Source organism: Tinamus guttatus, unplaced genomic scaffold, assembly GCF_059628265.1.
Source record: "Tinamus guttatus ecotype Peru unplaced genomic scaffold, ASM5962826v1 Tinamus_guttatus_pri_ptg000008l, whole genome shotgun sequence".
NCBI classification, from domain to species: Eukaryota; Metazoa; Chordata; class Aves; order Tinamiformes; family Tinamidae; genus Tinamus; species Tinamus guttatus.
In genome coordinates, this window is record NW_028288542.1 from 3,212,965 (window position 1) to 3,268,221 (window position 55,257).

The following is a 55,257-nucleotide window of genomic DNA, read 5'->3' on the forward strand; positions in this document are numbered from 1 at the left end:
CTTTGGCTGGAAACACTTTCCTCCTGCTCTGCTTGTGTAGCTACTTTGATGGCTTCTCCTTGCACCTTCCAGTGTGGAGACTAAAGCTTCATCTCCCACCAGACCCACCTTCAGAACTGGTGCCAGAGGCACACAGCTGAGCAGCCCTGGATCTTGATGGCAAATTCATTTATGCTGTGCTAGCTTACATAACCGCAGATAGGCATGGCCGTAGTACATTTGTATCATGGGAGAGTTGCTCTTAAAAATCTGCTTCAGGCATTTTCTTCTTTTTTTTTTTCAAACTAGAAATCAGACAGGGGCCTAGAAGATCAGTTCCTCCCAAGCTCTACTTGGCTTGCGAGTGGAGAAAAGGGGCCAAAGATGGCCTGGTGCCATCGCTCGCTTGTCGAGGACATGCTTAGCTTTCCATGTAGATCAGCCTCAGGCTGCCCTTGCTCAGATTTGGCTACATGGTCCAGGTTTGGCTGCAGCAGCCCCACAGCAGCTGTCCCACAGCCAAGAATAGCTCATCAGCCCTCTGGCCACTCTTCCCTTCCCTAGATGCCTCCTGCAGGTCTGCCACATATCCCAGAGCCAAATCTTCAGGCAGCTCAGGGGAGAGGGCCAATGAAACCCAGTAACCCCTTTTCCCCAGGGATGTGCCTGGCAGCTGAGCCTGGGGGCGAGCTCCTCTGGGTTGCTGGACAGACGGGCAGCAGATAGAGCAGAGACAATGGCAAACCCAACAGGGAGAGGCTGCCTCTGCCTTTGGCAGTGTGCGAAAGGAAGCAACACCAGCCAGGATGGGCTGAAAGTGTGAGCGGGAAGCCCGAAACCAGGCGGCCTGACCGCATCAGGCTTTCGGCTTGGGAATCGAGGTTAGTCACTCCTACTTCTGTGCTTCATTCCGCCATACCACTGCTTAGGAAGCGCCCGCTGGGAGCAGGTGCAGGGGCGGCCTCCGGGGGAAGGGGAAGCCGAGAGGGCCGGGCCGGCTGTGGGGGCTGCCGAGCCGCCCCGCAGGGCCGACCTCCCGCGGCCGCGGGGCACCCGGGCTGGGGGCGGCGGGGGCCGCGCTCCGCTCTGCTGGCCGTGATTCAGCAGCCACCGCTGCCGCTTCGCAGGGGCACCGCAGTGCCCGTGCCAACGGCCGCCCGCCTCAACGGCCGCCGGTCCCAACGGCCGCCCGCTTCAACGGTCGTCGGCGCTAACGGCTCCCACTCCAACGGCCGCGGGTCCCAACGGCCGAGCACCCCAACGGCCGCCGACTCCCTCGGCAGCAGGAGGCGGCGCGAGGCGCCCCCCTTCCCGCCCCCCTTCGCTGCCTTCCCTCCCTCTCTCCTTCCCGCCTCCTGCCGCTCCCTCCCTCCCTCCCTCTCAGCCTGCGCAGCCCCCGCCGCCGCCCGCTGCGCAGAGCGCCGCGCCGCGCCGGCGGGGGCATGTCGAGCCAGCGCTGCTTCGCCAACCGCTTCGATGACTACCAGGGCAGCCCCGCGGCGGCGGGCAAGGAGGCGGCGGCGGCGGGCAAGGAGGCGGCCGTGCCGCTCGTGACGGCCACCATCGAGCGCATCCTGCGCGAGCTGCCGCCGCTGGGCGCCTGCCAGGGCGGGCTGTACGGCGGCGTGGCCGGCGTGGCCTACATGCTCTACCACGTCGCGCAGTGCCCGCTCTTCGCGCCCTCGCGGGACGCCTACCTGCGGGCCGCCCGCCGCCTCGCGGACGCCTGCGTGCGCTACCAGGAGGGCGGCGGCGAGGCGGACGCCGACACCCGCGCCGCCTTCCTGCTGGGCGGCGCCGGCGTGTACGCGGTGGCGGCGCTCGTCTACGGCGCCCTGGGGCTGCCCGAGCTGGCGCGCGCGCTGGGCAAGTTCCGCGAGCTGTGCGAGCTGTGCGCGCCGCTCTCCTTCCTCGAGTGCGGCTCCGACGAGCTCTTCGTGGGCCGCGCCGGCTACCTGTGCGCCGCGCTCGTGCTCAAGCAGCGCCTGGGCATGGAGGTGAGGGCGGCCGCGCGGCGCGGGCTGCGCGCGGGGGGCGCCCGGTGGAGGCGCCGGCGCTCGGGCTCTCGCCGCAAAAATAACGCGGGAGAAGCCCGCGGTGTTTGGGGGAATCGGGGCCCTGTGTCTTGGCGCTTTGAAGCTGGGTGCTTCTGCACGCGGAAGACGCGGTTGCAGTTCAAGATGCCGTTGATTTCGGCAGTCGGGGTTTCGCCCTCCGCCAGGGCTTGCACTGGCTGCCCCGGGATAATAATTAATGCTGCCCATGCCGTTTGCTATGACTATGCTGCCAGCGAGTGGCCAGTGCTGTACCCGAGCGGGCATTTCTTAGATCGCACTCCTGTTCCCTTGTCATGTCTGATCTTTGTTTCCTCTGTTAGTCACAGATTTGCGAGTTCCAATGCTTCTGGCTTCTTTGTCTCCTGGGAGGAGAAGCGAGTGCTACAAGTAAATAAATACAGTAAAAACAAGGAGCTCTGCCCTGTCCAGTATCAGTCATGGCAGTTGGAGTGCAAGGAAATCCATTTATTGTAGATACTCGTGCAGAAAAGGCAAAAAGGATGTTAAATCCTTTGATTTTCTTTGACCGCTTTGCCCAAAAATTCTTACAACACTAAACATTTGAAGTAGCATATGTGCTAACTGTCTCTTTGGCCAGGGTTTTGTCAGAAGAAACATAATTGTAAAATGGTTGTGTTGTGGTTATGAATAACATAGCCATAACTTTTCAGTGTGGCAGCATTCTTTTGTCCTGAGGGGCAGATTGATCTTTGCAGCCGCAGCTCAGTCCTACACAGAACATGTGGCAGCACTGGTGTGAGGGGACGCACGGTTATTCTCGTAGTCCAAGTCATTCTGGTGCTTACGATGATGGTGTGCCACACCAGCCATAGGAGAGAGGCACCCTGGCCCCTGATGCTCCATCTATTTCCCCATCCGTTGGTCTTATACCCTTGAAGCAGGTGCGGTCTCTTGGTGCCTTCTGACGGGCCTTACAAAGAAGGGAAAAGCCCTCCTCTCTGCTTGCTTTCTTGCTGAAGGTGTGAAGCTGTGCTTCGACACAGCAGTAAAGAGTTAAACTACCCCACAGCCAAACACAGGTCTGCACATGTTGTGGATTCCCTCTAGCAGCTGGGCGTGAGGACAGTGTTTTGGCGTTTATTTTGACAGAGTCACACCTGGAATACCCCGAATCCAAATCCTGTGTCCTCCTGCTCATGTTTTCTCTGGTGAGCTAGGCATCCTTTCCTAGCATTTACCACATTGTAATTTTAAGTGCATAGTGAAAGAAACAGAAAAGCAAAATAATTATGACTGTTAAGTGTTAATAAAAATAGTTTTATTTTTGAATTTTAATAAAAATTCTAGAACTTTTAATTAAAATATTTTATGCCTAAAGTATTTTTTTCTCTTTTGCTCTTGGTTATAAAACAATGATCTGTAGCCATGTATAGTCATACCTGGGCAAAATTTGTATCCACTGATGAGCATTCCCATTCTAATACAGAGCTGCTTTAGTTAACACACAGCCAGGCCAGATCCTGCATCTTTTCACACTGGAAAAAAAGATGCCCAGAGCAGGTACACGTCATTTATTACTCAAGGTCAAACAGTAAGTCAGGTACAACCTAGAATAGCAGCGATGTCTTGTGACTCTAACCGCTAGAAAATGCCATCTCCTGTAATTTGATTGTGCACAGTCTCACCTGGATCATTGCAGTGTGTTTTGTTTCTTGCCGTGTGCCTTTCCGAGGCTGCTGTGCAAACATTTCCAGCACAAACTGAAATCCATCCCTTAGGTCAAAATGTGGCCATTGCAGTCTCTATGACTTTTTTTTTTCCTCTCTCTCTCCTCTAGATAATTAGATAGATGAGAAATTCATTGCCCTAGAAAAGCAGTTTTGTGAACAAAATTTAGAGTTTCTGTTGAGGGCTTGATTCTTTTTCTGTTGAGGGCTTGATTCTTTTCTGGTCAGGGAAAGGAGGAGACTACTTTATGTCAGTAAAAGTGAGGTTAGCTCAATTCTCCTTCCCTCATTCTGCAGCTCTTTGCTTGGCAGTCTCAGTGTTTCAAGGCTTGTCCAGAAAGTTAACTGACTGCCTGGAAAGATCCAGTCTGTTGAGCAGCATTGATCTCATGTGAAGACAGGATTCCCATTCTGCTCATTTTCAGAGTTTTAGGCTAATGCGGCATTTTCTCCCAATGAATATTGATTCACCTGAGTGAATTGGAAGGCTGACTTTTGCATGAGTCAGGGTTGCTTTGGCTGGTGAGACTTGGTGGGATTTGCCTTCGTTATGCACAGCCATGCTGTTTGTTAGGAAAGACATTTGTTTTGAGCTTATTTCTGCTACACTTTAATCAGTGCTTCCTGTAAAGAAATGGCTAAAATATTTTTTTTGACAGAAACAGTGTTTCGTTTTGATTTGTTACATATAAACAAGATGCTTGTGCTTTAATGTTTATACTTTCCTTAGCCTCAATGCTCTTCCTTTGTTCAGGGAAGTTTTGTTTTCCGTTCTGTCTTCTTTAAGTACATCTGATGCTTCTAGTGTTATCTTCTGCAAAGATGTTACAGCCATGTAGCACAGTTTAGGTTGGCTTTTTATAACTGGCTGATTCAGTGGGGTTGACTGACTTCCACTAGCTTTGGGATACAGCAAAAAACCACGCAGCACCCAACAACAGGACACCACATAGGAGGCAAAACAGTAAAACCCAGCATGGCAGCCCTGTGCTGTGGTTTCAGTGAAGGGGCAGTAATTTTGAATCACATTTCAGATGTTTTAAGAGACCCTTCCTTGCCAGTACCTGGAGGGCTGGTCTGCTGAATGAGCCCCTGGCGCAGCAAGACAGTGAAAGCAGCCAGTTCCCTGCACTGAGGCAGAGACTGAGAGTTTGCAGAGGTTGTTAGGCTCTTTCATGCCGTTGGCTGAGTAAGTTTTCTGTCTCTACCCATGCTTTCTACCCATATACACACAGTCACACAGCGCGTGGAGAGGCAGCAAAAGGGCAATGCTCTTTCTGGAAGCATTCGTGTGACCGTAGGGCCCTGCCAGAAAGTCTGTCTTCTCTGGCTGCTGTGTATGACCAGAGCATGTCACACAGGCCCTGGCACAGACTCGATGTGAGATTTTGGCCATGCAGAATTTAAATGAGATACCAGTAATGATAAAAAGCTCCTGACCTTAGCCGGCCTCTTTTAAATAAATATGTGTTCTTTTTCCATGGTTTTCCAGACCACACACTTAGGTCAGATTTTGAATTAATTTGTTTAAATTAATTGTTGAAATTAAATTGGGAGTTTGAAATAAATTGGGGTTTTTTGTTTGTTTGTTTGTTTGTTTTTTAATAAAGAGGAACAAAGAGGGTAATTTAAATATGTTTGGTTTTGGAAAGCACTATGAGAGAGCTTGGGTCTAAATTTCAGAACTGCTCCATTTCTCCTCAGTACGGTAACACAAATCTGTTTGTTTGTTTGTTTATTTATTTATTTTCAGCATGCAGATTCTCAGCCTGAGTCACCCAGAATGAATGGCCTCATGGATTCAATTCCACACAGTGGAAGCTGAATATCCAATTGCAGAGATAGAGAATATACTTTTGAAAATGTTGCATTTAAGTGTATTGTTTAACCACCAATGGAAAGCATTGTAATACAGACATTTCAGAGTGGATCCTGCCAGAATTGGGAGTTTGATTGAAACAAGTTTGTACACATATATTTTGTTGCAGATATAAGGATTTTTACAGTTTATAGATGATGAGTGGTAGCAATCCACCACTCTTGTCTTCTGTAAGGACAGTCTCATACAAAAGCTGTGTCAGGTTTCTCTGTGCTTCTTTGTGCTGGTGTAAAAAAAATTTTGCCTATGCAGTCTCATCTTTTTGCTGACAAAGCAAGCTAAGCTGTGCAGAACCAAAGTTACAGCATCGCTATTTAACGAGAGAGAGAGAGATTTACCCAGGAGAATCTTCTGTATCCAGAATGAATCTGTCTGCCTTCCCATCCACCTCTTTAACCCTCTAAATTTCACATTCTAGAAGTTAACTCTTAACCCTGGACAGCTCATGCATCTTCCTTGTTTCTGTGGAGAACTTTTAGGTCACCCTTTAGAGTCTGTCAGTACTGCTCCTTAGCCTGCTGGAAGCAACTCTGTTCCATGCAAAGGGTCCTTCCCTCCTGCATAGCAGCAAGTGCTGCCTCTGCAGCACTGCTGGGCTCAAGATTGAGATCTGAATCGCAAAAACCAGGAGTCAGAATGGAGATGTTTTTGTGTACACAGTGCTGCTCAGTCCTCTGGACCTGTTGAGCACATCTGGTGTCTCCATTCTCCAAGCAGCCAGAGCCTTCAGAGCACCTAGACTGAAGAACCAGTGAAGATCTCAGGGAGAGGGGTAGATTTTGGGTGGCAGCTGGTGCTACCCACAGCATTAGTCACTTAAGGTCAGTCTGATGGAATACAAGAAGTTTTTCAAATGTATTGCCTTAATAATTTCTAGATTTTTATATTTTATGGTTTGTGCGTATGTCAACAGTTCCTTTGATACAATTCTGTATTTCATCAGCTTTATCTGGTTTTTATGTCTGTAGTGATCCAGGACATGGTGTTTTTGATGTGGTTCTCACAAAGGATGTAGAGTTTCTCCCCTGCAATTAACTCAAAGGGTAGTGTATCCAGCAGTCCTGACTGGCATAGCAGAAAGAGCGTGTGAGCAGAGTGTGTGCATGTGTTGGAGTGCGTGAAAGGAGAGAGACAGGGAAGAGATGGAAAGAAATGAAGTTTGTCAGAGACTTAGAAGAGAGGAGACTATAAGAGCCAAGAACAGAATGAGAAAAAGGTAGGAGAGTAAAATACCAGCAAAAAGTATAAAAATAGAAAACTGGAAAGGAGTAATAGAATTCACAGCTAAATGGAAGAAAGACAAGAAATAACCTAGACCCTGGAGCAGGAGAGATTAAAAAAATAAAATTAAAATTGGATCCTCTGGCAAGCTGGTGTGATATAGTGACTAATGTACTTTATTTAAAAGAAGAAGAACACTCAGCAGAAGAGTTAGGGGCAGGGAGAAAGCAGCCTAAGGAAGGGCTAGAGGAGTAAATGCTGCAGTAGGCTGAGGAAAACCGTTTTTTTATCTGCTTGGTCTTTGATTGTGGCACTTCTGCTACCATATTTTCTTTGCATAGGTTTATATGTGTGTGTACTCACATAATAGTTACCATTATGTCCAATGCTTGCCAATACCGAATGTAAAATTGTTTGGTTTTACATAGTTTCTTTCTCTAAGGTATAACTGAAATCACTGCTTGATGTCTAGAAGCACATGCGGAGATTTTCCGGAACATTTCTGTACTTCCGACACTGACTTTTCCTAGCGCGTGCATCTTATACTGTAAGTTAGTAGGTATCCCCACCTGTAATGCTGTTAGGAAACCTTACCTGTCAGACTAGAGAAATAAAAATGTAAAAGATGGAACTACTCTAAAAAGCAGAAGAGAGCACAGGAGGTCAAGAACAGTTGCCAGTGAAAAAGTAACATGATCAGCTCTTTGCAGCATTAAAACAGGGGGATAAAATTAAGCCTGAAGTATCTTGGTAGTCATTTAATACTCATCATTAGGACATTAGAACTGCAGGTAAACCAGTGCCCAGCTGTGCACCACAAGTAGCCGGGCTCAGATACAGAAACGATCCCCTTCTCGCCTTCCACTTTCTTAAACCAGTCGGTCCTACCTCCTCTCTGCTAATCCAGCTGGACAGTCTTAAAATCAGCCCTTAGCTCTGTGGCCAGGCTGTGGAGAGAAGGCAGAGGAGGTGCCAGCCCCACGGGCTGCTCGGAGCCCGGAGTGCAGCCCAGCAGGGCACCGCGTGAGGTGTGTGCTGCAGACGGGCGTCTTGTTTGTCAGCCAGCTTCACCATCTCCTCCTCCGCTTCTTTTTTAAATCTGAATTCACTATGTGCAATCAGGTCACCACTTCTGCTGAGGCTGTTTGTCAAAACGCCTCTTGGTCTGTGTCTGTCAGGCACTTCTTCAGCTATGGACAAGCATGAGATTAAGCACTGGGTGCTGTTGCGTAACCTTCTGTCCCCGCCGCCGCAACAGAGCACAAGGAAAATACCCTGTCAGAAGCAATCATTTCTTATCTGTTTTTTTAGGTTTATTTCCAAGTAATAGTTACTCAACTGTTTAATTTTTGTCTAGGAGCAGAAGGCAAAATAATTAAATTCAGACAAACATGATCAAGAAATATCTTAATAGCAATCCAAGCTGTTGCTGAATCATTTGATGTTTTTCAATTCAGAATATTACGATGTCTAAGAGCAGAACCATAAATCTGTTTTTTTTTCAGCAGATCAGCATTCTTGAATCCCTCATTTTAATGTGTTATTGTCTCTTGATGAAGAACAGAGCATCGCCAGTGAGACAGAATGGATGTCAGATAGCACTGAGTGGCCAAGGAAAAGAAAAATTAATCATGGAAGGTAAAACCACCTTCCAGATGTCCAGGGCATTTAGCTGTTTTATATAGCTGGTGTGTTCTTCACAGATAACATTGATTCACTCACTAGAACAGTGTTTTATGATGCTGAAGGATTAATTGTGAGAAGCATAATTGAGGATGGCGAATTGAGGAAGTTCTGGTTGGATTTAGATTTGAGTCTGTGCACAGTTCTGGCACAGACTTCTCTAGTCGAGCAGAAAGGTAACATGGTGTTTCTTGCAGGTCTTACTTCTATGTATACAGCTGAGTGAGATGTTTGCATCTCACACCAGCATGACACTGACGCACATCTGCCTCGTGACCTGCCCTAATCCAGATCTTTTAATAGGCTGCTGCTACATGGCCAGATATTTTAGGAAAGGCCAGTGAATAAGTGGAGTAGGTAGAGGTGATGGGATGCCAGGGAATCACTGAACCACAGGCATTGTGCTGGCAAATTGAAAATGAGAAGCTCTTGCAAGTGGAGGAGCATTGTTTCTTCATGCCAAATAGTTTCCTTTCTTCCCTGAAGAAAACTGAGGATAAGTCGTTCTACTTAGTAACACTACATGTGCCATGATAGATTCAAGGACATCTATGCAGTAGCAGGGTTCCTCTACTGACATACATTTGCAACACTGTATTTGAGAAGACCGTGTTAAGTTTTCATTTTGTCCATTTTAGAAAAAAATGAAATCTAAAGGAGTGCATGCAGGTTAAGCCTCTCTCTTCTTGTGGTTTGCCTTGATTACTAATGTAGAGATACAGGTCAGTATAAGCACTTTTCTCGCCACCGATTGTGTCCTGCAGCCTCATGGTTGTCTCGGGAGGTCTTTGGGCTTCATGAGGGATGTTTCATATGCTCTTGGACCCGCCACCAGCACGAGGTAGTGGAAGCCTATCCTTTTATCTTTATAAATAATATTTCTTATGGCTTCATTCAGCATCTCCAAAGGTGGTTTTTGGCTTTCCAGAAGTAAAGACTATCCTGTAGAAAATAATACTGTATGCAGAGATTGGAAACATCATCCTTGCCGTGGACATTCATGTGACTTTGAGCGTGTCATTTTCTCTAAGGTTTTGACACTGCCATCTTCTCTTTGTAAAACTAACCCCTAATTTCTCAGTGTTTCTACCTGCCATCTCTATATTTTTGATTGTTATATCTCGTTGGTTTAGTTTTTAAGATTAAAGGATGGAATAAGTCAAAATTGCAGTTATAATAGCAATGGGTCCCAAAATACACGTTCCCAAGTGTAACTCTTTAAATCTAATGAGACATAAGATAGTCAAATATGACATTGAGGAATATTCGTAATGGCAGAGCAACAAAACAATCTCCCTTCAGACTCTTCAAGTGAATGTTGATTTGTTTGTTCTCAGTCTTGCAGAGCAGAATCAGCTATGAGCTTTCTCCTACCAGGCTGCCATTTTTGTACGCATGCATTTTGATGATAAAAATATCTGGGAATAATGCTTATGTAATTGCTACAAATTTCGCCAGAAGGCAAAACCTAGACAGAGTGATAGTAGGAGCGGATTGAGCCTGTTTTGGTTTTGCTCTCTGAAGATTACAGAACTGATAGTTTATTTTGGTAAACAAATATTGTGGAGTATTTTTTTTTTAATGAGGTAAGTTGAGTCAAATTCAGAGTTAAATCTAAAGATATTTAGAGGAGTAAATTCACAGACACAGAGCCTCAGTCAGTAAATGCATCCTCCTTGCTGTCAGTCTTTGCTGTACCAGGAGAAGGCAATTTTTTTCCCCAGTGGCTGAGTATTAAGATTGACAAAATTGCTCCTAGCTTTTGCAGGCAAGTCTCCTGATGCTGAACAGTGTTAGGATAAAAGATTTTTTAAAAAAGCAACCCCAAACTGGGAATGTGCTATGGTTGAAGGGCACCTTCAGTGCCTTGCGTCCCTGCAATGCTGACTGTGTTAGTGAAAATGCCCAGATGATCCTAAGATGTGGATTGTACCGCACAAATCAGGGAGGGAAGGGAATGCTGTAACAATATTAAAGGAAAATTATTTCCTGATTCTACATATTAAAAAGAGAAGAATTCTCTTCTCTTTGCCAGTGGTCCCACATTATGTATGACTAGGCTTGGATGTGTCAGGGGAGGGAGGCACCTCCCCAAGCTGAGTATGGGCCAGAAGTGGTAAAAGATTCTTCCTGGTTTCTGTGCACAGCCAGGACACTGCTTTAGTGCAGGGGCTTGGGGCAAGGTCCTTTTGTCATGTCCCTTCCCTTCCCCCAAAAAAACTTTTGCAAGGCAGCCCCCAAATGAATCAGCTGGCAACTCTTCTGTGCCCTCCTGAGGCCTTGAAATGAAGTTGCCTTAATCCAAAGGACATCAGAACATTTTAAACATACAGAAAAAGTAGAGAAGACATCTGGCAGTTTTAAATACATGTAGTTTAACATAATAAGCTTGACTGGAAAACACATCTTTTGCCAGTTGTAGCTCTAGATACAGCTTGCCACGTCTTCCCATCTTTCCCCTTCTCCCCATAGGGCTGTAGAGTATTATCATGTTGAACAACAAGTTGCTGGAAGTGGAGCATGGGATTGAGCACTCCTAGAGTAGCTACAGCACAGGATACTCAGTAGCAGGAGGTGGTAATGATTCCTGTTAGTTATTTACGCAGCACTTCGATATAGTCAGCTGCAAGGTAACAGCCAAATGCACTCACACAATGATTGTTTCTTATTGCTGGTCCTTTTCTTTCTTCCCCTGCAAAGTGTGAACTCCTTGGAGTAATCAAAATCACATCTTCTGGCCCTGCAGTCTCTTTTTCCTGAGGTGTGCTGGCTCATTATAGACTGTCACATCTGAGGGTGAGTTCTGCAAAGGGAAGATTGATAACAGTATATTTTTTTATTTCAGGATCAAATGGTGAAGTTTTAACAAAGAAAACAGTACAATTGTGGCCTTATTAATCAGCAACTAATTTATGTTTTACAGAGCATGGCATCCCACACTTCCTCAGATTGATCCCGTCACCCTTATTCTGCCCTTGAAACGTGGCAATATTGAATTCTAAGTATCTGTCTGTATTTGAAGTGTGACTTGAATTAGAGCTGGATTTGCAGGCATATTTAGAGATGACAGTAGAAGCAATGTGTGCCACTGGCAACTCTTATTACTGTCTTTGCTTCAAAATTGTCTTTGTCAATGTGCGTGGGAAGCCCCAGAAGGCAGCACAGAGATCATTAGGCTTATTACTACATCAGCCCGCCACCACCTTTGGGAGGAAGGGTAACATTCACATGACTCAAAGGACCCGCTCACCTTCATCTTGTTTTCCTCCATTACTCTGTCAGCATTCTTCTGGTAGCCTAAGTTGGTGTTTCTACTGAGAGGCCTATTGGCATGGCACAAACTGCAGATCACGATGCCAACGTGGAGTTCTCTGGAATTATCTTTGCTTGAAAGCAGGGCTGATACCACTTCAGAGTGACTTGCTCGTGCTGCTGTTAGCCTGTGAATGGTACTATCCTATGGTTTACCTCACTTAACCGCCTTTGCAGGTAGCCACATTATTTCCCAGCAGCTAATCACTAGGCATACTTCTAGATATCACATGCCTTATAAATACCTACATAATAAACTGTGCATATAAAGCAGCAGGACTTGGAAGAATAACGAAGTCTTGCGAGACAAACAAGATCACTTGCTGGAAGTAACAGTATTAGAGAATTAGTGGCTGATAGAAGAACAGCAGCCAATACCTTGTTTACATTTGAATAAAGCTTTTGAGGCAGTGTCAAATATAATCTTCCCTGAAAACCCAATTCACGCTGCCTTGGATGAGGATGTTGTTTGTGGATTTCAAATTGGCCGAAAGGCCATAAGCAAAGCCAATCATAAATGCTAATAAAGGATGAGAACTTGAACTACAGAGATGGATGTAGGAATCAGCCTAATATATTATCTTCACTAATGATCCAAAAGAGGCAGTTTACTGGATAAGAACGACTTAAACTTTCAAACTGAGGCAAGTGCCAAATATGCTACATAGGCAGAGGGAAAGTAAGAAGACAGTTGAAGAGATTTAAAAAATGAGCTAAAAGGATGTCTATTTTTAGCAATATGAGCACATGTATCTAGGGAGAATTACCTACAATACTTATCCTCTGTGCTCAGAAGAATCTGAGACCCAAGCAATGAGGAGCATGACAGGGCCAGAATTACTCGTATGTTTAATTCATGTGAGTGTTAGCATATGGTCTGCATATCTGTTGCATCGTTGCTTGCACATCTGGAGGTAACCTGATAGCACATCAGAGTGCTACACATTGATGTAAAACAACATCACAGGTTTCCTTGCATTTATTCTGCATGGGAAGGAACAGCTAGTGGAAATGAAGTGATAATCAGGCAGTCCTGATAGGAGCTGATGCAGTACAGCACCAAGAAGGCCAGTGGAGTTTGGACTGCCTACACAGGTGTACCATCCCACAGAAACATCATAGTTTCACACTATACATTTCTTCAGGTCTTCCCATTGCCTTAAATCTATTCTAGATGCCCAAGTTCAAAAGTTTTATTATCAAAACTTTGTCCGGCTGCCGACTGCGGTTGGAGGTGCAAATGTCCAAGGCAAGTCCCCCTCCTGCAGTTTCAGTTGAAATTACTTGTGTAAAATACTCAAATGTTCTGTGCTCAGGGCCTGAAGGGAAGTACCCAAAATTCCAGGCTCTAAAGTCATTCAGTTTCCCTGACACCCACCTGTGTTACCTAAAGCACCGCCGTGGACATCATCTGTACAGACAAATACATCTGTACATTGCACACTGCTTGTGTGGAGCGAGGAGCTGGTTCCTCACAGCCGTACATGAGCAAAATCTTCTTGGAAACTGCAGGCTCGGAATCCAATGAACGGGATACGTCTTCAAATAGCAGGAATTTGGGGACTAACGGCTACTCAGATCAGACCAGAGATGTGGATCTGTATTCCCCACATCTATCTGAATGCCCCGCTCTTTGGGCTGTAGGAACCTGCTGCTGTGATGGGAGAGTAACCTGAGCTGTTAGTGTTTTGGGTTGGGTAGAAGAATACAAAATAGAGTGAAAGGTTTTCCTGTGACTGTCCTCTCAGCCACTGTCCTCCTCTCCCATGATCTTTTCTGTTTTTTTTTTTTTTTCTTCTGTCATGAGGCTTAGAGAAGGCATATTTATTTTTTATTTAGTTTACTAATCTTGTGGATGAAGTATGCTCACTTGCAGAGAGAGAGGGGAGGTGAATATCTGCAAAGCAGCCCTAAAGGTGTTGGAGTTAAACTAGAATTGCTGCATGAGGAAGATAAGAGAACTGGATGTTGATGAAGGATGAGTAATCCAGTACCTTTAACGTAAACAGAAGAAAACCATAAGACTGCCTAATGGCATATAGAAAAAAAATCTGTCTTCTTTTGCTTTGAATGTAGCTGGCATATTTTATGAGTTGCAGCCAAGTAAACAATGCTAAACATAACACTGAGGAAGCCAAAAAAGGAAGAACAAATAACCGTTCAAACAATAAGCCAGACACTTCATAAATGAATAGATGTGCTTTTGCTTACATTGTAATATTTGATTAGTTATAAAGTTGTAATATGTTTTTGACCAGTATACTCCAGCCCTAATGCTGTAGATCTTGGAGAAAAAAAACATGCCCTGAAAAACAGTGGAAATTTGATTTGGGCACTACAGTCAAGACGTGTCTGCATGCATGAAACAAGACTTAAGAGAACAGCTTAAAAGATTAATTATTTTGTTAAAATGGATATCAAATGTGGTAAAATAGTTTTGCCTTTGTCCAGTATATTTTGATGCTAGGTATTTAAACTGCCATCTATCATTTTATTCCTTGTTTTTCTAAATGTTGTATGATGTGTTTGCAGAGTAAGTAGCTTTGCAGTAAGAGAGATAGATCCTGTCCCAAAAGAAATATAAACCGTAATTTGGATATCTGGCTTCAAGACAGCAGTGACTAATACCTGAACTGAAATCAGTAAGCTCCTTTCATTTAGATATGGAAGAAGGTATATTGGGCAGCTTGTTATAGGAAATAATCTTCTTCAGAATATTAATTGATGTCAAGCAAAATTGCTGCACAAGTTCCAGGAAGGACTCCTGCTTGCTTGTAAACCCAGTTTTATTCATGGAGCGTGCACAGCCTGGAATCGAAGAAGCAAAGAAAATTTCTTTACTGAGTATAACTTAAAATGTTACTGTGTATAACTTAAAATGTTAAAGTGAAGGCATGCACTCCACACTCACTGAAGAATTCAGTGTTGGCTCTACTGTATTTTTTTGGGTTGTCTAATCAGCTTCTGAAAGCAAGGTCAGCATTTTACTCTGCCAAGGAAACTGTATTCCTGTAGTCTCAGTATTAGAGACAAATCTCAGGGCAAAATTAACATTGATCTCAAAGGACTGCAAACCTGATCTACTGCATTACTGGCAAGACGTGGGGCTTCAATAATTTGGAAGAATAATTACATGGCATAGGAAACCTACTTTATTGATCTAATTACTAAGTGAATTATTGAAGTCCATTCCTGGCGGTCATGAATTTGCTTCTTTTTCTATATCTATGTTAGGACTGATATTAGATGAGCCAGTAAAACTTCCAGCTCTTCTATAATACTTGCCAGGAATTACACTTCTCAAGTCAAGACCCATTCAGGTCAATGAGGACTTTGATATTAAAAGCAGCATGAATGATTTAACAAGGGAATTGACTTTGACAAAATGAAGAAGTAGATGCTGGAAGGGACTGTGCAGCTCTTTTCCATCGCTCCAAGTGATTAAGATGACAGAATTACTTATGATGAGTTGCAGTATGGATGTACTTAAAGATACTGTCAAAGAACTAGCAATCGATCTTTCTCAGTCTCCATGAGGTAAATTTTTTGTATTGTATCACATAGTTTCTTCCATTGTAATCTGTTGTTTTGATTCTGCATTTCCTTGATTTTACTTGAGCAACGTGCTCACTGTTGTTGAAACAAGTGCAGCTTTCATGACACATGCAACTGCTGCATGAAAACGGGATGTGTGACAACCTGGAAGGAGGCGCAGGAGGCTCAGAGGCGAGACAGGCTTCATGCAGGAATTCGGTCACAGAGATACAACTCTGAAGGGTGCAGTAGAAAACCACATAACCATATGAATCTGCTATGTGTAGGCTGCTTACTCTTTTCTCCAGGCCAGCACCAGGCTCAATTTGTGTTCAGGCCATTCTCTTCTGTCATAGATAATTAGCACCGACCACGGGAAGCAAGAGCTCTTTTATTCTTCATCTTCCTCCCCCTCTTTCCCAGAAACAGTTATATCAACAAGTTTCTGTTTTGTGGCACTTCTTCCAGTGTAATTTTCATTGCCATCTTTCAAATGAGCACCCAACTGGCTCTTCAAAACCAAGGCAAGAAACACTAGAACCGCAGAGCACAGAGTCTCTGAGAGATCACTACACTAGTGAAGTTTTGTAAAATAAGACAACAGAAAGGGTGCACTTTGTTGTTGTCCCTTGTTCCTCTTATCCAAACACTAACAAGCTGATCCCTTCCAAGGAGACCTGTCTAAGCTGCCATAGCAAATGACAGTGCCCAAGTAAACTGGACTTGAATCACTTTTGAGTTGAGATTTAGGACAGTGCCATGGCTCCTGCATGTTTGGGAACGCTCTGCCATCCATGTTACAAAGTTTTAATATTTTGCAAGGAGGACAGTGTCTCATGAATCCTCTCTCATGCTGCAGTGGAGCTGGAAGAGTTGGTAATGGCTCTTATGCCCAGGTTATAAAAACTGCACACACCAGGGCAGCTCTGCCACAAGAAGAAATGTCTGTGGAGCAGACGAAGGATTCACTTCAAATGAGCCAGCAGACCTGCTGTTACAGGCAAGTAAGCTGATCCAAAATACATGGGTAGAACATATGTTGCTTGCTTGCCAGCATAAGAGATGGGATGGGATCCTGGGACAGCACAACTACAACACACCAGGCTGCCAGTTACTCAGTGCAGAGTGCATCGTGTCCAGCCTGGCAGATGTATAGACTCATAATGAAAATCTGCCAAGAACACTTGCAGAAGGCAGGAGGAGAGCTCTGCCATCAGGATGTGACTGCTCTGTGGCTGCGGTTTTGGCATGAGTCCACTGCAGACCTCCTGTGCTGATACACTTTCTGACTGGGGCTAAACTCAGTCAAAGGGTTTCCCACTGATGAAGAGGCTTTTACATAAATAATCTTGCTCCTGTCTATGCAGGGAGCACAGACAAAAGGGAAGCAGTTTCTAAGCGGCACCAATCTCTGCTCATTTGTAGCTGTCATAGACTGCAGTGATGTCCAGAGCGGGTCTGCTTGGCACCCAGCAGCTCTGAAGAAGGGTTTGAATAGCAGACAGGTGACTACTGATATATCCATTTTGGCCAGATGACAGGATCTGTTCCCCAGAAATGGCTCAGCCATGCCTTATGGCCATGGCCAGTAATAATAAAGAAGGAAAACAATTTTGCTTCTCTGTTGAAGAAATTTTGGGTAGAATTCAGTAAGGTAAAATTAGTCCTGTCTGAGCAAGACTAAGGTTGTAGCTTATTTAATTGTAAATCTTACCTGTTCCATTTTTAAATAAGCTAATTAATTCAGAATCACAGAATGGCTGAGGTTGGAAGGGACCTCTAAAGATCATCCAGTCCAACCCCGCTGCTCCAGCAGGGACACCTAGAGCACGTGGCACAGGGCGGCATCCAGGTGGGTTTGGAAGATCTCCAGAGAAGGAGACTCCACAGCCTCTCCGGGCAGCCTGTGCCAGGGCTCTGTCACCACCACAGGAAAGAAATTCTTCCTCACGTGGAGGCGGAACTTCCTGTGTTTTAATTTATACCCATTAGCCCTTGTTCTATTGCTGACCACCACCGAGAAGAGTTTGGCCCCCAAGAGTTGGCCCCAAGAGTTTGGCCTACATTCACACCTCAGGTACTTGTACATGTTGATCAGATTCTCAGTCGTCTCTTCTCCAGGCTAAACATGCCCAGCTCGCTTAGTCTTTCCTCATAAGAGAGTTGTCTGAGTCCCTCGATCATAACTGCATTTGTCTGCCAAATTAAGTTCTGGGCTCTGTGTTCTGCTGAGGGGACTCTAATTCCCTCCTAGACAGGCCAGGGCATGCAGCTGGGAGGCGGGAAGCCGATCAGGGAACGTGAAGGAGCTGCTATTTGGTAGCTGTGCCCTGCCTGCACATTCATGCAGTTGTGTTAACATGCAATCGGAGCAAGTGCGCTCTCTAAAAAGTACTTTTCATGGTGATGTTACAGCACAAAGCCTGTTGTATTAGAAATGGTACCCTCGCTAGTTCAGGAAGTAACTTCATTCCTTGAGAGGAATAAAGGAACTTTATTCTCCTTTATTCCAGAAGAGTTAAAAAGCTCTTTAAAGGTGGGCTTGACCTTGGCTGGTAGGAACGCAGCCAGCTGCACAGTCTTTTTACCACAGTTTTGAACATTATACCTGATTCCCAGGCTCCCTCTGCTGGCCTTCCAGAATGTGGCACTAGTGGCACTTAGTTCTCCTAGACTGACCCATTTTCTTTCAGCTTATTTTTGACACTCTTTACAGCACCACAAAAAGCTCGGGATCAGATTCATGTAAATGACTTTTTAAACGTGCGTCAGGGGCAGGGCTGATGTTTTAAATGTGTATTTAAAAGATTTTACCTGCATAGAAGACTTTCTCCATAATAATGTAAGAGTACATGTTACCTCCTAAAACTACCGATGCATCTATATGCAGAAAATATATAGAATATTCATCTATAAGAGATATGTGACACTCTGTAATGCCTTCTATTAAATATGTGCAGGAAAGATTTGTCAGAAACAAATAAAAATCTCTGAACTAAAAGTTTGCAATCTGTAAATCCATCCGATGTAAATATGCAGCTTTATGTAGTCATGCTTTTCAAAAGGTAAATCATGACGCAAAGGATTAGTACCAAGCATTCGGAGGAATGATAAAGTACTAAAAACTTTACTGTAAGAAGACACAAAGAAGAGTGAGTTCTGCTTCCCTCTGCCTAATCCTCAAGGTCAAACTAGCTGCCTGCACTTTTTGAAAGACACAAACATGACAACATTTTTATAACCAATAGATTATGAACTCCCTCTTGATGGGTGAAAAGGAGCTGTGAAATCAGATACTTCCAGCTAAACAGTCTCGGGCTGCAAAAGGCTGACAGCAAAAAAAGCACAATGCTCCATGGTTGTTATAGACGCAGCACTTCCTAGCTGGTTTTTATCAGGGATTTACTGACTACCTGGCTTAAATAATTCACATATATGTGGAATGCTGTGGAGGAAGAAGGTGCATGGTCTGGAGTGACACAAAAGGAAACGGGAGAGGCTGTAGAAACAACATAGCGGTGCCCTTGACTGTACGTCGGGTTCCTACGTGTTGATCTAGTGCAAACACCAAGGGCTGCAGTGCTCCCTAAGTGTTGTACTTAACATAGAGATATATGGGCAAGCAGCTGTCACCAGTGCAAATAGAGGGGCTTTTTAGCAGCAGGCAACACCGCTGGGCAGTGAGGGAAAGCAGGAAATAGCTCCAGCAACCAAATGAAACGGAAACTGCAGGAGAGAGAGAAAATCTTCTGAGTAAAGTCTTCTGAACTGGGATTTAGGGAGGATACTAAAATGAACATTTCAGCGATAGGTTGGGGTATCTTTAAAAGCAGAAAAGGAGTTTGCTGCAAAATAAAATGACCAGCAGCATGAGATGTCTTGATGTCAGTAGTCTTTTGGATTAGTATTGATATAACAAAGAATAGTTTTACCTCCTACTAGGTAGCCAATTCATATTAAATCTTACTAAACAAGTTTCTCAGGTACACAGATATCTCAAGTACGACTTTCTTTTCCTGACTAGTATATTTTATTATTGGCTTTATTCTCCGTTACAGCATCTCACAGGTTTCACCTGAGGATGCAGTATCAATAAGCAAATTTTCCTCTGAAAGACTGTGGGTTGATCTGCCTCTTTCTTTGCTGATCCTAGTTAAACATACCGCTCCGTAATTTGCTGACGCAAGGAGGGATTGTGACTACAATGAAGTGAAAATGAGCATTAGGCACCCAAGCAACCCTAGGTCTAGTTTGTACTACTACAATGGAACAAAAATGAAAAAAATCTTATAAAGTTTTTACAGAGATTTTATTGAAATGAAATGTAACCACCCAAAGAGGATCTGAAATGTGATATCTAATCATTAAACCTTTGGAAGGCCACTAATAACCAGCATCTCTGTTCTCAGTGAACCAGTTCCTAGAATAAGAAGTAAATAGAAACCTTCCATATCAAAATGTTTTGGAAAAGGAGGCAGCTGCCCTGCACGGTCTGTGGAGCCAAGTGCTTGGTAAGAAATGTTTGGAGTCAGCACAGATGTTTAGAGTCAGAGCACGGGCTCAATGGTGAGAGAGAGAAAGTTATTTTAAGAGAAATAGATATATTTAATTTCCATTTTCTTTTTACTAATCTGGAAATGCCCCAAGATGGGTTGATTTTAGTCATACCTTTTAACTGCAATTTGAATGGTCAGACTAGAAACCTTGATTTAAGCCATCAGTTTGCAATTACATTTGCATTTAGGCTTTTTGCATGTTGGGGACGAGGTGATATAACAAATAATAATAATATATAATAATAATAAATAATAAATAGCTAACATAAATAGCTAAATAATAATAGCTCTTTATGCCAACTGAAAGAATACACTATGTATACACTTAAGTAATCACAAAGCTTAAGTGTCTTAAGTGTCACAGAGCCTAAAGCTTAACTTTCTACACTTATATGAAAAATGGGGAATGATGCATTTCTTTCTAGGTAGCATTACATTACTCAGTAGTGTATAAGGGTGGATTTTGGTAGAAATGGGTGTCCATTTAAAATACACAAATCAGCATTTTAAAGGAGTTCTGAAGTCAATTAAAAATTAAATGTGATGAACGTAAAAATAGGTTTATCAAAACATGATTTTTATTGAAAGCTAGTTGATTTATAAAATAGAGGAACCATAACATACAGAAAATTCCCTGATTTTTTTTCTCCTTGCATTTCAGATTTACAACTAGAAGATCTTATCCTTTGCGTTTATTTTTAAAGTGATATCTTACTAATCCTTTTACAAAGTATATGATTTGGAGGATTAGATCCAAAACTGCAAGACTAAAAAATCAGAACCCTAAAGAGAATGCAGTGTCTGCCACTATGTTTGTGATTTGCTCATTTGCTTAGAAATTAAACTACTTTTGTAAATTCAGTGAAGCTAATTCATTTACAATTGCTGAAAAATAAGTGGAGTCTTAACAACTTATTTACTTCTATTTCAGGAAAATTACAGAACATTAATCAAGACCAGAACTAGGTTGCCTTTCAAGTTGTACAAGTATTATTGTGATCTGGAGCAACTATACTGAAATGTATTGCTATCAGGCAGCAAGATAAGAGAGGCAAAGAATGTTTTTCATAGTGAAGTTCTAAGTGGTATTAATTATTTGTAGCATCTTTTTTCGGTCGAACCAAAGTATATAGTTTATAATAAGCATTCTCTCCATATTTAATGCTAGATATTTTTTAATCATGGAGAAGTAATTGAAAGTCCTCTGAAAATATAAATTATAGCAAGAGGAAATGTGTTCAGAAAAGTTTTAAAGACACACTCTTGATGTTCCAGCTGGTTTTAAGACAGCTATTTGTCTTATCAAAGCTATTTATTCAGACTTCTTTTCTGCGTTATTTTGTCTTTTATTTCTTGGTTCTCTTTTTCTTTTCTTTCTTTCTCTCTTTGTTTATTTCAAAATACTGCTGTCATACTGGTTTCCCCTAAAGCCAAAAACAACCTACCACAAGTGACTGATGTAATGACAGTGGGCGTCGTACGGTGGTGGCTGACACAGGGAATTGCTGATGAGGGCAATGCAGAGCAAAGCACCAGCGTTGTGGCTAACGCCTGCAAAACAGATTCTGCATTGAATGCTTCAAGTCAGTGACTCGAAGAAGTTCGTGTCTGGGGAAATACATGATTTGTCAATCCCATTTACCTTCTGGCACCTTGGAAGGAGGTGCCCTTCAATGTCTTATTTAGGACTCCTGATAAAATAAAGGCATTTGACCTTTTCACCTTGATGAAGTTCAACAAATGTAACTAGCTTCTGTTCATACAAGTCTGCCTTCTGCTTCATTTTCATTAGCATTTTGTCAAAGTAAGAATGCCTATTTTTTTTTCTTTTTATAGTGAGCTGTTTCTGAACACAAATATTCAGTATTTATTTAGAATAGAACATATCATTTTTTCTTTCTTGAAAAAACCTCTGTGCTCTTCGGTTCGTCCTGATAAAGCCCGTACCATTCACACATTTTCTAAGCCCGTCCCCTTTGTGCTCTCCTAATCTCCCTTCACGCAGCCTCCAGGCTGTTGTGGTGCAGCTTGTCTGCTGCTTGCTGGCAGCTGCCCTCAGGCCGATGTGTCTGCGGGAGAGATGGGCGGTAGCTCTTAGCGGGCCTCCTTTCACCCCGTGTGTGCAGCTCAAGATTTGGGAAACATTATGTAAATGTAGTGTGTTATGTGAGGGACTTCTAATAGTGCGGTGCGTTATGGCACGCTCCCATGATTAAAAGCCTTGCTTTGTCTTTTGCACCAGGAGAAGAGCAGACGTCTGAAAGATGTCTAAAAAAGAACATAATTATAATAGACTTTGTGTTTGTTTTGATGTTTCTATTTAGGTATTGACTCCAGCGCAGATAAAATCCATTTGCCTGGCTATATTAGAGTCGGGAAAGCAATATGCAGTGAAGAAGAGGAAACCATTCCCGCTCATGTACTCCTACTATGGGACAGAGTATCTGGGTGAGTAGGAAAGACCAACTGCTGTGTAAGTGATGCAGCGCTCTGATGCTTTGGCAGCGAACACTGCAGAGATCAAATATATAAAACATTCTGCGTGGGATTCATTGCCTCTGAGGTTGGACTTTTTCCTTTCCTCAGAGTAGTGTTTCTAGCCATCTTTTTTTCCCTCAAGGGAGAACAGGGCTCAAACTGGTCAGCTCCTACCTGGCAGGAGCAGCTTAGTTGGAGCTCATCTGAGGCAGTGGTGACAAGTCATTGCACAGGTTCCTTGTGGGGTCCTTGAGGTACAGGATCACAGCGCAGGAGGTGTGAGATGGGGTTGCAGACGTTAGTGACAGTGCAGTGACAATGCGATACTGCTCCACAGATGCTGGCAGGTGCACCCAATTCTTGCCATGAACTTCAGGTTTCAGCTAGTTGTTGTGCTGAACTCGTAACTGGAAACATATTTTATGGTCCAGGTTCAATCTAGCTTCAACAAAGACCTCAGAAGAATGGTTCAGTTTCAAGTCTGTGCCTAAAAAATGACATCTCGAAACATCTTTCATTTTAGGTTCAGTTCAGCTTTGTGATTCAAGTCACTCATACCATAGTGAGAGCATACAAAATTCATGTGAAATTTTGCTTAATTTGAGGAGTGGAAAAGGCAGAGGTGGTACCAAATCATAGTGTCATGCACCTAAGATACTTCAGGACATAGAACCTAATCGTACCCTCTCTTTCTCACCTCTGTTGCTGTTCTTTCCAGGTGCAGCCCATGGGCTTTCCTCCATCCTTCAGATGTTGCTCTCCTATTATGAGTACCTCCAGCCAGCAGATCAGGAGCTTGTGTGGCAGAGCGTTGACTTTCTCATGGATCAAGAGCAGAACAGCAACTGGCCGCCGGAGCTGGGAGAGACGATTGAGCGGGAGAATGAGCTTGTCCACTGGTGTCACGGAGCTCCAGGTTCTTTTCAAACTGATGCTATGAAACAGGCAGATGCTGATCATGTTGTTTTTCCACGTTAGGTGATTCCATGTAGAAGATAAGTCAGGTTAAATTTGTCTGATTTTGACAGTTTACGGGAAGCTGGCAGATTTTTTTTTTCTTGCAGTTAGGAGTCATTTATTTATTGCTGAAGCAGCTGGAAAGGCAGATGTATCTTTGACTTTAAAAGCATATGTGATCATAGCTGAATGAATTCTGCCTGGTGATCTGTGTGATCCTTTTGTTCCACACTCTTACTCCCTTGAGTGACAAGCCTTTGAAGAATGGTACAGATGAGCTGAACGGCAGCATATGGCCCGATGGAAAAATTGTGTACAAAGCTACACAGGTGCAGATACACCTGTGAGTTTTGGGAAAGCCTTTAGAAGAGTTTCTGCCCCTGCGCTTACCAAAATGCAGGTTTAAACCTGCAGGTATTACACAGATAATGCAGAAATCAGACTCTAGAGAAGTTTGTGGTAGCATGAGCCTCTTCTTTCTGGAACTTACCCATATGCAACTGCTTTTGAGACAGAAGCAGAGTTCTTAGTTTGGGCTGATGAACCAAGGGTGATGTCTGTTAGATGAAAATCTAATTCTGTAGCCAAGTGATTTTGGCAAGCAGTGCTGTATGTTGAGACACTGTTTTGCCGCTGGGCAGAATTTGGTAGCTAACGAGTCATGATTCTGTAACCTGAACCTCCCGGGTTACAGGAAAGCTGACTTCAAGGGTGTTCATGAGCATTGGTGCATTGCTGTTAAAGATGCTCAATTTAAATTACAAAAGTACCTCATTGTACTAATTGTTCATTCTGCTGATGCTTTATCTTTTTCTTGGTATGATTAATGAACAAGCTTCTTGCTCTTACATTCTGAATGGAGAACATTTTTTGTATAATGATTTTTTAAAAATTATTTTTAAGAGGAGGAAACTTGACTTGTGGGAGACCTGGCCAAGTGAGGCAATGCTGGGGGAGGATGCCCTCCTCATCCTAGGATCTTGAGAGTGGCCTTTGCCTGGGTTTAAGTTGCTGCCGACAAAAGCAGTGAGACGGAACCAAGGTGACAAAATCCCAAAGGCTATTATAGAAGAGACATTTTAAAGTTATTTAAGTTAATTAAATGTTATTGTTCTCTCCTATAAAATCTATTCTGTTCCACAGGTAATATTCTGTTCATGGGTAATAAAACTCAGGTAGTTTACAAGAACATTTTTCAGCTGCTCCAGTGTATGTTCAGACCACAAGTGAGCTGTTTTAAACATTTCCCGAGGGACTTGATTTGGTTGTATGTCCTATGAATGCTTTTGACATTACATTGTACAGCTGTGCAATTTTGATTTTGGAGATTATGATTAATACATTTGAATATTTTCTTAAATAAGTGAAGGAACAAGAATTCAAACCCACTAGGAGACAGTGCTAAAAGCTTACTGTTTTAAAGGCAAAAATATGACTCCTGTTTTAAATTGTTGAAGGACTGGGAAAGTTAGAGTAAACCCTGAAATTAAGTCATGCACTGAGAGGATTGAGAGTGGTATTGTCAAAGATAGTGGCTAAGTATATCTTACTGCATGCTTTTGGTGTACCAGATGGCATATGCCTGTATCTAGCATAGAGACATGTAATACAGTCATGTATAGGGCACGAGACCACATTTTCTGATGTATTAATTTTGCATTTTCTTACGCATTCTTTTAAGCCCTTGGCTGTACTTATTATAAAGGACAATTTCTCTGCTATCTTCTAGGCATTGCATACCTGTTTGCCAAAGCTTACCTGGTTTCCAAGAAGCCTCAGTACCTGGACACTTGCATCCGCTGTGGAGAGCTGACTTGGCAGAAAGGCCTCTTGAAGAAGGGACCAGGGATCTGCCATGGGGTGGCCGGTAGTGCCTATGTGTTCCTGCTCCTATACCGGCTCACTGGGAACTCCAAATACATTTACAGGGCCCAAAAGTTAGTTCCTTCCTACCTTCTGCATGTAAGGCAGTAATCCCAAGTTTCAAGAACATTTAGGGGGCTGGTCAAAATCTGTGATCACAACCCTCTGATGAATCGCAAGTGTTTAAAACTCTCATATAATTCTGTTTCTTGGAGGTTCCCTCTGATTCGTGGGGCAAATGCACTTTGCAGAGTGCCCTGAAGTTCTAGTTTGAGGATGTCCAAAGCTTGATTTGAGTTCATCTTGGCTCCCTTCCTGCCCACAAGCCTGGGATTTTTCTAAAGGAAATCTGGGTGGGTGGGTGGAAAGGAGTGTTGCACCTACCGGTCTCCTCATACTGGGAGGTCAGCCAAGTTGCATACCCAAGCCCAGGAGCAGGATAAAATGAGATATTGTTTATTATATTGATTCATCTTGATTTTCAGAGCATTTGACACTGTCCCTACTAAAAGTGGCAAACAAGGTTAGGACTTCCTTTGCTGTGTACTTTATAAACACAGCTCTCACCCCAGTCTTAACCAGATGAGCATTGTGCTGTTCATCTTACTTCAATAATTGTGCCACATTGCAGCAGATATCTTTAATTTATATTTCTGTGATTTACTTTACATGTTCAAAATGAAGGCATTCACTCTTCATAACTGTTTTTCTTTCAGCATAGAATAATGAGGAGAAATGGTGTGGTAATTAGGGAGACTTATTTTCAGGCAATTGTTTTGCAGTAAGAACATTTCATTTTAGTTATTCCAGCACCACACAATTTGTTGCATCAATACAAAACATTGCCTGAATTCCACTAAAATAATAACCGGTCTAAAAGTTATCAATAGGGTAAACAAATGTTTAATGAGATGTATTATAGAGACATAGAAAAAAAGTTTATAGCTCTTAAAGAAGCACAGCACATGTACAGACTGCTAAGCTTCTGCCCTTCTTGAGCTAGTGATGTCGGCTTAGTGTGGAAGACAGCACAAATTTGCAGATAAGGTTAAAAAACAAACACCCTATTTTTAAGTTGTTGATAAAATGATGCTTTCAAACAATGAGTAAGCAGATATACAGGCATGCCAGACAATAAGAAGCTTGCTTTGTTTTTCTGTTTCCTAGGTTCGCGGAGTTCTTATTCACAGAAGAATTTAAGGCTGGCTCCCGGGCCTTAGAAAGCGTATACAGTTTGTACGAAGGCTTCTCGGGGACTGTGTGTTTCCTGACTGATTTGCTGCAGCCCAACCAGGCCGAGTTCCCTCTCTTCAGCGTCTTTGTGTAGCGGGCAACAAGCTCCAAGGGCTCCCGGCGACACGAGGGGGCACCTGCAGTTTCACCCATCTGCCCGGAGAGGTTCCTTACGAAACAAGCCAGTGGCACCACTAACGCTAGCCTTAATGTCACGTGGGGCAGGCGAAGCAGGAAACACATGGGGGCTTGGGGAGGGAAGCGTGGGGCTGGGGGAAAAAAAAAAAGCGGTTCAGTGAAAAAAAAAGGGGGGGGAATGACTGAATTTGGTGGGGGTCAATATTTAGCTGTAATAAGAAGCAAAAATCTAATTATTCAAGTGAGAGGGAAAGGGGCATTATGCGACTTGTAATGTGGTGATTACATGAGGGGGGGAAAAAAGCAAGACAAACTTACAGGAACATGCAAGAAAAAGAATTAGGTGGTATATCCAGTGGGTTTTAAGAAGAGGCCTGAAGAAACAAATCTTTACGCAGCAATGCGCTGGCAGAAGGAGGGTGGCCTAGATATGTCACTACACTGCACAAAGGCAAAACCCGGCAATTTTTACATAAACTCCATTTACTAGTACTAGAAACGTGTTAAAAATACCCGTATCTTGGAGCTCTTTCATCTTCCTATGCGTGTAATGGTAGCTGTACAGTAGTTGTGTAGTCAGTCTGCAGCTTCACGGGTGCTTTTCAGCTGGCGGGTTTCAGGTGTGCGCGAGAGGTGAGTCTGAGCTCGGCCTGGGGCAAGGAGCTGGTCTCCCCCGCGGCGGCACTTCTTACCCGTACCCCGCTTCCAATGGGGAGGTGCATAGAGCTGTGCAGCACGCCTGGATTGGGAGGTTTTGTAGCAAAGATGCAGCAGGTAGATGCTTTCTTGCCAATACAGCATTGCTAGATAACTATCATTCAGCAATACAAAACCTTCCTTTAAATAATCATTTCCTATAGCAGGGTTTCTGAATAATAATATGGATTGCACAGAGTAGAGAAACCATGTTCGTCATGAATTGCTCAGCACAAACCCTGCAAATTGAAGGTGAACTTTTGGTGGCACAGAGAGCTTAAGAAAATCCTGGTAAAACTCAAAATTGCTTCTTTCCTTGGTCAACAAAATTATGCATACACCCAAATGATTTGTAGCTGTAGAAATACAAGGTTTGCTCAACACTAGTTGCACTAGCACTTAAGGTTGCAATTATATCCTATTTTTATATACATTATAGATATATGATACAATAATTGAAAGCTAAAGAATATAGGTCTGTACTCAGAAAGCTATAAAGGCAAATATATGTATTTAAAATATACTTAACTATTTATTTATTTATTTTTATTTATATTGGAATACTGGAATACAGTTACTTTTAAAGACATATTGGGAAGAATGGTGGGTCAAAAATTGCAGTTAGAGTGAAAAAAAGGACCTACATGCACTGCTAACATTGCAGCCTCTCTCCCTATGTTCTCATCTGGAGGAGAATCCAGCTTGCTTTATTTTTAATGCCTAATCCATTAGAGAGCTCACTCGGTTCCAGAATGGAGTCAGGTCTTGCAGTCCTTCTACATTTAATATAGTAATCCCATTCCTACCTGTGCCACTGTTATTTTAATGGGATCGCTTGCCTTATTATGAGCTACAGATGAAGATTTCTGCTATTTAGTCTTGCACTCTGTGGCTCTAGTTAGTTACTTCAGCCCAGGAGTAACAACATTTCGTTAGTGAATAAAGCAACACCGTTCAGTATAAGTTTCTCAAATACTTAGGAATCTTTTGATGAACAAAAGTGTTAAAGTTCAATGTATGGTGGTTACAAGTTGTTTATTCTGGGGAGTTAACGATCTTTTAAGACAGCCACTAGCGTCACTTAGATTCATTAAGCTGAGCGAGGAGATGTGCTCACCTAGGAGTGCCCATTTCATTGGGTGAAATACTGATTTCATGTACATGAGGTTAAATCCAAAGTCAATGGGAAAGCTCATAAGCTTTGCACAGCCATGTTTTAAGGCTCCTGTGAGACCACAGCAAAATCCATTTTCAGTAAGACAGATTCTAAGTCCATTTGGATTTTTGTCTACTTGCTGTAATTTGGATAGTGAATATATTTCATAACTGGAACCTTTTTAAACAGATGGCTAAGGAAGGTAAAGCTTTTGGCCTATGCACTTTGCCCTGTGATCCACAGCTTTTCAATCTAAACTGGAGGGTTCTGCTCTGATCTGGACTCAAGGCTGCTGTAATCCTACACATATTACAAGTCATTTTATCTGCAGATGCATACTTAAAAAAAAGAGGCCAAGTGTTTTGATAACTAAACAATCAGAAAATAACTCCCAGACTTCCGCCTTAAAAGAATCTGTGCAGACCAGCACAGCAATCATCACCTTTTGATTTTGTCTCCAGTGCGTATTCTTAAATTTTCTGAGACACAACTTTTAATTGTACCCAGTTAATTATTTCTCAGGAGGTGCCTGAAGGAGATCTCTGCCAAAACCTCAGTAAATGTAGAGCACAATAAATAAATACAGTAATATCGACCCCGACCAAACCAAGAGTACTCATACTGTAACACAGAAACCACCTGTATGTTACAGTGTACAATAACAGTTGTTAAGATCACTCTGCTTTATTATGACAGTCATATTGGGATTTATCTTTTAATGTAATTCTTCACAAATGGCAGGAAAGTTATGTTAAGAATTCAGCATCAGGCTTCTGGTGGTGTTCCTGCTGTCTCTTTATGGAATGAATTCCTTCTAGTTTCCATTCAGAGAAGGATCTCATTTGCTCTGTGTTGTCCTCTAAAGCACCAGCAAAACAATCTTCTCTCCTCTTCCTTCTGTATGCAATCCTTCGTGTTGTGTTTGGCTTCCTCTGATACAAATCCTGTGAGAAAGAGGAGAGTTCCTGTGTTCTTACCCATTGAGCAACGAGAAAGGCGATGGCACCGCCTGGTTTCCAAACCCAAGTCCCAAGCAGAGCTCTGCAAGTCTGTGTGAGCCTGGCCCTGCCTCCAGCAAGAGCAGCGTGCAAACTTTGGCTGTAGGGCATAAACATCTAAGGCAGAAATCTAGTCTCTTGAAATACATCGTATAAAATCTTGCGGTGTACCTGGTGTTATTCATCAGCTTCAACAGGCAGTGCCTTTGGTACTGTGAATTCATTCTTACTGCTTCATGGCTTTATTTACCTGACCTAGCTGGATTATGGTGGTTGCGTTGAGATGTACTGTAGTTAGACAGACTTCTGACACACCTTTGGGCTCTCCTGAAAATGCTAACCATTACCTAAATGTGGTTCTTTTTATTTTTTCCTCCTCTTAATCTTCTACACTTTTTCCATTTACACTATTTTAAACATATGCTGTTGCAACTTTTATTTGTTGCTTTTAAGACACAAAAGCAACATGAGTAGAGCCAGAAGCACTTTTCAGCGTGATTAAAATAATAAGTAAGCTCCTCTATGTTCCCTCCTTACTGCTCCAAAATATTACTTATGCAACCTTTGCTAGACATACCCAGCTGGAGCTACTTCCTCCTGCTCCAGCATCAAGCCCTAACAGACTGAAAAATTGTATGTCCGAGCAGATTCTGCCATGGTGCTGTGACAAAGGACTCTGTTACCACAACCTGGACAAGCCTCTTTCAGAGTGTAAAACACAAGCTACTGAATCTTGTTTGCACATTAGTCTCTTTACTGTGTTTGGTTTCTAAAGCGTAGGCCATAGAAATTTAGGCAATACAGTAGGGATTAGGCTTCTAAAGCAAAGAGGATGCGTTTTGTGCGGGTATTGGTGCTTTTTTGTGATGTCCTTGTGCTCGTGTGTTGCTCTTTGTGAGTAAAGCTGTAGATTTACAAATCATCTTAAGGAGCTATATACTAATCATGACTGTTGGTAGGTTATCCACAGATTGATGACATGGAACACTTTTGAGGGAAAGTAGATCTGTAATGTCAAGATTTAAGGATTTCAGGATTCATAGAGCCAGATGCAATACATGTTCCAGCAACAGTACAGTTCTAACACATACCTTATTTTTTTTCCTACCATTCACAGCTTCTTAGGATCAGAATATATTTGTTTTGTGCCACTGGTTTAAATATCTGCTTTGTTTCCATCATGTTTCTTTCAGCTTCCCCTCTTTTCCTTCCCAATCTCTGAATTATTTCACAAGGATGAAGAGACAGCCGAGGCCTTCAGCTGTCGAAAATGAGACAGATTAATTTTATTTAAGAGTAGTTGTCTACTTACATGACATTATTTTTACACTTCTGGCCAGTCTCTTTTCCCTGATAAGTAAAAATTATTATACAGTTAAGAACTGTCACTGCTGTTTTGCATGATTGGATGAAACACAAGAGTGGCTTTCTAGGAACTGTGCTCACTTCTCGAGTATCTCAGTTCTGTTATGACAATCAAAAGTAATTGAGTAAATCTGCTAAACATCCCAAAGTATATGTTTAAATAATTCTGGAAAATATGCACAAAGGAATGCAGGTAAAGTGATCATGCTTTTCATTACTCTGTGTAATTAAGTAATGCCACTTTGGTGTTCTGATATTCTTTACATGGACATGCAGAGAATATAATAAGATTATAGATCATTTTTCAAAATCTTACCAAGAAAATAAATGTGGGTAATCGATGTGTTAAAAAACATACAAGTGAAATAGGTACAAATGAAAAATTTCATAAGCTATCAGATTTTGTAGGCAAATCACTATTTGCATAGGTAGTTACAGCCTCTGCCAACATACTGCGTGTTGTTGGCGAGCAATGCCCTATGTTAGCACACGCAGGCATTTTGAAAAAATATCCTTGTTACTCGTTTTGAAATCCTGACCTCTAAAATCCGTGGACAGAATGGGTCTCTGAGGTTGGCCATAGAAATCTCAGCTCTGGTGATTTTTTCCTACCTACCTTGAAAATCTGCTGGCATGTGTACATTTTCTAAATCATAGCAAGATTAGCATATGAGGGCTAAGAATTGCTGTGTAGATTTGAAAGTGCAAACTTCCTGTAAAGAACTACACAGTTGAGCAAATGTTGGCTAATAGCACTGTTTGGATTTTTGTTTTGAGAAGACCTTTCCATCTATACTTAAATGTCCTGGGTTAAGTAGCAAGTGGCATGAATGCTAAATTGAATTACAAGAAAATGACCAAAAATCACATTATTAAGGGAAGAACATACTGCAAAGCCATAAGCCAAAAAAGCTCAGGGCCCACAAAACAATACAGGTTAGGGACGTGACGAGGCATTTTCCAAGTGAACAGCACAAGTTTGCTTCACTGCTCAGATACTGGTACCGTAGGTGCTGGACTTAACAGTTTTAGCTGCCTTGAACAACATTTCATTGCCATTAGAGTGAAGCCATCGTAAGCAAACTTGCTAAAAACTTCTGCCTAGGGAAGGACTGCCTGTGGTTGAACCTACTGCCTCCACCCATCGTTTAATGGAATAAAAGCAACATACGGTATGAGTGCTTAAGTGGTTGGGGAACAAAAGAAACAAGAAGCCAACATGCACACACTTTTTGACCTTACTTTGATCTTTAAAAATTCCTGGCCAGTCTGTACTATCACTGATGTCCCTGCTGGTTCTGTACACTAAACAGCAAACTGCTTTAAAATACAAAAATGTATTTACTTTTCATATACACGAGGAAATCCCTTGACTTGTTCATGGCATGACTCAAAGGCAAGATGGAGGCAGTTAGGTCAATACAGCAATACCATCTAAAGTGGCAGAAGATTAATTAAAATCTTACTTTACATAGTGGTATAATGACACCTGAATAAAATGTGTTGTATAATGCAGCAATACTCATCAATAGCACTGCATGACTATATCCCTCACAAAAAAAACATATAGAAGTCATGAAGCCAATTACATCCTGTTCTAAGTGGGAAGTGAATCGTATTCAAGTGCTTATTTCCACTTCATACAGAAGAGCAATACTGCCTAACCTGCAACTGAACTCAATTTATGTCTTCATTAACAAAAACACGAATGAGAGAAGAAAGATTTCCTCTAACAATGGTCTGATTTTCCACTGATTTGGCTTCGAGCAGTCATTTTAACGGGCTGATCTGCCAGGCCCATGCAGGGAGAACAGTGACTCTTCACTAGACTCTATGGGTGCAAGTCAGTCCCATCCACCTGTGTGAAATCGGGGCAAACTGCATCATTGTGAGCCCCAACCATGCAAACATTTGGGCACACGTGCTCACTGGAACTCACAGGAGATGCATGTTGCTCCTGAGCCCGGTGGGATTTGTGAGACTAGTCCAGAGAACAACAGGAAAGCCCAGGTGTTTGCACACGCAGGGCCTTATATGATCACAGTTTTATACCCACTTTGACTCCGTATGTCTTCTATATCCATGAATGCCAAGACCGATAAAAAGTACAGGGAACTTAAATGGCATTACTAACAAAGGGTGTTACTCCGTATCTGGTTTGTGTTGGTGACACTTGATTAGTCAATATATTCTAGCCTCTGGTGTCCATTTCTTGAGTACATGCTGCATCTTAGACTCATGTCCCGGTGTGATAGCGGTTCACAGCCATAGTAGGGTTCGGTGTAGTCCCCTTAGAGCCTATGTCAGTTTGATTCTCTAGAAATGCACCTTATTGTATACAAGCAGAAACCCTGCTGTTCTAACGTTTTAAACACTGTGATCTCTCAGAATGTGTTTATTGTACTAGTTTTGTATTGTAGATTATGATAGAAACTGGATTTTATAGCTTTTTAAAAGCAGTGTTCATATTAGGCTTCATAGTGACAAAACAAACTCTGTGTATGCCCATACTATTAATATAAAAGCTGTGATTATTTTTTGCCTTAAATAAAAACCCAACCTTAACGATTATGATTTGCACTGGATTGGTTAATTCTTTACCTTTCTAAGCACCAGCAACTTTTATTTCTGGAGCAGTAATGACTCAGTGCCCCAAAAACTTTTCAGTAGTACCATATTATCAAAGGTAAAACTGTTCATTTGAGAATTACGTAAAACATCCAGGATGCATGCAGTAACTAGGTAAAACTTTCCCATGGTAGTTTATCTAGGGGAAAAGAGAAGAGAAGCTTTTGGCCCATGGGTTGTTTCCCATGCAGGCATTTACTGTCAGCCTACTTAAATTCCCACTACACGTGGTCTCTTCCTTCTCCAGCAAGATTCCTCCACTGCTGAAGAGCAGCAGATGGTGAAGGCACCTGGCCCCACCCTTAGCTTGGCTTCCATCTTTGCCATGACCAGGGGAGCCCAAACAGAGGCAAGCGTCAGAGCTCCAGATTAGCCAGAGCTGCACTGAAGGATGGTAGCGGATAAACAGAAACAGCTACTAATGTTATCCTCTTAACAGGCTATGGGCTTTTCATACCCCACATTTGCCTTTCCCGTTGCAGAATCACAGAATGACAGAATGGTTGAAGTTAGAAGGGGCCTCCAGAGATCATCTAGTCCACCCGCCCTGCTCCAGCAGGGACACCTAGAGCATGGGGCACAGGGTGGCATCCAGGTGGGTTTTGAAGATCTCCAGGGAAGGAGACTCCACAGCCTCTCTGGGCAGCCTGTGCCAGGGCTGTGTCACCCTCACACTAAAGTTCTTCCTCATGTGGAGATGGAACTTCTTGTGTTTTAATTTATACCCATTACCCCTTGTTCTGTTGCTGGCCACCACCGAGAACAGTTCGGCCACATCTTCTTTACATTTCCCCTCAGGTATTTGTAAATGGTCTCAGGTGTCTGGTTAATCTCCCCATGCACACCTGCAATTACCTGGGAACGGGCAGGGACAAACGAAATCTATCAGGGTAGGCATGAGAGCCACTTGATCACCACTCGAGTGGGCATCAGTGCTACTGCCAGGGTGACCCTGCGCGTACCCAGAGCAACCGCAGAGCCCTGGCAGGAAGAACAAGGCACACAGAGAGCATGTGGCCTCCCGGATCCTGCTGGTGCAGGGGATTCGCTCAGGGAGGCGCAGACAGACGCTGCCAGGCGGCAGCGGCACTGCAGGGCGCTGGGTTTTGCCACTGCAGGAGCCTGCAGTGCCTCGAGGCAAAAGGCCCGTGGCAAGGACAATGATTTGATGAGCAGGTACTTCTCTGCCGGGCCCCAGCACCACCACAGTTAAACATGACTGTCACGACACCACCGTTAATACTGCCTATCCCAGGTAAACTGTATTAACGTGGAGTGCGCCGCAACCATCGGGGGCGTTTAACGCCGTTAGGGGACGGCTCCTCCCAGGCGGCCGCTCCCTGCTGCAGCCCCCGAGCCTCCTCCTCCTCCTCCTCCTCCTCCTCCTCCTCCCGCCGCGGGGCCGAGGCGAGCGCGGCCGCCGGCGCCCTCTAGCGGGCGCCGCCGCGGCCGTTGGGCGGCGGTTGGGGCGGCCGTTGGGCGGCAGCGGCGACAACGCGCCCCGCGCGCGGGCAGCGTCGCGGGCGGCGATGAAATTCCCGGGCTCGGTGCTCATCTCGCTCGCCCTCTTCGTGGCCGAGACGGCGGCGGCGCTGCGGCTGAGCGGCGCCTACGGCGCGGCCGGGGACCGCATGTGGCAGGCGCTGACGCTGCTCTTCGCGCTGCTGCCCTGCGCGCTCGTGCAGCTCAGCCTCGTCTTCATCCACCGCGACGTGAGCCGCGACAAGCCGCTCGTGCTGCTGCTGCACCTCCTGCAGCTCGGCCCGCTCGTCAGGTCGGTGCAGCCCGCCCGGGCGGCGGCGCGAGCGCGGCGCACACCTGCGCTTGGGAGCCTTGCGGGGGCGGGGGGCAGATGTGCGCATGTATGTGTCACATATTACATATAGATATATTTATGTGTATATGCGTGCTGGGTAGGGATATAATGCGGGGCGTGGAGCCTTCTGGCCGTAGGTAAACACTTAAGGTTGGGCTGGAAAACCAGGCTGGATTGCAGCTGAGAGGCTGCAGACAGCGGAGCGGCCGGCGGGCTGCGCTGCCCCGGCCAGGGCCGCTCCGCGCGGGTTGTGTGTCCGCCCTCGGCCGCTCTCTTTCCTGCCCGGTGGTTTTAGGACGTTTGACTCTTGGCAGAGGTGTTGGGCCGCTCGACGGCCCTGCTTGGTCACTGCTGCTTCGTCCTTCGTGCCCTGCTCCTACGTCTCGAGACAGAGGAGGGCTTCTGTGGCTGCTAGTTTAGCCAGATTATAGCAATGGTCCCGTTTCGGCATGTTGGAAATTAGTGGTGCTCTGGCCTCTCTTCTTCCAGCAAGCGGGAGTCCTGCTGAAAATACCCCAGGTGTTTTGGGGCATCAGTGCAACTTCCCCTTGCGAATGTCCGTGGGAAAAAAGATGGCTAGTTACAGAACTGGAGAAACCACACGACCGATATTTGTGGGGAATTTCATTTTGAATTCATGTTCATGTAATTCATTATAAAAAGAAAGGGATAGTACTTTTTGTTTTGTTTTTAGTACGAGTTAGGAGAAATGTGCCCAACTTTTTGAAATTCCCAGAGAATGTGTAAACAAAAGTTCTGTGATGCTTAAATGAATGATGATGGATGAATAAATTAGTAGAAAAATATTTTTAATTATCCATTTTTTCTTTTTTGCCTTTTTTTTGGCTTTTTTGCTTTGACCATAACTAATTCACTTTTTTTTTTCCCTGTCAGCTCTGTGTTACCTGTTTGCAATGCTAAATCCTCATTATATAGAAGACAGTTTCTACTGTGTTGATCAAATTCTAGATGCAATAGTTACTGTAAAATTGTGCATGAGCTTATGGAGCCATTGCATTTCCACAAGTCCTGGTGTGTCACCAGCCCTGTGCTTCTTCAGGAAATCTTACCAAAAAATTTACTGAACTTAGAATTTCCAGAAAGTTTGAAGATTTTTCCAGAAAATTTACTGCATATTTATATTTCAGTTCCCAATGGCATCATTTAAATAGTACTAAGTGATGCCTGGTAACCTCTCTCTAGACTTAGGATAACTTTATAATTAATGATAAAAGAGTACAGTACTGTCATACTACCTGAAAAACTTGCTTCTTAGAAACTAGATTCCCTTTAAATTCAGAGAAATGTATCTACTCATAGGACAGTAGTGGAAAAAAAAGGCGTGAGAAAGTGATTGGTCTGAGACAGACATAGTTACAAGACAGATAGTTTATAAGCTCTTTTCTTCCTTTGCATCCCATTCCCATCCACTGTTACTAAACATTTTGTGTCCATCAGAAGAGGGAAGATACCATTTTCCAGCAGGTGTAGAGCTAGACTGTAGACAGCCATGTGATTTTTTTGTTGTTGTTGTTTTTAATCTCTGTGATTTTTCTTTTTCAAAGCTACTTATGCCTAAGCATTGCTGAAGGCTGAAGAGAAAGAAAAAAAAGGTAGATGTTTTCTGTCCTGTTTTCTGCATGATACCCTGCTATTGCTTCTACCCGTGTGCCACGTAAGCACAATGGAGCAAGCAGGGCTACAGCGTGAGCCCTGTGGAGCTCTGGGCATTAAGTCAAAAGGGCCACATAAATAGAAGAACCATCCCAGGCTCTGTTCACTTGTGGCACCACAGTGAAACCTGGGCTGCAGATTGCAGCAGATGATATAATTCAATAGAGGGTAGTCTGCCTGAGCTGGCTTTAAAAAAAAAAAAAAAAAAAAAAAAAAAAAGCTCACATTAAAAGCTAACATTTGTGACATAATGCAGGACACTTACTGTTTTTTCACTCTTCAGACTGCCAAATAAATATCACTGCACAGGTTTACCAGTTTATGCCCATGTACATTTTGTGATGCTTTTCTCATACTCTTAAAAGCTGGACTTTTTTCCCTATTTTTTTCTAAGACAAAGAAATTAAGTTTAGAGTTTGAAGAATATGGAGATAACCTTGGAAAGGAAAAGAGGATATTTAGCTTAGCAAGCCAAGTGATCCAGCCTGCTCTGAATCCTCTGTATGACAGAAAAAAATATGTTCTCTTATGAACCCTTTTCACACACTGCCACCTTCCCCAAACACCCACATTGCGCTTGTTCAGGAGGCATTTGCTGTCCTGGTGCTGCCACTGGAAGCACTGAAATTAGGAAATTGCCCCTCTTTCTGGAGAGAGCATTTGCTTAAACAGTACTGTTTACTCACCCCTTTGGCAATTTTAATTCATTCTTCTACACCTTAAGAGGAGCAGCCTCTCCATTAAGTCAAGGCCATTTGTCAAGTAAAACCCCTAATCCCCCCTGGTGTCCTGCCTCCGATTTCGGAGGTGTATGTGTGCGGGAGGTGCTTCAGAGGAGTTGGCTGGATCACTCTGACTGGCACTGTGGGGGATTTCTGCAGCATTTTGGGTTGCTGCCACTCCTTGAGAATGCAGTAGTTCATCCGGATGCTTAGAAAATATATTTAGATATTTTCTCCTTTTCTCCTTTTTTTTTTTGGCTGTAGAAGGAGTTGGGTTGTTGTTGTTTTTTACTGCACAAAATAAATTCCAAAGCAAGAACTGTCTTAAAGCAGTAGCCAATATCAGTTGGAGCTTTTAATACATTTTTCTTCAGAAATGATCTGATTTCTTCTTGGTTCGTTACGGGCAGCTCCTGTACCAAGTTCGACCGCTTTGTGTTTGGACAGCACTGACAGCATCAAGATTATCTCGGATCTTAGGCACTGCTGCAATTCCCAACCACAAACAATAGTGAGTGACATGAGCAGAAGGGGCTGGTGGTGCTTCCTTCTGATACCAGCTTCAGGGGAAGGAAAACGAATGATTCCAGGATATCTTTGAAAATAGCTTCCTTAGCGCTCTGTTAACTGAATGAGTGCCCCCAGAGTCTTGCTCACAAGAAATACACAGGTAGGAGCTAGCTCTGCCTGCAAGATAATGAAATTCTCTGGGGAAAAAAAAAATCAGAGCAAAAGGAATGGGCCCCGTACAGATAAGACACTAATGAATGTTTTCTTCCTGCTTTCAAAAGGACAGAGATATCATCTGCAGATTTTATCTTAATGGGGTCAGACTTTGTTTCTCAAGGCACGAGGAAAAATAAAATCACATGCTGTCCCATGGGAAAAGGGCAAAGGAGAAGTAGTGGGAAGTTCTTACCCAGCTGCTAGAGGAGCAGCTCTTACAGGCAAAGTTAGATTTTTGTGAGCTGCAGGGAAGGGAAAAAAAAACCCAAAACCTATGGGCTGAAATTTTCAAATTTGTTTAAGATCTTGGGCGCCTGTTCTGCACTTAAAATCTAGTAAACGAGTATGCTTCAGGTATGTTACACACAAAGATTGACTCTTGTTTGGTGACCTGCTTTATAACTTAGAATAGCACTGATCTTAAAAAAAAAAAAAAAAAAAATCCTCTGGGACTTCCATTGGCAGATCTTGGGGAAATCCTGCAAGCTCTATATTTTACAGTTGTTGCTGCATTGCCTTCTTTTCCAGATGGGATGAATATGCTTAGTCCTTCAGGTTTCTTTTTTCTCTGTTCTTAAGCAGATGCATTAGGTGCCCCAGTTGAGATAAGTAGAAAGTTAACACAGATGGAAGGCAGAACAATGAATGAGGAGCAAATCTTTGTATTTCCTCTTCATAGCATCATTATTTTGCCTGTATTCAAATCCCCTGTATCTGTGATGAAGCAAGGGAATGAGGTGCTCACTCTCAGTGGGTGTATAAGGTATAAGGATAGGCTATTCCTCCCACTGCCTGCGTACAAGACAAATGTGTTGCTGCTGAATCACTCTTTGCAGGCATCATCAGGAGCCTTGAGAGTGTAATGTATAGCTCTTCCTCTGCCAAGCCTTGGCAGCAGGAGGGAGCAGCACCATCTTTCTCTCACCTCTTAACTTGCGGCATGGAGGTTCGAGGGATAGTTTTTTCTTTGAGATAGCACCAGTTCCTGCTGGGCCCTTGCTGCATCTGCCTTTGCTTTAAATCGTAACACAGCACAGGTGCTTTGGTTCTTCAGCACAGTTCTGAACCCTTCTGCTCTAGCTGGCCCTCAAAGTGCTCATGCTCATCTTACAGCCTCTCACTTCAACATTTAGAAGTGAGAAGTGCTCCTTCTTTTTCAGTGTATCAGTTGCCAGTCTGATCCCCCTTGAAACTGCTTATGACAGCAGCTGGAGTCTTGAGTACGTTTCAGTACGTGAGCCCCAAATAAGTGACCTCCAAAGACACCCTTGTCTGAGATGAGCAGGGTTTGGAAGGTGGGCATCACCACTGATATAATCTGAGTATGGCTTAAAATAAAGTATGTTGCTTTTAGTGAAGTATAATGCTGGTAAAAGTCCCCTTTGGATGTACTGATCAGACATTTCACACTGTGTTGGTAGTCTTTGTTTTCATATATGGACCTAAAATATCCGATCACAAGCATGGTACTCAGTATACTGCTGCCCAATGTCTAGCTAATAAATACGCATCAAAGGCTTGATCCAAAGCCCAGCATTTTGTTGGTTGTAACATTTGCTATAGCCAGTAGCTTCCTGAATATTATCGCTTCCTTTCTGGGATTACTGCTTATTTGTTAGATGGATCCCTAGGCTATAGCTGCTTCTTGTCACATACCAAAATAGTTCGGAGGCTGATGCTGAGATCTGTTTCCATAATAGCTTCAGGCTTGCCCCCAGCTCAGGATAAATAGATTGCTGCAAACACTAAGACTTAAATGCTCTGGGATCTTTCTTTTGGAATAAAATCAATATGCCAGTTTCAAAATCTCTGCTGGTTCCAGAAGCTGTTGTGCTCTGTTAATTTTTCACACTTTATTTTTGGCTGCGTGTATGTAGAATAAGGCTGGCAGAGATTGAGAAGATTAATAAGGGACAAACATAAACTAACCACTTGGAGCTTCCAGGGCACCAGGCCTTTCAGATAGCTCAAGCAATGAGAGGCTAAAGAATCCTAAAAACAGCTTCTGCTAGAGACCTTGAAACTTGCTGATAGTCCAGTCTGGGGGATGAAAGGACATGAAGATTATGAAAACAAAAATCAGAAAGCTTTGACTTGATTTTGATCAGTGCTGTTGTGCAGTTTGGTCTGTGAGCTTTCTTCCAAAAGGCCATAGCAGACTGAGTGACTAGTAGTTTGAATAAAAAAGAAAGAAAAAGAAATGAGCTGGGAAGGAAAAAAAAAAAAGAAAAAGAAAGTAGTAGTCTCAGATAAGCATATTTCGATGGTATGCAATTGTGAGATATTTTTAAAAGTGAAACAGTCAAGCCTTAAATTTTTAATTATAAGAACTCATTTGCAACTGTTTACGGGAATCAGTGAGGTGACATATGGTGACATAGGCTATATTCAGACTGGTTTATTACAGGAAAGAGATGTATCTAATTGTGGTACATATAGCTGTGTGTGTGTGTGTGACTGTGACTCGTTTATGCAACTTTCCAAATGTTTGGTCCGTTCCAACCAAATTGGACTCCGGTAAGTATTCTATATGGAGGCAGCCAAGTAGAGGAGAAGAACGTCAGTGCAGCCCTGCATGACCTCACAGGGTTTAGTTTCTGAATAGAAATGCAGGCTCTGGTGGCACTTTTCTTTCTGTGTCAAGTTAGAACTATATGAACAAGGGGATTGGTTCACCTGTGAGTTACAGAAACTGTAAATACTGTATCCTCTTATTTTGAGTATTTTTGCAAGATTCTGCTTAGTACTCCTTAAGCTGTGGAATGAATGTAAGCAAAAAGAGGGACTAGAGCTCCCTTTTTTTTAATGTCTTTTTAAAAAGGCTTGGTGACTTGGGGGTCAGAGCCCAGCTGTGTACAGCCACTTAGAGCCACGTGTGCCCTAGTTAAGGCAGAGATGTCCATAAGGGCTCTTCTTGCCATATCCTGTTAGGGTGTCACAGATGCATGGATAGCACTGGGGAAAACAAAACGAAACAGAACCTGATTATCTGCAGGAACCCTTCCACCTTGGGCCCTGCATCAGGAAGCTGTGGTGGCTGCAGTGGGCAAGTAGTTTAAGGACTTTAACGGTGCTGCAGAGAGAAATGGCAGCTCCAAGGAAGTGGCTAAACCTCCCACGTTGGAGTGTTGTTGCAGGCAGCCTGAAGGGCACTCCTAGGGTCTTGTCCTCTAGTCGCCTGTTGCTCGTGTTTACTGATGGAATCTGTCATATTCTGAGTGTGCCAACAGGGGAAAATGTGCAAGCTTGCCCTGTAACAAAAACTGTCTTAGTACAGTGATTGCTTAAAATACTAATGAATGGGAAGGCCTTTTTTTTTTTTTTAACCATTACTCTATTTGCTCGTTTGCATGTAGGTGCTTGCAAGTCCTTTACATTTACTTCCGTGCGGGCAGAGTTGAAGAGCCCTATGTCAGCATCACGAAGAAAAGGCAGATGCCGAAGGACGGGTACTCAGAAGAAGTCGAGAAGGAGGTGGGCCAGGCCGAAGGCAAACTGTGCACACACCGATCTGCGTTCAGCCGGGCCTCCGTGATCCAGGCCTTCCTCGGCTCTGCGCCCCAGCTCACGCTGCAGCTCTACATCTGTGTCCTGCAGCAGGACATCACGGCTGCCAGAAGTAGGTAGAGCTGTTGTTGAAACCTCCGTGTTTTGGTGGGAGGAAGAGGAGCAGGATCAGTCAGGTGTAGCTGCTCTTGACAAGAGTGGAAAACACTGTAGAGTGTTCAGCTCCCTGGCTCATTTGGGTGATGATGTTGCACTCAAGTTCTCTGCAGCATCATGTTTTAGACCGTGACACTGTAGCTTACTCTGGTTGCTATAGAAACATTAATTTGATAAGTGACCATTATGGCAGGAGGAGGAGGCAGCTGGAGGGACTGAGCTGGATCCTCATAAGAGGAAAAAAAATCCCTCTATTCCCTTTTTGATTTCTGGGCAAGCTTTCTAGGAAATTCCTGGGGGTACAGTGCAAAGTATCCTTTGCCATGCTGCATTAAGGACGATGTACTTTAAAGGAATGCACTTTCAAATCCATACTGAGGACATGAGCTGGCTTTTCTTATGCCAGCCTCTGAATTTGGATTCAAAAGGCAGGACTAAATAGCTAAGTATGCAAGTGTGGCTGTGTGATCCCCAGATCATGAGCTTTCGAGTCTTCTCCAAGGAGTGCTGAACCACATGGACTTAGTAGGTCACATATTTCTTATATGGGATTCTGCATCTTGCTGCATGATGTGCGCCAGCCCTTGAAAAATCTTAATTTACCTGTTGGCTGCTAGTAGCAGGATCTACCTACTCTGCTGTATGAGGTCTTCTGAGAAACTGTTCACTATGAATTGGGTGTAGGAAGAGCTTTGGCACCTGTGTCTCTCCACTGGAATTCAAAGTAGCTCTTGTAGCTATGAAGCCCTGGCAGGCCAAGGAAATTTATCATCCTCACAGTTAGGGAGAATGAAAATAGGTTATAAACCTATGTGAGTTTTTGTTGTTTTCTTTTCTTTTCTTTCAATTCTGATGCCTTGATAAGCACCAAGAGGAAGAACCAAGGTTTTTGGAGAAGTCAACATAGCAGTGACAGGTGTCACTCCTCAGTTCCAGGAATGGAAAAGTGTGCCAAAGCATGGAGGGGTACTGCAATAGCTTAAGTAGCTTATTTAATAGCTTAATACAAGCATTTTTGTTTGAGGTTGTGGCAGTTGACAAGAGAAAGATGTTGCTCCTGGCTGTGTGTAAGGACCTCATAGCTGTGTAGTATCACTGAATGATTGTGGTCACCATCTGGTCACCATCTTACTGTATTTTTTTTTCTGTTGCTAATGTTGATATCCTGTGTCTCTTAGAAGCTGTTAGCATAGCAGAATCCATGTAACTATAAAATATGGAAGTCAAAAGTTAAAATAATATACGGAAGGATATTCCCATTTCCATTCTGGCGTATGTTGAAACCAAAGCAATCGTCCCTTGAACTTTCTTGTCATGAACATATTCCTCCTATATTTATCTTCTGAAATTTTGAAACTTTCTACTGTCTCTTCAGATGGCTTATTTCTGCAGTGATAACTTTTGCCCACTGATGTTATTCAACCTCCAGAGGAGACAGGAATGATGCATGCTGCAGTTTCAGCTTGGCATTGTCACATATACATATATATATATATATATATATATATATATATATATATACATACACAAACACATACACACACAGATGTGTAGGGACATATAGCATGTTAGCAGCCAGTCCAGCTGTTCTTCCACACGTCATCTGGTCTTCATCTTCCCTGTCTTTGACATCAGTCTTCCAAGTTGTGCGCACTTTTTCATTTGTCCTGGTTATAAGACTAGTTTCTTCTACCTGACTTATGATTTCCATATTTTTGACTTATCTCTTCGTAAGTCTGCATCTTTGGGATTCATATTCTACCAATATTCTACCAAATTTGTAGATTTGGCTTAGTCAGTGGTAGTGAGGTCACTGCCGGTGTGAAGGGAGAGCTGTACACCATCTTGCCACACAGCACGTTTTATTCCTTTTAGATGTCTTTGAAAGTCATCATTGCCTCCAGGACTGAACAGAATGGTTTGGAAAAGAGCATGCATCCTTCCTAACATTTTTCGTCAATCAGACCCTTGATGCATCCCCCTTATTATACTTTAAAGCACTCATTATGTTCTCTAGATATTTTATACCGTTTGATTAGGTTTTTGCCCATATCGGGTATTCTCCAAATTTGTCGTATTGCTGTCTGCCAGACCCACTGCAGCAAGGGATGTAAGATGAAGAGAGCGAAAGGAGAAAAATTTGGAAAGAGGCACAGGATATCACCGATATTCTTGAATGCACTTGCTTGCTCTTTTGCTTTTAACTGATATTTTTGAAGCCATAACACTTAAAAATTTACAGATCAAATGAAGTACTGTAAAAGGGTATTTAAAAACACACACTGAAAATTGAAGCACTGATTATGTATTTGTTTATTTTCAGACAATATGTGCTCCACCACACTGGCACGTATAAGATTACCATATAAAATGGCAAACATTTTTCAGCTAACAAAACCCTATTGGAAGTTCAGATATAAAGGATTCTTTTTTTGCTAGAGTAATTCAGAGGCCCTTGAGGGTTGGGATGGATGGGAGAGAGGTTAACTTAGAAGGGTAGAGGAAATACTGTTAGCAAGCTTTTAGAGATCCTAAAATATGCTTGTTTCTCCCCAAATCGTGTTCAGGGATTAATAACTTAATTCAGGGATTAATAACTAGGATTAATAACTTCAGGGATTAATAACTAGGAAAAACTGATAATCATTGTTAAATAGTTAAATAATATAGTAAATAGTTAATTATAGTTAAATAATATAGCAAGGCAGGGAATCCAGTTCATTCGGAGGCTAATGACACGCACACTAATAGAATGCTGCAGACAGCCCTGCTTGCTAAGCCCTACTTTGAAGTAGTGGACATAAGCAAGCATTGCCAGCTCTGCCTTCTGTCTGATGCAATGTAATGCTCTGTAGCATGGCCAGTTAGCTTCATTACTTTAATTCAAATTTTGAAAGAAACTGCTGGATCATTTTTATTGTACTGAACTCATTTGTGTTTGAGGTACTGCTTGAATGGAAAAAAAGGCAGCCTTCAGCCAGAAGGTTGTAAGGTCTTTGCTGTGACATGGCCATCCAGAGCTCTAGTCCCTGTTTCTCTTTGATTCTTGGCTGGGAGACCTGCTGTTAAATGTGCCCAAGAGCTTTGGGACGATGGTGTGAGCCCATCTAGGGCAAAGCAAGCACCCTGTTCCAGTGCCATGAGGCTCCCCCTCCGCCAGGCTGGAGGGCAGGTCACGACTGCGGCTCAGCAGTCACTTGTTACTGAACTTAGAAGCAACAGCACCTCTTCACCTGAGGAGTTCTAGGCCAATGGGAGGTGCTGAAAGGCGATGTTGGAGAACTACATGATCTACACTTTAAGTTTTTTTTTTTATGGATTTTTTTTTTAATGCATGATATCGGTAGGTACAAGGTATTGTAGCCACGTGAGCAAACAACTGCCTACACAGGCAGAAGTGAAAACAGTTCTGGATCTGAACTTCTGGCCTCCGACTGCAGGCTTTGACTTTTAGTTTTGAACTCGATCACAGGTCTCGTGTGTGTGCTCAGACAAGTTGCTTCAACTTGGTACTTCATAAGCACGATATCTGCACGCCCACATAATTCTTAACAATTTCAGCTTCTGTCTCTCTGTACATTGGTACACAGAGTGAATAGGTTTTTTGTGATGTGGGGTACTGTAAGAATCATATTAAAGTTTGAGACTAACTTGTATATCCTTATGATTGAGCTGTGTAATTACCAAATACAGTATTTGTACAAACTGCCCTGGGTGGGGGGAGATGCCACTGATTGCTCAGTGCCTTTTTGCTTTGTATCTTCTTGGTAAAGTAACAAAGGATGGAGAAAATGGGAGGCAGTGTTATCCAGGAGTAGATACAATGAAAGGGTCTTTTGGTATTATGTCATGAAGACTATCTGCATTACTGTGATTGCAATGCCTTTAACTTCTGCTAAGCTGGAGGATCTGATTTGTCTTTTATCTTTGCAGGCATTTTTATGGTCCTTTCTCTCCTGTCAATTGTATACGGCGCCTTACGCTGCAACATCCTGGCTATTAAGATCAAGTACGATGATTACGATGTCAATGTGAAACCAGCTGCCTACCTCTGCATATTCCTGTGGAGAAGCTTCGAGATTGCTACACGGGTGATAGTTTTGGTCCTTTTCAGTTCAGTTCTTCAAATCTGGATTCTCCCTGTTGTGCTGGTGAATTTGTTTGTATTTTTCTTTTATCCCTGGATTCTCTTCTGCCAAAGCAAGTCCCCGTTTCCCGAGAACATAGAGAAGGCCTTGAGCAGGTTTGGTACTACCATCGCATTGTGCCTCCTCACCCTCCTGTATGCTGGCATTAACATGTTCTGCTGGTCGGCAGTGCAACTGAACCTCAACAACCCTGACTTAATTAGTAAATCCCAAAACTGGTACCGCTTGACTGTGTATTATATGCTGCGGTTCGTTGAGAATGCCTTGCTCCTGCTGATGTGGTACATCTATAGAACCGACACCTACCTGTACGTGTGCGCCCCGCTGCTGGTCTTGCAGCTCCTCCTAGGTTACTGCATGGCTGTCTTCTTCATGCTGGTATTCTACCAGTTCTGCCACCCGTGCAAGAAGCTCTTCGCATACAGCGTTTCTGAAGGTCTGCTGTCCTGTTGCAAGTTCCTCTGCTTCTTTTGCAAGCCTTCCAAATCCAGCAAACTGGTGGACAAAGCAGATTTGAAATCACCTGCCAACACTGATGAAGCCTGGAACAGTAGCAAAACAACAGATTCTCAAAATGGGAATCCCCATCAGAGCGTTTCTTCTAATGCCTAGTACAACTGGGAGCAGCAGGTGCCTTTGGAAAGTGCCACCTTACCTGCTGGGAATGTTATGTGTCTGGGACATTGTGTCTTGTGAATGAGGTGTTTTTCTTGCAGGTGTAGCACTGCATGAAGACTGATAAGCCTTCCTTTGGGGGAAACCTAAGCATCTGTGTGTCTGTATGGACACAGAGAGCAACCAGTGTTTGTATAATTCTGTCATCTCAGAGGTCTTTTGCACATAGATGTGTTATCATTTCCTTATCTTGAAATCATTATAGGTGATATCCTTCAAAAGCTGGCCTCATGCTGATCTTACTCAGGAAATCTGAAGAGGATTTTATTTCAGATAGGATGTCATTATGGCATGCCAACCTAGCATGGAAACAGCATAATCCTTGACTATATGTTGACTGTAGCTGTGGTCTGCTTTGATCAAATTGCAGACTTTTTTTACTGTCTAACAAGTGTAATAAGACAATACTTGTCTTTTTTTGACTTAAGAATAGATATTCTGCAATTCACTGTAGCCTAGGCTGCCAAGAAGCGGCCAACTAGGCACCACTGATACTGCAATGTGACTGCTACTGAGAAGAGCCAGAGGGCTTATTGGCTTATGCACTCTTTTACTGTTCATATTTGCTGCTTGTTACTAAGGAAATTAAATCTAAGACAGTAATTGCAAAGTTCTGGAGTAGCTCAGTGTCCTGATATTATCATATCAATAACTTCCTTTTGGATGTTCTGGTGGGGTTCACATAATAGAATTGTAATTGTCTAGGAGCTGGGCAAACAGTGTGAACTAGCTACACCTTCAGAGAAGGATTCAGCCCATCTGAAAGTGATGTCCTAGGCAGGCGATTTAAATAATACCCTGGAGAGCTCTCACTGTATTGACTAGATGCCTTAGCTTAGCTTACAGGTAAGAGAAAAGCACCGCTCTGACCATCAGTGCAGCAGGCAGGACACTCAGAGGCTCGTCATGTGGAGACAGAGAATCTTGAGTCCTTTTTGAGCCTGTGTTATGTTAGTTTGATATCAATAATTTAAAACACTCTGGCTTCTTTACCTCAGAAGTACCGAAGGCTTGAAATCTTCTAAAAGGGAAACCAGAATACACTGAGTTTTTTCTATGCACTATGTTACCACAATTAATTGTAATTTCTGTACTTCGTAAGTTGCTGATAAACTTTTAATGGATGGACAGTCAAGAAGTGCTATGTAGTGGAAATACACAAAAGCAATTGTGTTATAAACAGTAAGTGAATGTTTTTTTGCACTTTGCTTAGCACTTTGCAGTTCTTCTGAATATTACACGTTATAGCTGCTAGTGGAAACAAATAATTCATGACCCAAAGCACTTTTAATCTCCTCATTTTTGCCTCCATCCTATGTTTATGGAGGATGTGAAGTTCTTCAGAAGAAGGGATATCAGCATCACTTTACTGTGAATGTCACAGTTTAGGGACCGGGCTTATTTGTAATATGTCACATGCAGTGCTGCAAAGATCTAAGCTGTTTTTGTTGTTCTCTACTGCACTATAAATGAATGTCTTTGTACTTCACTTTTATAATGGAGTTGTGTGTTTTATTTTGCTTTACGTCTGTACATGTGTGATATGTGTATGTAGATCTCATTAAAATATTTGTGGGTGGTAATGGGAGTTCTTGGCCTGAGCTTGCCATGGGAATGTATGTCACATGTCCGGGGAGGACACCAAACCCTTCTGTGCTCATGCCGCTCCCTCAGGAGACTTAGAAGAGTGGAGTAATTTCTGGAGGAAATAGTGGAGACATTATAGTATTTCTGTCTGATTTTCTACACGTAGAAGAGTTTTTCAGAAAAACAAATATATAATGGTGAGTAAAAGGAGCAAATGAGAGTATAAACCCTTGCTTCCAGACCTACAGAGTTTGGTACAGAGAGCCAAATTTTCAGTTGTGACTGGCTAAAATGGAGCATCTAGCTTTATAATTGGACACAGAATGATAACTGGGTAATTATGGTTCCGTTGCCTAAATAGAGGTGTACCCAGGTCTGAAACTTTAGCTTTTGAGAGATAGAGGAGAGGTTCATTTTTAGAGATACCTCATCTTTAAAGAGGTAGCTCTGAAATCTTTAAATTAGGCCTTGGACACTGTAAGTTATGGTGTGATTGTCATTTTTGGCAAATGAAGACAACAGGATCTCCATAAACCTCAGTCAGTGAGATGTTTGTGCTACAGTGAAGTTAACAGTAGGAGAGCTGCATCTAAGAGCCCAATATGTCATTATAGTTAAATAGCAAGTACTGTTTAACTTCACCTACCATTTATAAAGACTGACGTATATCAATATTTTTAGAGAATGTGCCATATTACTTCCTATTTTTATACCAACCTCATGACATGCATGTATAGTACATGCTGAATATTTAAATCACTATTACAGAGGAATGGAGGGGCTAGAGAGTTGTGTGGGTTATATCACTTTCCTACGCTTTGCCTTAGTTGTATCTGCTAGTTGAATAAACAGGGAGCAGCTGTTGATACCCCACATCAGCAGGAGAGCTGTTGCTTTTGCTGTGCCTCATGTCACCATAACCCCAAAGGCAGGTTCCCTAATAGTGTTGCTGCTCTCTCTACGTTTTGGTCTAACTAGAAAGGGAATGGTGAAAGGATTCGCAAAGACATTTGGCTGGGTGAAGAGCTGTAAAGACCTAAAGTTTTCCGGGACAAGGTTACTGTTCTGCGGTGCAGCTGGGAGAGACAGGGCTTCCGTGGGGTAGTGACCCTCTCCATGGTGCTGTTTCCTGTTCACCCACTGGCTGCCCAGAGGAACGGAGAGAGGGTGCCCCTTCAAAGGGTGCGCCTGCTGTTAGCAAATATCTGCCTTCAGATCCTGGGTCTGCTTGACAGAGAACCCATGGTTTTTATTTTCAGAGTGGCTTCATGTTCTTTCACTGTCATCCCTGATCTGCCGCTTTCACCTTCATTGGCTAAACTGTAACTAGTTTTTTTCTGAGGGTAGAAATCTGCGGAAAATAATAGACTAGACTTACTGAAGATTAGGAGCTAACAGGAGGAGGACATGTGAACTGATCAAAAATATTCCTACTGTTAAGAAATATTTCAGCTTGAATTATCCATTCGTCCTTCTGGATAACTGCTTAGTGAGCACTTACCAGCAAAGTAACTGGCACTCTCAGCTAGCTGCATCTGCTCCATCTTGCCCTTGCTGTGTGAGGGAGGGCAAAAAGACCTTGGGGGTGAATAGATGCAGGGAGAAAGAGGAGGAGGATGTCATAGTCATGCGAGGAAACAGGAGTCACTTCAGCGCAAAAGAATCAATACAGCCTCTACAGGAAATCAGACTTCTGGAAATGTTCCACTGCCCGCAGAATGATGAGGCCTGCAGAATCACAGCACAGCTGAGGTTGGAAGGAACCTCTGGCCCAACCCCACTGCTTAAACAGCTTCTCCAGGACTGTGACCACTCAAGTTTTGAATATCTCCAAGGATGGAGATGAGCTTAATAATATTGCTAGGTCTTTTGGGTTCACCTCAAAACTAAAGCCAAAATGAAAAGTGAAAGTACTTCAAGATGACACTGAATGCCTTTCCTGAATCTATGCCTTTATATGAAAAGCAACATTATATCCTGTAAAAAAAGGGGCAGTTTTATCCTTTTCCAGATTTCTCACTGTCATAAGGAAAATCTCTTACTGCTGAAATGAAATTTTACGGAAATAAAAAGTGTCCGCATTCAGGTGTAGAGATTTGACCTTTCAAATGCGAATGCTTCCATGCCTGCAGGGCTCTAATCACAGACTAATTTCCTGGCCATTTCTCATTGCTGTTTGTTGCTTCATGGAGGTCACTTTAAACACAGATGCCATAGAAATAGGTAAACATATGTACATGAATACAGGAATAAAAGCCAGTTAGTTGGATGCTGCTTGAATCTCTTTGGCCCTGAAATGAGATTTGATTCAATGAACTAGGAAGAGCCTGTCATAAGCCACTGTTCTGGGTCTTCACATTCATGACAGTTTAAGTTCCTATTTTCACAGAGAAAACAAAATGACAGAGAGTAAATGTTGCATACATTAAATTTTGAAAATTCTTTCATCAGTTATTCTTTTTATCTGATTAATGTACCCTGTCGGTATATAAGTTTAATCCCCCAAAATGACTTTGAGCAAAATGATCAAGGATGGATAGAATGTGATGCCAGAAGTAGTCGGGGTAAAGATTAATTCATCTCTGGCTTCTAAGGTGGATGTTAAACATCAAACTCTCAGCACAACACCTTACTGACAAGATACCAATGCGTGAATTTATGTATGAATTAAGAGCTTTTGTGAATACACATTGTAGTCAGAGGTGTGCTAAACACAGTAGGCAACAAAACAGATGCTGGCATTTGCTTAATTCTTCTGCTGATGGCCATCAAAAAGTCCTTTGCATTCATTTCCTGGCGATTTCGCTTTGCTTCATGGAGGTCATGGATGGACCTCCATGGCAATATGGATGCCACAGAAATGGAGAGGAAAAAAAGCAAAATAGTGAAACATTCAGCTGCCATTTTCAATAAGGTTGCTCTTAAGACTCTTGCTGGTGAGTTGTTTTGTCAGATAGAATTGTGGCGGGAGGAAGTCAGTAAGCTGTGTAGCATCCAAGAAGATGAGCAAGAGATAGGGTATTCAGAAAAATAGAGACAAGGTAGTCAGAAAAAGGCAGGTCAAGTCAGATTTCCTCCAGCGGGTGCCTGCAGCCAGGAAGTGGGTGTGGGATGTGACTATGGAGCATCAGCTTGCACCCCTCCTGCGTAACCTGCATGCTCAAATAACTTCCCTGGGATGCCTGTACACCAATGCACGAAGCATGGGGAATAAGCAAGAAGAATTAGAGATCCATGTACGATTGCAAGACCATGATCTCATTGCAGTTATCTCATCCTGTAGCTTAACTTCTTCAAAATACGGATGTGAGATATTCAATCCACTCATTTCAAAGGCTTTTTTTTAATAAGGCATTTCACTGGAAGTGCTAAATCCTTATTATAGGATATAGCTATATGTCTCTATGAGTAAAGTCCTGTAAAAAATCTTGCAAAATGAATCTTCAGCAGTTATTAATCCAGTAGTACTCCACCCTGGAATAAGGTCATCCCTGTCCATACGTGTCCTTTATGACCCCCTGAAGTTGTGCAAAGAGCTCAGAGCTTCTCCAGAGCGCGACAGAACTGGCTCACATCTTCCCAGCACAGACCAACCTGCAGACCTAAGAACAGCTCAAGTCTCACTTATGCCAGGTAGGGCTTTGCAAGCTACACTTAGTCAAGCCTTCTAAAGCTACTGAGGCAAATCCAGAAGTTAAAAAAAAAAGTTTTATCATGGCAAATGACCAAAGGGATTAATATTAATATAGGAAACTGTGTGACCAGTACATTGTCGTTCTGTATAAAGAACAGCTTAAACATGGCTTAAACAGCACGCAGGCTTCATGTTGCGTCATGATACATTTTAGTAATCTAACTGAAGGATGATTTTAAAGCAGAGGCTAATTAGCCTGTTCGTGGTGCCACAGTTCGTTATTGCTTAGACAACTCCATTAAACATGACATTATTCCACAGTGTTTCCCCTATTGCTGTTGCTGAAAAGTAAATGTCACCAATACAAATAAGCCTGAGCCAGAGGCTCTATCTGTCACTTGTCTGGTTGTGGAACAAGCGTTGCCGTTCCACAGGCATCTGCTAACTGAACAGGATCACCCTGTCAGTGCCGTGCTGGAGCCTGCCGGAGAGGAGGATCAGCAAAAAGCCATTTGTGTTTTAGAAGATGAGTTGCATCAATGTAGCTCAAGCAATATAAGCTTTTCTAGTTAAGATGTAGGCACTAAGGTGTTCCGTCCTTGGTAGCTGCTCATGTGTGAGAATGGGGATACTGCAGTACTTCTAAGTCTGTGTAGTTATGTTGGTGCTATTTCTTCCACAAGTATAACACGGTCACTAAGACAACCAATAAAGCTCTATCAGAGCAGAGTGAGGGGGTGATGTAGGCCTGCAATCCCAGACATTTCTGGGAAACGATGTGTTTCCTGTGTTCCTGCACGTTCCCAGGTTGAGCGGTATGTGTGTGTTGCAGGGCCGCTGGACCACAACAGCGCTGGAGCTCCTGATTCCAGCTGACCTCCAGCCTGAGGATGATACAGGTGCACAAACCATTCCCAGGAACTTCTGAGTACCTGTACTGCCTCCTGACCCTATTTCACCCTTCTGCCCACATATCTCCCTCAACACAGCAGTGGAGACCTCTGAACTCCTCAGAGCAGATGGTTTGTTGTCTCTCCTTTCCAATGAGGGAGACGGAAAGTGCCTGCAGTAATGCAAATTGCATCTGACACTCCTATAAAGAGGCCACATAGCAGAGATCCCTGCATTAGAAATGACAGTGGATAGGAATATATTTAATATTCAGTCACTGTTTGTTGTAACTAGAAACTGTCAGCTGCCTTGTCTCATTAATGACAGCTTTATAATCACTTTCAAAATGATTCTTCGCCTCTGTCCAACTCTGGCAGCCCCCATACCCTTGTGGGGCGCCACAAGCACTGACATCCACACCACTGGAAGGACAAACAGGAGTGAACAGTGTTGGAAAAAACATGAGTCTGACATCTTTTTAATATTGTAATACATAGAAAGCCAAGTTGTGGATCCAGCTCTAGGCATTGTGTAAATGCAGTAGAAAGATGGACTCTTTTCAAAATTTGTTTTTCAAAATCTACGTTGAGAGACAGGTGTGTAGAGCAATAGGAAAATCCCATCACAGGCGACTGTTGCCTTTCTAACACCAGAAGGCTGGGGAGGTGTCAAGTGTGCCAGTTTATCAGACCTGGTAGGGAGTAAATAGCTGCCAACAGCAGCCAACCAGAATGGGACCTGGTATCCTGAGGGAAAGGAAGAGGCCACGGCATGTTTTACTTCTAAGAAGAAGAAAAAAGGAGATTGCTTGATGGCTGTAGGGATCTGGGACAGATCCCTACAGATGGCCAGTGAATCTACCCCACACTAATAATTTACTTACATCTCACACCAGTGAGTTCCATTCTTGGTTTTGATTTGTTATTCCCTAAAATATTTCCTGTTGGACATGCTGATCCTTGAGTGATTAATATACAAAATGTAGACTTAGATTTGCTGACTGTTGGCTTTTTTCTTGCTCAACTCTTACAGGTCTCCTAGGACAAGTCCTCTGACTTTGTCTTGAGATTTACTGCATATGGTCTGCTGGAGGAGAGAGAGTGTGCCCTAACAGAAACCTAAGGGTTAAAACAGGAGATGTTTGTTAGAAAAATCTGCGTTGTCCCTTACCACTTCACACTACCCAGCCTGGCGTTCCAGGATCCATTAGGAGCAGAACATCCAGATTTCTTGCTAGACAAAACACAGGCATGATTCACTGCTAAAACTGATCCAGTGGTCACACCAAAAGACAATGTGGACAGACTCATACAAGCCTAATCTACTAGTAAAATTTGAGCAGACCTCTTCCTCTGACATGTTTTAAATTAAACCTGTCTTTAAATTAAACTCAGCACACTCTGAGGAATGTGCTGTGAAGGAACAGATAGAGCAGGCTGTGAGACATCTCACTTATTCCTGACTGTAGAAGTGGTGAGACAAAAGTGTGTCAGGAGCGGTACAGTTCTAGCGCATCCTGTTTGGAAGCACGTGCTATTTCTATTTGGAAATGGGCTGCTGAGCGCTTCATGCCCCTTCCCAAACTGTGATCACAGGCTGCTAAGGACGAGTGGGAGCTGACGCGCCAGCACTGAACAAGAGACCCAGGGCAAGGAAAAGGTAGTGACGAGCGTTTGAACAAGAGAACAGTTGGCCTGACCTAGATGTGATTGGAAAGGGAACACAAGAGAAGAGACACGCGGTGGGAAGGCCCTGGGCAGATGGGCCTGTCTCCTCCAGCATCATCAGGTGACGGGGTCCCTTGGCGGTGGCGTGAGGCTCTGCCCGGAGCGGCCTGGCTGTCCAGCAGATGGCATCACCCACCACAGCTCCTGCAGGCGCCAGAAGCGCCAGCCAACTCCGTCAGGCTGGGGAACCATCCGCTTCTCACCAGCTGCATTTCACTCCGTGAAATATCAGTTCAGTAGTTTCGGGTTTAAACTTTTCGAAGCCGCACACTGGAGAAGATTGTCCTGCTTTTCACATTTTTCAGGTGCTTTCCTGTTAGTTAGTTAACCGTTTATGGTGGTTTCCCCCTCGCTGGGAAGAAGCACAGGCTACAAACCAGGCTCCACCACCTCAATCCCATACAAAGCCAGGTTATTTTGACCCTTGGTTCGATGCATGAGAGGTTATGCTAGCCTGACTTTCTGTTTACTCCTGGCTGTACCTGGGAGCTCCTGGCAGCCTTTTACTGTTAATATTTCTCTCTGTAGTTAGGGTATGTGGCCAGTGGCTGCACTTCCTTCCAGTATCATAGC

At 43.2% G+C, this 55,257-nt stretch overlaps 2 protein-coding genes across 2 annotated transcripts; both read left to right on the forward strand.

Annotated features, from left to right (window-relative positions):
- The first annotated feature begins 1,421 nt into the window (after positions 1-1,421).
- LANCL3 (LanC like family member 3) lies at positions 1,422-26,699 on the forward strand. Its single transcript, XM_088521741.1, has 5 exons — positions 1,422-1,976; positions 22,234-22,357; positions 23,106-23,303; positions 25,074-25,281; positions 26,375-26,699. Exons 1-5 carry the CDS (start codon positions 1,422-1,424, stop codon positions 26,532-26,534), a joined length of 1,245 nt encoding a protein of 414 aa, XP_088377867.1. The 3' UTR covers positions 26,535-26,699.
- An 8,236-nt stretch (positions 26,700-34,935) lies between these two features.
- On the forward strand, positions 34,936-47,350 carry XK (X-linked Kx blood group antigen, Kell and VPS13A binding protein). Its single transcript, XM_088521789.1, has 3 exons — positions 34,936-35,195; positions 41,716-41,978; positions 45,956-47,350. The coding sequence occupies exons 1-3, from the start codon at positions 34,951-34,953 to the stop codon at positions 46,780-46,782; spliced, it is 1,335 nt and encodes a 444-aa protein (XP_088377915.1). The 5' UTR covers positions 34,936-34,950; the 3' UTR covers positions 46,783-47,350.
- The last annotated feature ends 7,907 nt before the right edge of the window (positions 47,351-55,257 follow it).

Excerpts from the sequence above, each read along its gene's own strand:
- XK (XM_088521789.1), top strand. The coding sequence starts at position 34,951 with ATGAAATTCCCGGGCTCGGTGCTCATCTCGCTCGCCCTCTTCGTGGCC. Across the intron at positions 35,196-41,715 it reads CAGCTCGGCCCGCTCGTCAG|GTGCTTGCAAGTCCTTTACA; the intron begins GTCGGTGCAGCC and ends GTTTGCATGTAG. Across the intron at positions 41,979-45,955 it reads GGACATCACGGCTGCCAGAA|GCATTTTTATGGTCCTTTCT; the intron begins GTAGGTAGAGCT and ends TTATCTTTGCAG.
- LANCL3 (XM_088521741.1), top strand. The coding sequence starts at position 1,422 with ATGTCGAGCCAGCGCTGCTTCGCCAACCGCTTCGATGACTACCAGGGC. Across the intron at positions 1,977-22,233 it reads AGCAGCGCCTGGGCATGGAG|GTATTGACTCCAGCGCAGAT; the intron begins GTGAGGGCGGCC and ends GTTTCTATTTAG. Across the intron at positions 25,282-26,374 it reads TACATTTACAGGGCCCAAAA|GTTCGCGGAGTTCTTATTCA; the intron begins GTTAGTTCCTTC and ends TCTGTTTCCTAG.